Source organism: Pelophylax lessonae (assembly GCF_965119305.1).
Source record: "Pelophylax lessonae genome assembly, chromosome: 1".
NCBI classification, from domain to species: Eukaryota; Metazoa; Chordata; class Amphibia; order Anura; family Ranidae; genus Pelophylax; species Pelophylax lessonae.
Genome location: NC_138768.1, coordinates 839,582,460 through 839,654,548, shown reverse-complemented (window position 1 = coordinate 839,654,548; position 72,089 = coordinate 839,582,460). Strand labels below are relative to the sequence as shown.

General features: G+C 43.1%; 2 pseudogenes across 2 annotated transcripts; both read right to left on the bottom strand.

The window, feature by feature from the left end:
- Positions 1-39,499: 39,499 nt before the first annotated feature.
- Positions 39,500-40,958, bottom strand: LOC309556496 (annotated as a pseudogene). The gene is made up of 2 exons: positions 40,610-40,958; positions 39,500-40,050 (listed from the first exon to the last, which is right to left on the bottom strand). The product of its transcript is annotated as an uncharacterized misc_RNA (transcript).
- Positions 40,959-44,622: 3,664 nt separating this feature from the next.
- Positions 44,623-60,588, bottom strand: LOC309555734 (annotated as a pseudogene). The gene is made up of 2 exons: positions 60,486-60,588; positions 44,623-45,173 (listed from the first exon to the last, which is right to left on the bottom strand). The product of its transcript is annotated as an uncharacterized misc_RNA (transcript).
- Positions 60,589-72,089: the final 11,501 nt, after the last annotated feature.

Genomic DNA, 72,089 nt, shown 5'->3' with positions numbered 1-72,089 from the left:
TATGAGATGAACCCCAACAACTTGGAAAGGTGGATCTCTCTCACACGTACCGACACAGACTATCCCGCAATTCAATTGATCCTCAAAGGTTTTTATTGAATAGCGGAATAGGAAATATGATCAAAAAAAGTGTATGTATCTCGCACGTACACAACCACACTAGGCCCCAATTACTATTGTTTGTACCCCTAAAAGGCTAGATGAGGAGTAGGGGGGGTATGGAACAGGCAGCACCCTCAAACCTTCAGAAGTATGAGATGAACCCCAACAACTTGGAAAGGTGGATCTCTCTCACACGTACCGACACAGACTATCCCGCAATTCAATTGATCCCCAAAGGTTTTTATTGAATAGCGGAATAGGAAATATGATCAAAAAAAGTGTATGTATCTCACACGTACAGAAACACACTAGGCCCCAATTACTATTGTTTGTACACCTAAAAGGATGGATGAGGAGGAGGAGGAGTATGGAACAGGCAGCACCCTCAAAGCTTCAGAAGTATGAGATGAACCCCAAAAACTTGGAAAGGTGGATCTCACACGTACCGACACAGACTATCCCGCAATTTAATTGATCCCCAAAGGTTTTTATTGAATAGCGGAATAGGAAATATGATCAAAAAATGTGTATGTATCTCACACGTACAGAAGCACACTAGGCCCCAATTACTATTGTTTGTACACCTAAAAGGATGGATGAGGAGGAGGAGGAGTATGGAACAGGCAGCACCCTCAAAGCTTCAGAAGTATGAGATGAACCCCAAAAACTTGGAAAGGTGGATCTCACACGTACCGACACAGACTATCCCGCAATTTAATTGATCCCCAAAGGTTTTTATTGAATAGCGGAATAGGAAATATGATCAAAAAAAGTGTATGTATCTCGCACGTACAGAAACACACTAGGCCCCAATTACTATTGTTTGTACACCTAAAAGGATGGATGAGGAGGAGGAGGAGTATGGAACAGGCAGCACCCTCAAAGCTTCAGAAGTATGAGATGAACCCCAAAAACTTGGAAAGGTGGATCTCACACGTACCGACACAGACTATTCCGCAATTTAATTGATCCCCAAAGGTTTTTATTGAATAGCGGAATAGGAAATATGATCAAAAAAAGTGTATGTATCTCGCACGTACAGAAACACACTAGGCCCCAATTACTATTGTTTGTACACCTAAAAGGATGGATGAGGAGGAGGAGGAGTATGGAACAGGCAGCACCCTCAAAGCTTCAGAAGTATGAGATGAACCCCAAAAACTTGGAAAGGTGGATCTCACACGTACCGACACAGACTATTCCGCAATTTAATTGATCCCCAAAGGTTTTTATTGAATAGCGGAATAGGAAATATGATCAAAAAATGTGTATGTATCTCACACGTACAGAAGCACACTAGGCCCCAATTACTATTGTTTGTACACCTAAAAGGATGGATGAGGAGGAGGAGGAGTATGGAACAGGCAGCACCCTCAAAGCTTCAGAAGTATGAGATGAACCCCAAAAACTTGGAAAGGTGGATCTCACACGTACCGACACAGACTATTCCGCAATTTAATTGATCCCCAAAGGTTTTTATTGAATAGCGGAATAGGAAATATGATCAAAAAATGTGTATGTATCTCACACGTACAGAAGCACACTAGGCCCCAATTACTATTGTTTGTACACCTAAAAGGATGGATGAGGAGGAGGAGGAGTATGGAACAGGCAGCACCCTCAAAGCTTCAGAAGTATGAGATGAACCCCAAAAACTTGGAAAGGTGGATCTCACACGTACCGACACAGACTATCCCGCAATTTAATTGATCCCCAAAGGTTTTTATTGAATAGCGGAATAGGAAATATGATCAAAAAAAGTGTATGTATCTCGCACGTACACAACCACACTAGGCCCCAATTACTATTGTTTGTACCCCTAAAAGGCTAGATGAGGAGTAGGGGGGGTATGGAACAGGCAGCACCCTCAAACCTTCAGAAGTATGAGATGAACCCCAACAACTTGGAAAGGTGGATCTCTCTCACACGTACCGACACAGACTATCCCGCAATTCAATTGATCCTCAAAGGTTTTTATTGAATAGCGGAATAGGAAATATGATCAAAAAAAGTGTATGTATCTCGCACGTACACAACCACACTAGGCCCCAATTACTATTGTTTGTACCCCTAAAAGGCTAGATGAGGAGTAGGGGGGGTATGGAACAGGCAGCACCCTCAAACCTTCAGAAGTATGAGATGAACCCCAACAACTTGGAAAGGTGGATCTCTCTCACACGTACCAACACAGACTATCCCCCAATTTAACTGATCCCCAAAGGTTTTTGATTAAATAGCGGAATAGAAAATATGATCCCAAAAAAGTGTATGTATATCACACGTACACAACCACACTAGGCCCCAATTACTATTGTTTGTACCCCTAAAAGGCTAGGAGTAGGGGGGAGTATGGAACAGGCAGCACCCTCAAACCTTCAGAAGTATGAGATGAACCCCAACAACTTGGAAAGGTGGATCTCTCTCACACGTACCAACACAGACTATCCCCCAATTTAACTGATCCCCAGAGGTTTTTGATTAAATAGCGGAATAGAAAATATGATCCCAAAAAAGTGTATGTATATCACACGTACACAACCACACTAGGCCCCAATTACTATTGTTTGTACCCCTAAAAGGCTAGGAGTAGGGGGAGTATGGAACAGGCAGCACCCTCAAACCTTCAGAAGTATGAGATGAACCCCAACAACTTGGAAAGGTGGATCTCTCTCACACGTACCAACACAGACTATCCCCCAATTTAACTGATCCCCAAAGGTTTTTGATTAAATAGCGGAATAGAAAATATGATCCCAAAAAAGTGTATGTATATCACACGTACACAACCACACTAGGCCCCAATTACTATTGTTTGTACCCCTAAAAGGCTAGGAGTAGGGGGAGTATGGAACAGGCAGCACCCTCAAACCTTCAGAAGTATGAGATGAACCCCAACAACTTGGAAAGGTGGATCTCTCTCACACGTACCAACACAGACTATCCCCCAATTTAACTGATCCCCAGAGGTTTTTGATTAAATAGCGGAATAGAAAATATGATCCCAAAAAAGTGTATGTATATCACACGTACACAACCACACTAGGCCCCAATTACTATTGTTTGTACCCCTAAAAGGCTAGGAGTAGGGGGGAGTATGGAACAGGCAGCACCCTCAAACCTTCAGAAGTATGAGATGAACCCCAACAACTTGGAAAGGTGGATCTCTCTCACACGTACCAACACAGACTATCCCCCAATTTAACTGATCCCCAAAGGTTTTTGATTAAATAGCGGAATAGAAAATATGATCCCAAAAAAGTGTATGTATATCACACGTACACAACCACACTAGGCCCCAATTACTATTGTTTGTACCCCTAAAAGGCTAGATGAGGAGTAGGGGGAGTATGGAACAGGCAGCACCCTCAAACCTTCAGTATGAGATTGTGTTCACTGTACCCCACAAAGATTGAGTTCACTGCACCCCACAATGATTGTGTTCACTGCACCCCACAAAGATTGTGTTCACTGCACCTCACAAAGATTGTGTTCACTGTACCCCCCAAAGATTTTGTTCACTGCACCCCACAAAGATTCTGTTCACTGTACCCCACAAAGATTGTGTTCACTGCACCCCAAAAAGATTGTGTTCACTGCACCCCAAAAAGGATGTTGTTCACTGCACCCCAAAAAGGATGTTGTTCACTCCACCCCAAAAAGATTGTGTTCACTGCACCCCACAAAGATTGTGTTCACTGCACCCCAAAAAGATTGTGTTCACTGCACCCCAAAAATGATTTTGTTCACTGCACCCCAAAAAGGATTTTGTTCACTGCACCCCAAAAAGGATGTTGTTCACTCCACCCCAAAAAGATTGTGTTCACTGCACCCCAAAAAGATTGTGTTCACTGCACCCCACAAAGGATTTTGTTCACTGCACCCCAAAAAGATTGTGTTCACTGCACCCCAAAAAGGATGTTGTTCACTGCACCCCAAAAAGGATTTTGTTCACTGCACCCCAAAAAGATTGTGTTCACTGCACCCCACAAAGGATTTTGTTCACTGCACCCCACAAAGATTGTGTTCACTGCACACCAAAAAGGATTGTGTTCACTGCACCCCAAAAAGATTTTGTTCACTGCACCCCAAAAAGATTGTGTTCACTGCAGCCCAAAAAGATTGTGTTCACTGCAGCCCAAAAAGATTGTGTTCACTGCAGCCCAAAAAGATTGTGTTCACTGCAGCCCAAAAAGATTGTGTTCACTGCAGCCCAAAAAGATTGTGTTCACTGCAGCTCACACACAGAAAAATGGATGTGGATCACTGACACCTGCCTATCTCCAATCCCACACCACACAGCAATATCGATTGTAGTTTGTAGAACACAGTTTCCCTAAAATTCAGCAGACTCTGTCCCTAACAGGATTGAGAAGAGATCGTAGATCAGGATTGAGTGCAGATTCACCCCACCCCCCACACAGCAATATCGATTGTAGTTTGTAGAACACAGTTTCCCTAAAATTCAGCAGACTCTGTCCCTAACAGGATTGAGAAGAGATCGTAGATCAGGATTGAGTGCAGATTCACCCCACCCCCCACACAGCAATATCGATTGTAGTTTGTAGAACACAGTTTCCCTAAAATTCAGCAGACTCTGTCCCTAACAGGATTGAGAAGAGATCGTAGATCAGGATTGAGTGCAGATTCACCCCACCCCCCACACAGCAATATCGATTGTAGTTTGTAGAAGACACTGACCCTATATAATTCAGCAGACTCTATCCCTAAAATGCCTACAACTCGCCCTGCCTAAACACTCCGACCTGTCCCTCAATTCTATCCGGACACAAATGGTTTTTTCCTGCCTATCTTTCCCTAATCAGCAGCCAGCACGTTGATGTGTGCTCTCTGTCCCTGAATCTAAGCAGCATAATGACGCCGCTGCGGCTGCCTCGAACTTATAAAGACTTGGTCACATGCTTCAGACGGCCAATCACAGCTACTGAGACATTTGCAGGCATGGCTGGGATGGCTTAAGGCACACCAGTTAAACGATTGTTGATTGGCTGTTGAAAGCCCGCCATGAAAAGAGCGCCAAAGCATGCAAAACCCGGAAATAAAACGACCGAACACGGATTTTTACCCGAACATACAGTAAAGTGTCCGTGTCCGTGTTCGGGTACAAAAAATCCAATTATTCGGTACGAACACGAATAATACAGTCCGTGTTCGCTCAACACTACTCACTACTTTACATTGTAGCAAAATGTAATTTCTTCAGTGTTTTCACATGAAAAGATATAATAAAATATTTACAAAAATGTGAGGGGTGTACTTACTACTCTATATGCTACTGGACCCCAGCTTGCTCACTTTCTGGTGGGGCAATGCTAAGGACCGCAACCTGGTACTAACACACAGCAAAATCCATCTCCTACATCAGGAGCTCTGGTGAATACTGGTTGGTGCTTAGACCCTGCACCTCGGGTAAGCTCATGTCATCTGCCAGAGTGACCTGCTTGTGTACTCATCCTGCTGGTTGGTGGGGGCCTCTGTACTGCTATAGCTTCTGGTCTCTGAGCCTGACCCCTGACCATGACAGTGTGTCATCTTCAGGTATGCATAAAAAAAAAATCACAAAATAATTCAGCGGTTCCTCTGGGGGTAGCGATGCAAAAGTAATTTGCTTTTTTATTTTTTATTTATTTTTTATTTTTTTGACATATATTGCCTTGTGTCAGAAAGTTATTTCTGCACACTAGTTATTAAGAGACCATCGGTAAGTTCTCCTTTATTTCCAGGTTAAAAAATATAATGGAATAGTAGCATAGAAAAAAGGACAAACGGAACTCACCAGGTATAACATCACCATATTATCATTTTATGTTGAACCATAAAACCTAATTTTTAAACTAATAATTTCATAAAACTGTTTTTTCGCTCAGCTAACCTAAAAATACTCAATAATTAGCCTTGGTTTTTTCGCAGTCCATAATTTAAATTATTCACAAGCTCAGAAGTAGAGAGCAGAGGGAACTTGGTGAATTAAAAATAAATCAGGGTATTTCAGTCATTTGTAATGCTTGTGTGTAGGAGCGGTGAAATTACATATAGATTTTGGTAAGTTTTATGGGTTTATGGAGGAGTAAATGTAATACTGAACTGATCTCATCAGGCTCAAATAAAGGCTATTATCTGTTTATTTTACTTTATTGTTCTCATTAGAGGGAGGCTTTGATTCAAGTAACAGAAAAAAAAAATGGATGTTTTTAAAGGGAGGCCGTAATTTACAGAGAACACCATATGAATGGTTTGATACAATGTTTATTAAGCAGCTTTAAAAGACTGTGTGCTACCAGACTAAAAATATACAGTGGAAATCACAAGACTGCTGTCTCTAAATAGAGTAGATAGACTTTATCAGTAGGGTTTTTACTGGCCAAAAAGATAGTCAGACCAAGACATGAAGACCAACCAGCTGGCTTGGGAGATACATGGGCCTGTTCATTAACCACTTAAGCCCCGGAAGATTTTACCCCCTTCCTGACCAGGGGGTATTTTGCGATTCGGCACTGCGTGACTTTAACGGACAATTGCGCGGTCGTCCAACGCTGTACCCAAACGAATTTGACGTCCTTTTTTTCCCACAAACAGAGCTTTCTTTTGGTGGTATTTGATCACCTGTGCGATTTTTTGATCATGCGCTATAAACAAAAAAAGAGCGCCAATTTTGCAAAAATATTTTTCACATTTTTTTATATGAAATTTGTAGCACTTATAAAAAACAAAAACAAAAAAAAAAAACAACAAGTTTTTTTACTTTGATCAGAATTAGTTAACCACTTTACTACCAGTCACGTAACCTCTACGTCGGCTGAATTTGAGTGGTTATACCGGGATGATGCCTCTAGCTAGAGGCATCATCCCGGTACCGTTGTTTGAAGCCGACGGTCGGCTTTCCGTCGGTAACGATCGATGCGGCTCGGGAGCCGCTCGATCGTTACCCGGGGGGGCGGGAGGGGACGTCCCCCCCCTCCCGCCGCCTTCCGCGGCTTTGCTCGGGGCTACCGTCCCACCGGGAGCCCCGAGCACCCAGCCGGCACGTCCGCCGGCTGGATGGAGTCCCGATGAATGCCGGAAACGGCATCGATCGGGTCTCCGATGACGTAACCCGGAGGCGGCGTCCATGACGTCACTTCCGGGTTACTGTGCTGCAAAAGGCGGCAGATTTGAAAAACGGCTGTATGCAAAAATTACGTTTTCGGCGTTTTGCATACAGGGAAGTGTAGTGGAGGGGTCTAGGGTCTTTTAGACCCTCGATCCCTCCATAAAGTGTACCTGTCACGACATATTGCTGTCACCAGGGATGTTTACATTGCTTGTGACAGCAATAAAAGTGATCAGATTTTTTTTTTTTTTAAAAACCTGTAATAAAGTTTAAAAAAAAAGAAAAAATAAATAGGAAAAAAAAAAAAAAAAAATTTAGCCATCCCCGTCACCGTTAGCTCGCGCACAAAAAAAAACGTATACGCAAGTCGAGCCGCAAATGAAATCGCTGTTCAAACCACACATGTGAGGTATCGCCGCGATCGCCAGAGCGTGGGCAATAATTAAAAAAAAAGAGCTACACTCTAACTCTAAACTGGTAACCGTTAAATAAATTTAAAGCGTCGCAGATTGAGATCTCTATTGACCGTAGTTTGTCGCCATCCCACGGGGGGGCGCAATTTTAAACCGTAACATGTTTGGTATCTATTTACTCGACGTGACATCATCTTTCACAATATACAAAAAAAATGGGCTAACTTTACTGTTTAGTATTTTTTAAATGCAGTGAAATGTGATTTTTCAAATTTTTTCCAAAAAAATGGCGTTTTAAAGACCGCTGCGCAAATACCGCGTGACAAAAAATTTTGCAATGACCGACATTTTATTTTCCAGAGTCTTTGCTAAAAAAATATATATAATGTTTGGGGGTTCTAAGTAGTTTTCTAGGAAAAAATACTGGTTTTAACTTGTGAACAAAAAGTGTCCGAAATAGGGCTGGGGCTAAAGTGGTTAAGATAAAAATATTGTTAATGTAGATACAAGTATACATTTTTATCTATGTTTGTCCTGTTTAAATTGACACTTATATTGCCATACTGGTCCACAGCATTGCAAAGTTAATAAAAAAAATAAATATTAATTTTTTCAATGTTGCACTTTTTTAATGTAGTAAAAAATAATGAACAAATTGAAAAAAAAATGTTTTGTGAAAGAAGCTTCAAACTCTGTATTTACTGTACATGTTTTTTTTTTTTTTTTTTATTTGTACGCTTTGTCTACAGCAACTAACATCCTTGACATTATACTTGACATCAACAGTCTTCTGCCACATACTCACATCCTAAGACCTTGATATTCAATGATCCCATCTATGCACTGCTTACAATTGTAAGATTAAAGGGTAACTTCACTTTCGTGGGGAAAAAAGTAGCAAATAAAGAAAAAAAACAATAAAGCATATACAATTGCAACACAAATCATATTGTAATTGAATGTTATTAACCACTTGCCGACCGCTCACGTTGAGCCTACTACAGCAAAGTAGTTCATTATTTTCCAGCGACGTAGACCTACGTCGCTGGACTCCTCCCCTTGTGGGCGGCGCACATATTTAATTTTTGTCATATATTTAGGCCAAAATGTATTTAGCTACATGTCTTTGACAAAAAAATTCTCAATGAACGTATTTTTACCCGCTTTAAGACCGGAAGATTGTACCCCACTCCTGACCAGGCCATATTTTGCGATTCGGCACTGCGTTACTTTAACGGAAAATTGCACAGTCGTGCGATGCTGTACCCAAATTAAATTCATGTCCTTTTTTTTCCCCACAAACAGAGCTTTCTTTTGGTGGTATTTGATCACCTGCGCGATTTTTACTTTTTGCGCAATAAACAAAAAAAGAGCAACAATTTGAAAAAATAACAAAAATGTATTAACATTTTAGGCCAATTTGTTTTCTGCTACATATTTTTGGTAAAAAAAATCGCAATAAGCATAGTTTGATTGGTTTGCGCAAAAGTTATCGCAGCTACTAACTACGGGAAATTTATATTATTTTTATTGTTTTTTTTAACTAGTAATGGCGGCGATCTGGCGGCGATCTGCGATTTTTTTTTTTGGCGGGACTGAGACATTGCGGCGGACAGATCGGACCCTTGACTGACATTTTTGACACTTTTGGGGGTACCAGTGACATTTCTATAGTAGTCAGTGCTATAAATATGCACTGTTACTGTAAAAATGACACTGGCAGGGAAGGGGTTAACTTTATTGGAGAAGGAGGGGTTAATGTATGCCTGGTGCTTACTGACGTGTGTGGGGGGGGGGGAGGTGACTGAGTGACACAAGGACAGATCGCATGTTCAGCTATGCTGAACCCTGCAATTTGTCACTGCCTGTCACTTAGGAGATCCGCCCGCTCTTACACAAGCGGGCGGATCTCCAAACTGGATTCCCGGACGATCGGGGAAGAGCAGCCTCCCCTGGCCCGACTCCCGCTGTGACTGAGCGAGCGCCGCCTACAGGGGGAGGAGTAGGTCTACGTCGCTGGATGGAATCGAGCCACTTTGCCGCAGTACGGTCAACGTGACTGGTCGGCAAGTGGTTAATATCAAATATTCTAAATAAATAAATTAATAAAGTTTATTAATGCACTTTATGAAGTATCATTTTTTGCACGGATTCACTTTAACCACTTGCCGACCGCCGCACGACTATCTACGTCGGCGGTCAGCCCCTCACAGGCAAAGTGACGTAGGGCTACGTCACTAGCTTGTGAGGGTCTAGGGAGCGAGCGCGCGCCCCCGGAGGCGCGCTCCCGCTCCCGAGTGGTCACGGACCCCCCCGCGCGTGTGACCGGCGGACCCGATCGCCGCCGGCCACTCTGCGATCGGCGGGGGAGAGGGAGAAAGTCAGGCAGCTTGTGTAAACAAGCTGCCTGTCATTCTCCTCGCTGTATGAGAGCTGATCACATGGATCTACTGTGTAGATCCGTTGATCACTCTGCATACAGCTGAAGCCCCAGCCAATCACAGTTAGAATCACGCCCCTAGGGACACACACAGCCCCTCCCTCTCAAATAAAGTTAACCCCTTCACTACCAGTGTATTTTTACAGTAACAGTGCATATGTATAGCACTGATTACTGTAGAAATGTCACTGGTAACCCCAAAAGTGTCAAAAATGTCAGTCAAGGGTCCGATCTGTCCGCCGCAATGTCGCAGTACCGCAAAAAAAATCGCAGATCGCCGCCATTACGCGTTAAAAAAAAAAACAACAAAAATGACAAAAATCTTTCCCTTAGTTAGTAAACGCAATAACTTTTGCGCAAACCAATCAAAATACGCTTTTTGCGATTTTTTTTACCAAACATAGGTAGCATAAAACAAATTGGCCGAAAATTTTAAAAAATTTTGATTTTTACATTTTTTTTGGGGGGAATTTCATATAAAAAAAAAGGGAAAAATATTGCTATTTTTGCAAAATGGACGCTCTTTTTTTGTTTATAGCGCGTGATCAAAAAATCGCACAGGTGATCAAATACCGCCAAAAGAAAGCTCTGTTTGTGGGAAAAAAAGGACGCCAAATTCGTTTAGGTACAGCGTCGCACGACCGCGCAATTCTCCGTTAAAGTCACGCAGTGCTGAATCGCAAAATACCCCCTGGTCGGAATGGGGGTAAAATCTTCCGGGGCTTAAGTGGTTAATAAGCCATCTAAGCACCTTGTGGTCTATATCTATTAATCCTGTAATATTTATTTGATATTTAAGCACCTGACGGTTATATATATTTTCTATGGTTTTGTAATATTTATTTGATATTGTTATATTTTTATTGGAAGATTGATGGAAATCTGTCACATGATGAATTAAGTCACATGATACACACAGAAGCACTTTATTAATTTATTTATTTAGAATATTTGATATTAACCACTTGCCGACCAGTCACGTTGACCGTACTGCGGCAAAGTGGCTCGATTCCGTCCAGCGACGTAGACCTACTTCTCCCCCTGTAGGCGGCGCTCGCTCAGTCACAGCGGGAGTCGGGCCAGGGGAGGCTGCTCTTCCCTGATCGTCCGGGAATCCAGTTTGGAGATCCGCCCACTTGTGTAAGAGCGGGCGGATCTCCTAAGTGACAGGCAGTGACAGATTGCAGGGTTCAGCATAGCTGAACCTGCGATCTGTCCCTGTGTCACTCAGTCACCTCCCCCCACACACGTCAGTAAGCACCAGGCATACATTAACCCCTCCCTCTCCAATAAAATTAACCCCTTCCCTGCCAGTGTAATTTTTACAGTAACAGTGCATATTTATAGCACTGATTACTGTAGTAATGTCACTGGTACCCCCAAAAGTGTCAGAAATGTCAGTCGAGGGTCCGATCTGTCCGCCGCAATGTCGCAGTCCCGCAAAAAAAATCGCAGATCGCCGCCATTACTCGTTAAAAAAAAAAACCACCAAAAATGACAGAAATCTTTCCCTTAGTTAGTAAACGCAATAACTTTTGCGCAAACCAATCAAAATACGCTTATTGTGATTTTTTTTACCAAACATAGGAAGCAGGAAACAAATTGGCCAAAAATTTAAAAAAATTTTGATTTTTACATTTTTTGGGGGGGAATTTCATCTAAAAAAAAATGTGAAAAATATTATTATTTTTTCAAAATGTACGCACTTTTTTTTTTTATAGCGCAAAAAGTAAAAATCACACAGGTGATCAAATACCACCAAAAGAAAGCTCTGTTTGTGGGAAAAAAAGGACGTAAATTTTGTTTGGGTACGCACGACCGCGCAATTGTCAGTTAAAGTCGCACAGTGCCGAATCGCAAAAAGTGGCCTGGACGTAAGACAGCAAAATCCTCCGGTGGTAAAGAGGTTAATAAAAATGTTAGAACTCACAGTACATATGAATGCAAAATCTGCATAGGTGTCCCGGTCCCGCAGATGATAGCAAATCATGGCCACTGCAGGTGCTTACAGGGCTGGAGGAGAAGTTTCAGTACCCAATGGGTATAGGGCGGAAGTGATGCCCGCTTGGGGGTGGACCGTCAGACATCTCCTCCATTTCCCTAAACACCTCCAGTGGCCATGATTTGCTATCATTGGCAGGACCGAAATATCTATGCAGAGTTTGTATTTGGCCAGAGTTGTACTGAGTTCTAACATTTTTAATAAACTTCCCACTAAATGGCTCTTTTCCCTTCCTATACATATACACACAGGAGCGGTGGGGGAAATGGCATGCAATTCGGACAGGAATCACACCGCGTTCCTGTTCAAATTGCATGCGATTTTTTTGCAGTGGGATTTGCGCCCATTCATTTTGTATTGATGCAAATCGCACCACAAAGTATTGTTTTCGGTATCAGTAGAATTAGCATTTTTGATATTGCCACCAATACTAGTATTGGTGCATGCCTAGTATAAACCCACGTAACTTACGTTAACGTGACGCAAGTGCTTAATTTCTAATGGCTCACAGCAATCCAATCACTCACATTACATGCCTGATTTCGGCTTTTAGATGGCATGTGCCAGATCAGAATAGAGCAGCTTTCATGAACCAAAGTGAAAAAAAAGAAACGACTTTTCATAACTTGAGGAAATTTTGGAGCTTTCCTGGAATATGAAAAGTGCAGTAGGATACTGACAGATCACACCGGTCTTTCCTTAAACATTTACACTCTTTTAAAACTCAGCGTACCTAAAAATACATAACCCTGTTAATTGTTCTATGGGTTGCTATGGAGAGGATTATTCCAGTTTGGTGGAAATTAGATTTAAGTTCTAGTCTCTATAAGTCATAAATAATAGAGTTTTGCTTCAAACCGAATTAGAGGGAGACTATAGATCAGCCAAGTAAAATGTGAGTCAGATTAACGGCCCAATTAGAACTGTAACATACTAGGTCAAACCGAACTTTCCTGGAATACATCATCTCCTGTCATGGGGAAAGGTTACCAACTGACTCATTGTCCCCGCTGGCAGAGATGGCAGAATAAGCTCCACTGAGATCCTTTCTCTTTTAAATTTTACTTTGTGTTATTTTTACAGAAGAAGTGCTAAAACTTAGAATGAATTAAAGGGAAACTATAGTTAGTCCTGGAGGAGAAAATGGATGGAGAAGCTACATGACTAAGAAGAGGAATAATCATGGGAAGATGTCACAAACCTGATAGGAGAATAAAATTACAAGGTTTTCCTGTCTTGTATCTCTGGCTCAAGCACCTCTGGAAGTGGAACAGACAGTACCAAGAAACAGGAAGAACACAAGTTCCGGTAGATGTTGATGGCAGAACCTTGAACTGGAGATGCAGACCCGGAAGATCTACTGTAGCAGAACATCAGGCAGAGGTTAAAGAGGATCTCCAGTTGAGTTGTTTATTTGAAGGCTGCAGTCCACAAGCGATCCCATTGAGCAGTCAAGAGGAACACGCATCAATGATTGGAGCTAATTCTAGATGCGTCCCCAGTATGCACTCAGTAACAGCAGAGATGTATAGTAACTAAGTAGAACTACTTCACTACTGTACTTAAGTACCGAAAGGCGGTATCTGTACTTTCCTAGAGTAGAATTTTTTTCTCCTACTTCCACTTTTACTTCACTACATTTTTTCGATGATTTCAATACTTCTACTCCGATATTTTTGTGCTGCATAGTTACTCGTTACAATTATAAAAATTACCACTGCCAGAACAGTAGATGGCAGGTTTCATGAAGCTGAAAACATGTGTATTATCAGCGCATACGAAAATAAATGCCCCTGTATGTATAAATAAAAGCTGCATTTGAAATAATAAAAAACAATATGATGTTCAAACTTTTGACTTCTTTCTTTAATAACTACATAACACAGTACTTGTACTTTTACTTTCAGTACTTGAGTACCAATTTTTTTTTTCAAAACTACTGGTACTTTTACTTTCAGTACTTGAGTAGCAAAATTTTTAAAAAAACTACTTGCAATACTTAAGTACAAAAAATGTTGAATACTTTAGTACTTCTACTCAAGTCACTTTTTGATCGAGCACTTCCACTTCTACTCAAGTCACTTTTTGATCGAGCACTTGTACTTTTACTCAAGTATGGGTTTCGAGTACTTTATACAACTCTGAGTAACAGCGGGGAGCCAAATCAGAGACAGTAGAGGAGTCACTGAGATACTAAAGATCATCAACAATCAGGCAGGGAGGTACAGAATCATAAGCTGAATCAAAGTTGTGGATGAAGCCGGAGTCAGGAACTGGTAAACAGCATCCAAGAGCGTGTCAGGAGAGAGCTGAAACAGTAACAGGAATCAAATGCAGGACCCAAGTTAGAACATGGGAGAAATGTTGAAGACCTGTCAGCACTTAGAGCCTCCATTAAATTGGCCTCTGAGTTGTGATAGGAATCAGTGAGTAGTTTGTAGATTTAAGAAATTCCATGGCGTTGGGGAGGGTTTTGATCTTAGAATTGTATTATAAGGGATGGGCTGTACACCCCCCCACATGGTTCGGTTAGCACCAGAACATCTTGAGCTGGGAAAAAGTTCTAGCAAACACGCTAACTCTATTAAAGTCTATAGGACACGAACGTAAAAAATCAAAAGTCCTCATTTTAAAGGTTTATATGCAAGTTATTGCCATACAAAGTGTATGGGGACCTGGGTACTGCCCTGGGGGTTATGTATCAATGCAAAACAATTTTTAAGAAATCCTTTTTAAAGGAGCAGTGATTTTAATAAAGCTTAAAGTGAAACAATTAAAATGAAAAATTCCTTTAAATCGCGTGCCTGGGGGGTCCCCTTAATGTGCCTGTAAAGTGGTGCATTTGTACGATGTATGTAGCCTGCTGCAGCAATACTGACTTTTTTAAAGGAAAAAATGTAATTTAAACTTGCTCGCGGCTGTAATGCATTGTTGGCTCCCGGCACTACAGATAAAAAAATCTAATGAAAAAAACAGCGTAGCCCCCCCCCCCCCCCAGTCCATACCAATCCCTTTGGGTCTGGTATGGATTTTAAGGCGAACCCCATGTCAAAATGTAAAAAAAAAACGGCTTAGGGCCCCCCCCCCCCAAAATCTATACCAGAAACCTTATCTGAGCATGCAGCCTGACAGGTCAGAAAAGGGGGGGGGGCTTTGTTGATGGGGACAAGGGCCTCTTCCCAACAACCCTGGGCTGTGGTTGTCGGGGTCTGTGGGTGAGGGCTTATCGGAATCTGGAAACCCCCTTTAACAAGGGGACCCCAGACCCGGTCTCCCCATATGTGAATGGGTGAATGGGACATGAGCGGCCAGTCAGTGACTAGTACCTGCCTCATGAGAACATGCCAAGACAGCTTTTGGATTTACTTCTGCTTTTATTTATCGTTTTTATGTAAGTGCAATTGCATTTTATTCTTTAATAAATGTCAACAGTTTTAGACTATGAATGTTCTCCCTTCCTTTTCATGGTGATACCTATGCTGGTTCACATTTGGAGAATGAAATGGAGGAGAGGAGGTGATGATAAGGAGTGATGATACGGTCATATGCCTGATTTGGATACTAATAATTACCAAACACCAATAAATGGAAGGAGCAGAGGAAGGATCATAAATAATCAAAGCCTGTTATATACGTACAGCTGGTGAGTGGGGACACATAGGAGGGGAGCACACCACTTTAGATTCACATTGCAGCAAGACTCACCTAAAGTTTATGGACTTTTTTCATATTTAAGGTCTATTTGATTTGATACTGCACTCAGCACTTTTATTACTAGCACTTTTTAACACCGTTAGCAATTTATCTTTAGCACTTTACTAAATGTTTATTTTGTATCACAATAGGTGAATGTTTTGCTCATAATTTGAATGCACTTCTGTCCATTTTACCCCGAGATAGGGCTGAACGTAGCCTAAGGTATTTAAAGAAGTCTTTAGCAATGATATGCTAGGTAGACTATAGCTGCTGAAAGGGTAGAAGTGTAGGGTCCTTAACCACTTGCCAGCCAGCCGCCGCCTACATACGGTGGCAGGTCGGCAGGTTACTGCAAATCGCAGCACCTGTACAGCGCCCCTATTCACCACAGGGAAAGCTGATGCGCGGGGCTGCGATTGCCGCCGGGCACCCGCGATCGCTCTCTGTGGAGAGAGAATGGCGGTTTGCTGATGAAAACACAGCAGACCGTTGTTCTCTCAGTAATCAACACAGGGCTTCGGTGTTTTTCCTGTTTAGCAAAACAGGTCCCTGTGTTGATTCCACAAGCCCATCCCACTCAAAGTTAGAAAACACCCCCTAGGCTCACATTTAACACTTTGATTATCCCTGGTGTTAATCCCTTCCCTGCCTGTGTCATGATTACAGTAACAATGCATATTTTTAGCACTGATTACTGTAGTGATGTCACTGGTCCCCCCAAAAGTGTCAAAAATGTCAGTTAGGTGACTGATCTGTCCGTCGCAGTCCCACTAAAAATTGCAGATCGCCGCCATTACTAATAAAAAAAAATGACATAAATCTTTCCCCTAGTTTGTAGACGTGATAACTTTTGCGCAAACCAATCAATATACACCTATTGGGATTTTATTTACCAAAAATATGTAGTAGAATACAAATTGGCCTAAAATAATGAAAAAAAAATATTTATATTTATTTTATTTTTTATTGGGAATGTTATATAGCAGAAAGTAAAGAAATATATATATTTTTTTTCAAAATATTTTTTTGTTTATAGCGCAAAAAATAAAAATCGCACAGGTGATCAAATACCACCAAAAGAAAGCTCTGTTTGTGGGTAAAAAAGACATTAATTTTATTAAGGTACAGCATCGCATGACTATGCAATCATCAGTTAAAGTAACACAGTGCAGAATCTCAAAAAATGGCCTGGTCATTACGGGGGAAAATCTTCCGGTCCAGAAGTGGTTAAATACATTTCCGACAACAGTGATGCCTGCAGTGACCCATTCAGGGAAGGCAATGTCAGGAGAGATGGAGTGAAGTGCCACCAGAGGTATGGAGGAAAGCAGACAGTGATGTATGCCATTAGTGTACTGAAGAGTGGCTTTCTGCATTTTAACAGTGGCGTTGATGGTGTCGAGGTATGATCGAGTCCCTTGGTGTTGTAGGAGGAGGGCACTAAGAATCTGCTTGGGTTGAGAAACTAGTGTTGCTGTGTCTATTTGGAGCCAGGTGGTTTGTTGAGTGGGGTTCCACCAGACCGTGGCTTGGTAAAGAATAGTTGCTTTGTAATATGTTGGAATGTCTGGTGCACCCGTCCCTCAAGAGGAAAGGGCATTGGGATAGTCCAAAATGTATATAGGACATGTGGAAGTAGATACATTTTAGGTAGGGTGATTCTACCTGCCCATGAGGCTTGAGCGTGCTGAAGGTCATGCACAGTCTTCTGGAGTTTAGATACAAGATTGTTAAAGTTAAGAGATAATAGATGAAAAGATGGGGTGGTTAACTTAATACCCAAATATGTGAAAATAGGGTTGGGGGTCCACAAGAAAGAGATTTGAGCGGTAATGTGGTTTTTGGTGTGTTGGTCAATGCCTATGCCTAGCGTGCTGAATTTGGAGTAGATAATTTTATATAGAGAGGCCTTACTAAATAAGTCTAGAGTACGGTGTAGATCAGGAAGGGATTTAAAAGGGTCAGTCAAGGAAATAATGACATTGTCGGCATGGAGGCCGATTTTATGCGTTCTGCGCTGACTTTAATACCTGAAATGAGTGGGTTGTCACAAATAGATTAGGCTACGGGAACCATGATAAGGGTAAATATCACAGGTGAGAGTGGACCCCCCTGAGGTGTCCCATTAGAGATGTGAAAGGGGTCTGAGAGTAAGCCTGCGGCCTAGCGCTGGGAGAGGAGGAAAGGGAAGTTCTGGCTTGCAGAATCATCCCAGAGAAGCCAAATTTCATTAGAACTGATTTCAAGTACCGTAGTTCCAGTCTACCCTATCAAATGCTTTCTCTGCATCAAGGGAAATGAGCAGAGGTGTTTGACGATGTTCCGTCCACTGTAGTAAGTCTATAAATCTATGGGTGCCATCCAATGCTTGCCTGCCAGCCACAAAGCCCACCTGATCGATATGTACTAAGTGCGGGAGGATGTCGGAAAGTTGCATGGCCAGAAGTCTGGCATTAAGCTTGGTGTCAGTGTTCAGTAAAGAGATGGGTCTGTAGCTGGCAGGGTCATTAGTCAGCTTACCTGGTTTTAGTATGGTGGTAATAGTGGCCTGCAGGGATTCTGCTGGGATGGAGCCTGTTGTGGCTATAGAATTGAAAGAATGGGGTAGGTGTGGGGTGAGGAGATTGGAGAATTATTTATAATATTCATTGCTGAAGCCATCAGGGCCTGGGGCTTTGTGGAGTGCTAAGGTAGTAATAGCAGTGTTAATTTCTGGTATAGAAAATGGGGACAAGAGGGAGTTTATTTGATTCTGTGAAAATGAGGGTAGGTGTAGGTTGTTCAGGAATCAGTCAATGTCATCGGATGAGGGCAAGGGAATGGAGGCTGAGCTGGTTATTTTGTATAATTTGGAGTAAAAGGAAATAAACTGATCAGCGATGTCTTTAGGGTTGGTGAGTCGGACACCAAGATGATTAGTGAGGTAAAGGATTCTAGTGTAAGTTAAATTGCGCTTAAGTTGTTTGGCCAGATATGCTCCTGGTTTTTTATGTTGTGAGTAATATTGTAACTGGAGACGTTTGAGGTGGAAGTCAAAGTTGTCATGAAGAACTTGTCTGGCTGCATGCAGGTCAGAGTTAAGAAGAGGGCAAGGTTGGGGTTTGTTGGCATGCTTAAGATTGCGTATACGCTCTTAAAGCTGGTCAGTGGTGGCATTGCGGCGTCTTTTCTCGTGGGCCCCTATTTTGATGAGCGAGTCTCTGATGTAGGCCTTGTGGACATTCCACAGTATAGTGTAGTTCCAGAGTGGGTGGAAAAATATTTCTCCAAGTCAGACAGGATCTGTTCTTGACATTGAGGGCGAGAAATAGGAGAGGCGTTAAACTTGAGGTGCTTGATACAGCTTCGTTGAAATCAGGGCGTGGTCAGACCACGTGATAAGTCCAATTTAAGTTTCTTGGACCAATTGTAGAGTGTGTTTGTCAGTCAAAAACAGATCTATCCAGGAGTAAGCATTTTACGTGTTTGAGTAGAAAGTGTAATCCGTTTTTATATCATGGAGACACCACCAGGGGTCACACAAATCCTCTGAATGTAGCAGGGGGGAGAGAGAGGTAGACTGTTTATGGGCAGGGTTCGAGGTATCTAGTGTTGGATCTACGATTTGGTTGAAGTCACCACATTTGATTAGGGGGCCTTGTCTAAAGGTTCCAATTTTTTCATAACAGATTTGTAGAAATGTTTCTGGTTGGTGTTGGGAGAGTAAATATTTGCGATGGGTATTGTGTGATTATTAATTGCCGATTAAAGATTATGAATTTGCCATCAGGGTCTATTTTGGTGTGAAATATTTGGAAGAAGACTGAGGAACGCATAGCAAGCATAACCCCTGCCTTCTTCTTCGTGGAATTAGCGAAAAAATGTGGAAATTGTTTGTGGGAACAGGATGAGGGGTTTACAGGAGGAAAAATGTGTTTGGGTATGAGCTAGTGCCTTAGGTTTATTGGTGGAGTTTTAACCCTTTCCCATTGATGGATGTGAAGGTAACAGACATTTTGGTTGGCGGTCAATGGGAGAAAGGGAAGGTATGGGGATTGCTCTTTTTCTCGTGTCACACACAAACAGATTAAAATAATAGCAGACCTATAACAGTGTTACACAGTAAATAAAGGAGGTGTCATATAGTACATAAAAATGAGACGGTACCTACATCCCTTTAAATTTGGAGAGGAGAAACGTGGGGCATATATGGACTTTAATGGTACCGTAACAGATTGGGTATGAAAAAGGATTTTTTTAAAAACATAATTTTATTATCCAAAGATATACAAAATACAGGAGCTCACCTCCATATTAAAACACTGGTACATTTCAAAGTATACAACTGAAAGTATTTAATACTTTTACACTTCTATCTAATGGTATCATAGCTGTCAATATGTTCAATACCATCTGGATTGATTGGACTCAACATGTTTCACGGGATATTTGACGCTTCTGCAGGAGCTTATTATATCATCATACAGAACATCTAATACTGAAAAACAATAATCACATATTAATTTACATATCAAAGATAAGCTATATTATATCACGTTTTGCAAAACATATCAAAAATACAATTTATGCAAAATCACTCTATGCGAACCCTTATTCAATGCAGAGCCCCACCCCAAGGGCACAGGGTAATAGACTCCTCCCCAGGCGGATGTGGGAATCCCATTAATCAAAACATGGGGTAGGTATGCAAAATTCCATAATCTAATAGCAACAAATATATATAAATATATACGTGTAAAAAGGAGAGAATATTATAACACAAGACAAAAGATATCAAAACATACTGTGTTTAAATATGATGGGCTGTTGAGTCGTATCCTCAAAGGTTGGCTATTATAAGATCTCAGAAACAGCTCCCTGGATATTTGCTGACCAGTGTCAACAAGGAACTTCCCATATATTTAGTAGCCAGAGTGTCGTAGCAACTTCATAGACACTTAATGGCTACTGAAACAATAATGATATAGATATGAATATTCATATTCACCTCTAGACCATGATACCCATACGTGTATATCTACGGACAAAAACACATATACAGTATATGCCTGTAGAATACCTTATAGGTTGACTGAGGGAGATATTTCCAGGAAAAACAAAGATGTCAAAACCCTGGACTTCACAGTGAACTTCCCGTAATCTAAAGTGAATGGGCATAAAAAAAGTTATTGTGGTAGATTTTATTGCATTGAATAAGGGTGTAACAGAGAGGGGAGAAATGCTGGAATGAAGTGCTGCTGGTTGCGATATGTCCCGAGGCTGACCGGAGCTGAGGTATCAGGCAACCATCTCGCTCCATGGTCAGCCACGCCTCCCGCGTTTTGTAATTTCTATTTGATAAGTGAAAAAAAACAACTTTTGAACTTGTTAGACATTTAAAGCTGTCCTGTGTACACTTCCTGCATTATCTTAGAAAGGCTGTTAAATTGATTCTAAAGGCAGAACATTTTTTAACCATAACGCATTCTCTGCTTTAAGGTAAAAAAAAATGCCCCCCCCCCCCCCCCACCACCCAGTATCAGGACAAGGTCATCTAGAGCCCAGGGTGAACATGCTAAACTGCCAGAGGCTCTAATAGGCTTCAAAAAAGGGAAGGCTCAGGGCGCAGAGCACTGCGCCCTGAGCCCACCCAGTTGTAGGGTAATAGCGAATAAATATTCACTATTGTCACACTTATCCACCTTATTGGCCACTGGCCAGGAAGAGGGAGGAGGCATACAGCTGGAGGAGAAGCACAGCAGCTCAGCCATCCAGCACTCCCCGGTTCGAACAGGAGGAAGGAGGAGGTAAAGAGGCATGCCAGCCGTTCAGGGGGGAATATGGTGTGTTGTGTTGCCTACCTGCCTACTGGCAGGCCATCTGTCAGGGGAGTGGGAAGGGGAAGGGGAAGGGGAAGGGGAAGGGAAGGGGGGGGGGTTGGTTGCTTCGGTTTGATGCCCCCCCCGAATTACCGAGCAACAGCCGCCACTGCTGGTTCATATTTTGAACCACAAACTAGTTTTTATATAGTTGAGATCTACAGGTTGTAATAGAGGGAGTAATTAGGAAGTTTAGCAAAAGACATTTGGAGGGCTGACACCACTCAGTCCACAAAAATGCTGTGTGGTGTCAGTCCACAACAAGGCTTAGGTTCTGAGTGCATTTATTGCTAAACAACTGTTGCGGCTGTGCATAGTAACCAATCAGCTTCTAAGTTTTGTCAATGCTTAGCCCTCGTTCACACTGGTGTGACTTGTCATGCAATTTGACAGTCCAGCAATGGAACCGTTAACATGAGTCACAGCGAAAAAGGTTGCTACACTACTTTTTTACCGATTTCATTGCAACTTGCATAGGCTTCTGTTAAATGAAGTTGCGAGCCGCAATTTAATCAGCAGTGCAAATGACACCAATGTGCGGCTTTCAATTTGTGCTGAAGTCGTGCGATTTCAAAGCCGCACTGGTGTGAACTAGGGCTTAAATGAGTAAGCTGAAGTTAGAAACTGATTGGTTAGTATTCACAGCTTTTTTTTAAAGCCCGTGGTGTGTGAAACACACTCAAAAGACTTAACACCCGGTGCATAAAAAAGTGCACACACGCAAACGTGGACACACAAAAAGTGCACAAGGCGTACACATGGCCCTCCTCCGAAGAGGAAGGGCCCTGACCCTGATCCCCCGGGGCGCGAAGCTCCTGACAGGGACTGAGGTACTCACTTTGGTCCACCCAGCCGAAGCCGGGCAGACCCCATTCTTCAGGGGGACTGCCGAAACAGCCCACCCCGAGTACTAGGTGGGGCTCCCCCGAAGGGAGACCCCATGGGAGAGGGCGAACTAAGCCAAAAGGCCATATCCACCCCACGGGCTTTTTCGGTCTCAGCCCCTGGCCAGACCCAGTGTAGCCCTTCCTGTCAGGAGGCCAGGAATGCAGACAGCTCGGGGAGAGCCCAACCTCGAAGGTATAGAAAATGGCCCCCTTCTAGCCAAATTCACCCAAGAGGAAGGGCCCTTCCCCTCACCATCCGCACTCCCACCAATTACATCCAGGAGCAGTACTAACCGGTTGACCACGCCGGCTTTCTCGCTCCCTTCAAACTGACAGGGGCGGACCCATTCAAATCAGGAAGGCATTGGAACCATCCGGCTTTCTCTGGTTTGGCCTACTCCGGTCCTCCAGTTACGCCCAGAGCGCCCCGGTTAACTTCGGCCACCACCGATACTAACCTTCCGGTTCCATTCCAACACTGATAAGAACAGATACTACACTTGATCTTAGCCAAAAGGCCGAGAAGCGATCAACAGACTTACAGTGAAAACTGTATATTTCTCACATACCGTGTACAAGGGCTGTATTGAAAGTAATGCAAAAATGGATATAGAGTGACATTTCATCTTTAGTAAGTCTTTTCCTTCTTTGCAAGTAAGTAATGGATTTCAAGCAGAAGCAACATGCCACCTCCAGCTTGTTGACTAAGGAGGAGTGCAGGCTGAACGACATCCAAAGAAGGCCACAGAATGTTTAAAGAGATGACACCATTGAGTAATGTCTTGTCATTGGTGACTTATGTCAGTGATGTCCTCTCAGTAACATTCTGTAGTCTTCTGTGGATGTCGGACATCCTGCACCATTCCTTCATCAAGAACTCAATGGCAGCACATTGCTTCTGCTTGGAATCCATACTTTACCTGCAATGAAAAAGAAGAAGAGGGAGAGTCATTATAGCCAAAGAGTTAAGCCCCGTACACACGTACTGATCGTCGGCCGAACGATCGGCCGTCTTTTGTCCAGGGCTGTCGTGTCTGCTGAAAACTGCAAAAGACTGCACACGAATTTTGTCGGCCAACAACAGCCGACTACAGAAGTGATGTCATGTGATGGTTAACTTTCCTTGTCTTTTTTCTTTTCTGAGCATGCCCAGTCTTGCTAATCTGCTGTCTGTCGGCCAAAATCTGTACTGACTGGCGAACAATTGGCCGTTCTGGTGACGGCCAACAAAAATTTTAAAATCTGCACGACAGATTCTGTTCGGCCGAAAATGCGCTCTCGGCTGTCGGAAGCATCATACTAACAAGTGAGACACCCGCCTGTAAAGCAAGCGTCTCCATCCCTAGTAAGATACAAGAAATGGGCAATTTGGGACTTTATATGAGAACTGGCGAGCACTGCACAGTGTCTCCATCCCTGTCAATTGAAAAACAAGATGGGATAAAGGCGGGTGTCTCACTCAAAGTCCCCATTTGCCTATGGCATCTTTACTAAAGGGATGGGGGTATGTGTCTCCCAGCTGATCACATTTAGTTTGCACCCCATGGCTTTTTTGTGCAGCCATGCGTTTTTCGTTGCCAGTCGTGGATTGGAGCAGGTGGGGGAGGATTGGGCGGTCTCCAATCCCATCTGTTTCCAATCCACCTATTAGCAAGCATGTACTTCCCTTTGTGAAGACACTTATACACTCAGGTTGAGCAGTGTTATTTAGTGTTAGGTTCTGCAAGAACGCAGGATGCCTTGTCGCTGGCCTTGCAGCTTCCGCATGCATTTGCAAATATGTGTTAACTAAACTCCTGCTTTTAACTTATTTGTTAGACAGGTTTATTTTGGTTTGTTAGCAGACTGGTGGGTAAGTATTTCAAACTAGGGATCGGCTGTTTTTCACACACCCTCATTTATCCCATCTTGTTTTTCAAGTGTGCGCCTAGGGGGTGTTTTCTAACTGTGTGGGGGAGGGACTTGTGGAATGAACACAGAGACATGTGATCCTAAATAGGAGAATCACAGGCGATCTGTGTTTATTCCAGTGAGAACAATGGTCTGCTGTGTTTACAATTGCGGTCTGCTGCGGCAATCGTGGCTGCGGGCCCCAGTGGATCAGCACCCCCGCTCCCTAATGGGGGCGGGTGCGCGCCCTAGGAGTGCTCCCGCAAACCGATGTACAGGTAAAGCAGTTTGTGCAGCCAAGCTAGCCTGCCGCAGTATATCACCAGCGGGCGATTGGCAAGTGGTTAAAAGCGTATCTATTTACTCAGCGTAACATCATCTTTAGCATTATACAAACAATTTGGGGTAAATATATATATATATTTTTTAATTAATTAAACTGTATTTTTTCCAAAATACTTTGTGACATAAAAATTGCATCAATTGCTATTTTATTCCCTAGGGTCTCTGCTAAAAAAAAAAAAAATATATATATATATATATATATATATATATATATATTCAAATGCATATGCATATAAAAGCTGCACCAGCTTTAGAAATACATGTTCAGGGTTTGCTCCCCCAACTTTTTGCTTGTTTATTATGTATTCGGTCTGACCAGACTTCTGAGGTTGAGCACCCCATCCCCCACACACACCTGTACTCTATCAGTGTCCACTAGTAAGTAGATATAGGAGGAGTCCCCTGTAGTGCATTAGCACATCTCTCCCAGCAAGGAGTGTTGTCTCCAAGGGTTAGAGAGGCTGGATTCACCCCTTTTTTATGGATAGTGTAGGACCCACTGGCAATGGGGTACTTTGACGCAGTGGTGGGCTTGAGCACGATATGGCCATATGGTGGGACTTAATCCCCATTTTTATTTATGGATTGCCTTCATAGTCCTTTCTTTTGCATGTGTGCTCTATTCTTTTTTAATATGCATGTCGCTTGGTTCATAGCTGTACCAGCTTTAGAAATACATGTTCAGGGTTTGCTCCCCCAACGTTTTGCTTGTTATATATATATATATATATATATATATATATATATGTATATATATATATATATATATGTATATATATATATATAATTTTTGGGGGTTATAAGTAATTTTCTAGAAAAAAGAAAAAAAAATAATGATTTAAACTTGTAAATAAAAAGTAGCAGAAAAAGCCTAGTAGGCAAGTGGTTAAAGAGCACCCCTACAATTTGCGCATTTGAGGACATCAAATAAAGGTAAAAGCCCTGAAAAAAAAAACACAATACGCTGATAACTCAATAAAAGCACTCAGTGATGAGGGGGGTCCCTTTCAACCACACAGTTACATTGCTAGCAGTGATTGATGGTGCGTTGACTGCGGCTGCTACATACAATCAGTCAATTTGGAAGTCTATAATATGACTATAGAATACAGATTGTTAGCTGTTGTATGTAACCGTGAAGAGTGTGGCACAGCTGGCAGTAAAAGGTGATGTCATACGATTTATTAGAACATCGTAAAGCTGAATTTATAGGCTTTCTAACCTCGTAGGCTTGATTTGTACCTGATGAAAAATCGTGGTCCAAAAGGTTGTAAATTCAACTTTATGTTAGTCTAATAAAATGCATAATACTACATATTCCATCTTTCAGCTTTCAATATTGAAGATGCCTGTGGAGCCCATAAACCTCCTTTTTCTAATATATCAAAAATTATAGGGATGTATAGTGTTCATTTTGTTTGATTTTGATTGAAGTCATGTTTGCGAAACCGAGAATGTAAACTAAAAACATAGGCACAACACACTGTAAAATGGGAAAATAAGCTGTGCAGGTAACCGATGGGGAAAAAAAAGTTTAGAAGGAACTATTTTTATGACATAGTAAAATTGGCCTTTTGTAATGTGAATGGAACTATAGATTGTATATGGGGGGAACTTGAGTAAAGGGTCTCCCAGGGTCAAAGGGTGCAAGTGTGACTGCATCCACCAGTAGTGAGTTCACCTTAGAACAGGGACGCACGGTGAGGTCAGTGGCTGGTGAGGCACTGGATAATATCAGAGCCAGATACAACCCCTACATTATTTAGTGAATAAACCCCACATTAACATTTAGTGAATAAACCCCACATTATCATTTAGAGAATAAACCCCACATTATCATTTAGTCAATAAACCCCCAAATCACCATTTAGTGAATAAATCCCCACAGTGTAGCCGAGCGATGTGAGATGAAAAATGTCATCTTCATCTTCAGCCAATTGGCTTACCCTTAAAAACCCACGTGCAGGGCCGAACTGGGTATGAAAACCAGCCTTGGAAAAAATGACATACCAGCCCCATAGCATTGCGTCATTATACCAGCGCAACGTCATTTTCAGCGCAACGTCCCTCCCCCTAATACAATGCTGACCCTCCTCCCCCTAATTCAATGCTGATCCCCCTCCCCCTAATTCAATGCTGATCCCCCCTCCCCCTAATACAATGCTATTCCCTCGGCCCCTCCCCCTAATACAATGCTGTTTCCCCCCCTATCCCTAATACAATACAGACCCCTTAGTAAGCCCCCCACCCAGTACAGACCCCTCAGCAAGGCCCCCTCTCAGTACAGACCCCTCAGCAAGCCCCCCTCCCAGTACAGACCCCTCAGCAAGCCCCCCTCCCAGTACAGACCCCTTAGTAAGCCCCCCTCCCAGTACAGACCCCTCAGTCAGCCCCCCTCCCAGTACAGACCCCTCAGTAAGCCCCCCTCCCAGTACAGACCCCTCAGTAAGCCCCCCTCCCAGTACAGACCCCTCAGTAAGCCCCCCTCCCAGTACAGACCCCCCAGGAGCCCCCTCCCAGTACAGACCCCCTCCCAGTACAGACCCCTCAGTAAGCCCCCCTCCCAGTACAGACCCCTCAGTAAGCCCCCCTCCCAGTACAGACCCCTCAGTAAGCCCCCCTCCCAGTACAGACCCCTTAGTAAGCCCCCCTCCCAGTACAGACCCCTTAGTAAGCCCCCCTCCCAGTACAGACCCCTTAGTAAGCCCCCTAACAGTACAGACCCCTTAGTAAGCCCCCCTACCAGTACAGACCCCTCAGTAAGCCCCCCTCCCAGTACAGACACCTCAGTAAGCCCCCTAACAGTACAGACCCCTCAGTAAGCCCCCCTCCCAGTACAGACCCCTCAGTAAGCCCCCTCCCAGTACAGACCCCTCAATAAGCCCCCCTACCAGTACAGACCCCTTAGTAAGCCCCCCTACCAGTACAGACCCCTCAGTAAGCCCCCCTCCCAGTACAGACCCCTCAGTAAGCCCCCCTCCCAGTACAGACCCCTTAGAAAGCCCCCCTCCCAGTACAGACCCCTCAGTAAGCCCCCCTACCAGTACAGACCCCTTAGTAAGCCCCCCTCCCAGTACAGACCCCTCAGTAAGCCCCCCTTCCAGTACAGACAGACCCCTCAGTAAGCCCCCCTCCCAGTACAGACAGACCCCTCAGTAAGCCCCCCTCCCAGTACAGACCCCCCAGTAAGCCCCCCTCCCACTACAGACCCCTTAGTAAGCCCCTCCCAGTACAGACCCCTTAGTAAGCCCCTCCCAGTACAGTCTACAGACCCCTTAGTAAGCCCCCCTCCCAGTACAGACCCCTTAGTAAGCCCCTCCCAGTACAGTCTACAGACCCCTTAGTAAGCCCCTCCCAGTACAGACCCCTTAGTAAGCTCCTCCCAGTACAGTGAACAGACCCCTTAGTAAGCCCCTCCCAGTACAGTCTACAGACCCCTTAGTAAGCCCCTCCCAGTACAGACCCCTTAGTAAGCCCCTCCCAGTACAGTCTACAGACCCCTTAGTAAGCCCCCCTCCCAGTACAGACAGACCCCTCAGTAAGCCCCCTCACCTGCGATCACATCACATGATGGTGCGTGACGTCTCGTCTGTGTCACAGGAGGAGGGATCATCCTTGTCTGTGCCGTGACAGACATTCTTCAGCAGCCGCCACTGCCAGCCACAGCCAGTCAGCTCGCCTTATGTACCAGCACCGCTGGCGATCCGCCGCGCAGGGGCAGCCGCCTTGTGAAGTCACGCAGCTCACAGCGGCTGACGTAAAAGAGACGGAGCCCAGCGGGGGGGGGCAGTGCAGGCCTGCAGCGGCCAACCATCATCAGCGGCGACCAGCCCCAATCAATGCAGTGGCCGCCAATGCTTAAAGTGGCGCTGCGGGCGGCCTTGTCTTAAAGCGGCCCCAGGACCGGTGGCCCACCGGGAAATTTCCCGGTATCCCGATAGGCCAGTCCGGCCCTGGCCACGCGTCAGTACGCAGGCAGTCAATCAGATTCTATTGAATCAGGAATCTATTGGATAGGAGATTTTTAGTTTTTATTTCTGCCTTATGCACCAGCCCTGTAAATGCTGAGATTTCACTGGTCAAGGGCTGTTACAGAATGCAGAAATAAAAAATAAAAATTACACTGCGCTCTATATAGCTACCAACAGTCCTGATTTTATTAAAACAAGTCTTAATGTTGGTTAAATTAGTAAACTTTGAGAACTAATGAAAGTGCCATATATAATCTATATAACAAAAGGAAATAACTTTAACCACTTGCCGACCGCCGCAAGTACATATACTGCGGCGGTCAGCCCCTCCCATGAGCCACCGGAAGCGCGCTCCTGCCCTTGCTCATTCCCTGACATCCCCGCGCGAGTGACCGGTGGCTCCGATATCCGCCGGCCACTCGCGATCGTCGGTTACACCGGGAGAAAGGCAGACGGCTAATGTAAACAAAGCCGCCTGTCATTCCCCCTGGTGTAACAGCGGAGACTATTTGATCCTGCTATGTAGGATCGTATAGTCTCTGTGGTTACATCACAAGCCACGCCCCCTTGACAGTTAGAATCACGCCCCTAGGGACACACTTAACCCCTTGATCACTAATAAAGTTAACCCCTTCCCTGCCAGTGTCATTTTTACAGTAACAGTGCATATTTATAGCACTGATTACTGTAGTAATGTCACTGGTACCCCCAAAAGTGTCATAAATGTCAGTCAGGGGTCTGATCTGTCCGCCGCAATGTCGCAGTACTGCAAAAAAAATCGCAGATCGCCGCCATTACTAGTTAAAAAAAAAAAAAAACAATAAAAGGGACATAAATCTTTCCCGTAGTTAGTAAACGCAATAACTTTTGCACAAACCAATCAAAATCCGCTTATTGCGATTTTTTTTACCAAAAATATGTAGCAGAAAACAAATTGGCCTAAAATGTTTAAACATTTAGATTTTTACATTTTTTTTGATAATTTCATATTAAAAAATGTGAAAAATATTGTTATTTTTTCAAAATTGTCACAATTTTTTTGTTTATAGTGCAAAAAGTAAAAATCACACAGGTGATCAAATACCACCAAATGAAAGCTCTGTTTGTGGGAAAAAAAGGACGTCAATTTAATTTGGGTACAGCATCGCACGACTGCGCAATTGTCCATTAAATTCACACAGTGCGAATCGCAAAATAGGCCCTGGTGTTTGAGCAGCCAAATCCTCCGGGGCTTAAGTGGTTAAACATTCTCTGATTATATATATATATATACTGTAGCACCTTCATTAGTTCTCATAGTTTACTTATTTTAACCAGCATAAGGTTTTGTTTTAGCATATGTAAATGGCGTTCACACCACACACGAGAGCAATAATTGTAGCACTAGACTTCCTCTGTAACTCTAAACATTTAACTTGTCGCCAATGGAGATTTTTAAGTCCTGAAGTGTGGCACCTTTCCACAAGTGTGCGCAATTTTAAAGTGTGACATGGAGGTTCTATCAATTTTCTATAAAAAAAATTATGATTTATTTTCATGTAGGAGAGAAGTGTCAGAATTGATCCGGGTGGCAAGTGGTTAATTACCATAACTAAGTAATATACAAATAATTATTATATATTGTTTTTAAGATAATTTGCTATATTTTCTAAAGCTGTACTCAAGCAGGTGGCTTAACGGACAAATTACTGAAGTCTAAAGGTATAACCTCACACCAGTAATTTCACAGTAAATAGATAAATAATAAATTATTATTAACTAAACTCCAAAAACCCTGCGCTAAAATAAATCCTAAAACCAAATCACCATTGCTGATGTTCAAAAAATAATACATAATCCATCATGCATCGCATACTAGCTCATTATGAAATACTTACCTTAGAACGAGCCCCCGCCGTGCCGCCCGCTCACCTGTATGACGGGCGACATGTCCAGGGATCGCATCCGGCCATCTGATTGGCCGGAGCCGCGGTGACGTCACTCCAGCGCACGCGCGCGGGAGCCGATGGTCACGGCACGGGGCTCTGAAGAAACGGCACCAGCGGCCGTTCCTTCAGAGCGCATGCGCCAGTGACGTCACTGGCTGCATGTAAGGTAAATATCTCCTAAACGGTACATGTTTAGGAGGTATTTACAGTACCTATAGTTAACGCTTATCATAGGCTTACCTATAGGTAAAAGTGTCAGAGGAGGGTTTACTTCCTCTTTCAGTACAAATGAGTACCCAGTGAAAGTCCAAGAAAAAAAGTTCCAATGTTGACCCAAATAAAGTGCTGAGGTGCCTCACAACTTCAAGCCCATGCAGTGAACTGTGCTTTTCGCCCTCTTGTGCTTGCACTTACCAAAATATGTGGACCCCTTAGCAATATTGTGTGTGAGTCTATTGGGCTGTACATGGTAAGTGAGAGGATGTCACATCTCATGAATCTTGTGGCTTGGCATTTAAAAATGGAGAAGAGAGAATCCCAATAGTGTAATAAAGCCTTGTTTATTGGTAGAAAGCATTAAAATTACACTTACAGGGTTGCAGACAAAGTATAGCATTGGGTAAAGCATAAAACAGCAGGGCAGTCAATCACCAGTTCCTCATTGACATCACAAACCGATTCTGGTTCCTAAGTGATGTCACGTCCGGCTAGGGGTGGAACGCAGGTGGAGGTTTGCGTTCCATGCCCACCTTGCGGCATGGACTCAGACTGAGTGATTGACTGCCCTGCTGTTTTATGCTTTACCCAATGGCACTTCCACTTTTCCTGCATATGCTTCTTGGGCAGATCTTTGGGCTAAGTCTAGAGCAGTGAACTTGTGTAATGCACTTGGCACATTTTATATAGTCTTCGCTTTTATTGCACAAGAACTTACACTGGATTTATTTATTATGGATTTATTAATTTAATTTTTTTACTCATGGAAATGGAGGGTGCTGGTTGTTCAAGGCCTGCCCTTATGTTAGGGAGAGTATCTGTGTCTTTCATGTCTTTTTTGTCTTCTCTTCTGGGGGGTCTCTCTTTGGGAGATCACTCACCAAGTACTTGGAGGACCAGCTTTTGCAGGTTCCATAGGTGTTAGCTCAGATCTCGTCAGGAGGCAATCACGATGATATTACAGCCCTTCAGTTGCTAACCCCCCCTTTATAGATAGTGAATTCTCTCCCATCCGGCCGGGAGTTATGACAACACACAGCACTCAAACTTAGTGCAGTCACAACTGATTTTATTGCAAGTGAAGCTCATATTTAAGGCATGTTTTGAGCGGGAAAGACTGCTCCAAACTGGTTTACAATTCATCAGTCAATAGCACATATCAGACAGAATAGTACATAAAAGGGCCTTTGCTTTCGCCATGCATTTGTGTCAATATGAGGTGTTCCCGTATCTGAATTTGTGTCCTGTGACAGAGTCGCCCCGTCTGCATTCAGTTGTCATGTGTTAATGTAAGCAATTGTCAATTGTTTATGGGTGGTGTCAGCAATCTCTATGCAACATGTCTTGTAATCTAAATGCAAATTATCCAACTGTCAAGTGTTCAAATGAATGAATGGACAGGTGGTTTAACATGTCGTCTAAATACAAAATATAGCTGTCTGCTGTCCAAGGTTGTTATGAATGGTTGTCAGTCTTAGCTCGTTACTATGTAAATGCAAGGGCCCATATTTCATCATGGAATGGGCATAAATTGAAATATATATGAAATGTGATAAGGCATGTTAATAAAATCTTTTAATAGGAATGCCCCACCAGGAGCCTTTGCACCCTGGGGTGGTTAAGGGGTTGTGGCTCATCCTTTCAGAGGCTAGTCTATTACTGTACCCTTGTGCACTTATTTCTGTGTGCTGTGATTTCAAGGTTCACCTTTTTTTGTTCACAGGGTTTTAACAAGCTCCACACTGTGGAGCTCCTTAAAATATATATAAAAAAAAATAAATACATAAAAATAAAAGAGAGTGTGAATCTACACAACCTGGGACATAAGAGGTGTTCTAGAGACAATTGTAAAACATTAGGTATCACTACATGCCATGGTGGCAATGGTCACCAGAGCACATAGAGCCGGTTAATCTCCCCAAGTAGGGCAAAGAGTTGTTCTGGGGACAACTGTAAAATATTAGACAGTTCATCAATTTCTGTCATAGTGCCAATGGTTACAGAGCAAATAGAGAGGATAAACCTGTCATGATTTAGACTACAATCTTCCTGCCTGTGTAATTCTTACTGCCTTGCTGCAGTGAGACCTGTAATTCCATTTATATGTGTTGTTTGGCTTTTGTGCTCATCTATGGGTGTTGCTTGCTATTCTGCGGGTTTATATTTCCTTTCCTTTCTATCACTTCCTGGCCCGCCTTCCACTTTGATTCCCTATATAGGACATGCTCAATGCAGCCTTCATTGCCTGAGCAACTTCCTAGTACTTCAGGCTCCTATTTGCCTACTATTACATGTGTAGCACCCTACAAGGTAGGTGCTAGGCAAAGTATAGTGGGTCTTGGCTGCCTAACAGCCAAGCCAAAACTTATTTTCAGCTGGGCTTTCATGTCTCCCAGGTGTGGCTGCTGAGAGGGGAGTCTCCCCACTGGCTCCATGAGAGGATTCTCATTGGGCAGTGGAGGAAACCCAATTAGTGGCCCATTCAGGCCTGTATATACCCCAGAAGGCAGATTCTGCCGCAGAGGATTCTGGGAGTGGGTATAAGTTTGAGGGGAACGCATGACGCAAGGTCTTTGGCGGGAAGTAGAGTCCCAGGAGGGAGAGTATGGCTGTCTCTCCTCCTGTCAGAAGAATCGGGTGTCTCGGGCAGCTTGCCTGAGAGTGCAGAGAGACAGCTGAGCTGCAGAAGGGATCCAGTGTGCTGAGGACCAGCGGAGCAAGAGGCGCCTAGTTCCAGGAAAGCATTCCAAGTTTGTGAGTACTGTGAACTATCCCTGGGGGTCTGCCTAGCTGTGAGGGGACCACTCCGGTGAAGGTCCAAGGGATCCAGGACCTAGCTAGCAGTAAAGGGGGTGCCTAGTCAGAGGACCCTGAAGTTTCAGGGGGGTGCCTAGTCAGAGGACCCTGAAGTGTCAGAGGGGGTGCCTAGTCAGAGGACGTTGAAGTGTCAGAGGGTGTGCCTAGTCAGAGGACCCTGCAGTGTAAAGGGGGCACCAGCAGTTGGGCCCTGAAGAGTTAATGCGTACAGTGTGAAGTGTCCAGTGTTAAGAGTTGCAGCAGCACAGGCAGTTACAAGGAGATACCTCAGTCAGTGAAGGGCTGGAGGGAGCTGGTCACTGGAATTTTGAGCTAAACAGAGTGTACTACAGTCCTGTATCTTCTGAGTTAACCAGAGTGTTAAAGTTGAAGTTCTAGCACAGTTCAGAAAAGCAGTATTTTTAAGCGCCAGGAAGCATTAGTTGGCATTCAGCTGGCGTCAAGACAGCGCAAACAGGCATTTTCTGTAAAGTGTCCCAGTTAAACCTAGTTGAGCCAGAGGAGTATCCCACTCATTCCCTTCTCCCATCCCCATTACAAAATAAACAAAACAAACCAAAGATGCCAGAATGGTCATTGTCTCAGTGTTTGCACTTGGGTTCACAACTTAAATGTGTTGGACGTGTTACCGGTAACAATGGCAGACCCATATCAAGCTCAATGCCTGGAAATACTGCTATACTTATATTCAGTATCTGACTTCCTGTGTACTGCTCCAGGCTTCATCTACGGTTTGTCTACCATTTGTACTTGCTTGCCACCCGCCTTGACCACGGCTTGTTTCCACGGATTTCCTTCTACCCCCTGCCATTCGTACTCTGCACACATGATTGGTCTCCGCATCTTCAGCTGGGCATACCTGGGGGCCAGGACCTGGTTCCAGTTTGATGCAAGTCCATTCCCACCCTCAGGGGCCCTGTTGAAGAAGCAGGCTGAGGCTGAGACTTTGCGCCCTGGGGAACCCCAAGTTGGCGATCTACAAGGGCCCGGCTCACTATCCCTGAAACCTGACAAAATCATCCCAACCTGGGACTAAGATGGATTCCGAAGAGAACTTCAAAATATTGGATATTCCATCACTATCAGTCGTGATAGCAATTGTCACCAGAACAAATAGAGAGGGTGAATCTCCCCAACCTGGGACAAAAGGAGGGGGGTGTCTGAAGACAACTGTAAAATATTAAATATTTAATATCTCATCTGTAACAAAACCACAACCCACACTGTACTTGTGGACTTCCGTCAGTATATGGCTTCCTCCCCGATGTGAACATAGATATAAGATTTTCCAGCCGCCCCCCATACAAAGCTAGCTGACAACTTAGCTTGTGCTAGAATCTTCTCTTTATTGAACAGTCACACAGTTTTTATACAGCATGGACATCCCCCTCCTGATCAGATTACCACACACAGGTCAGGGGTTGCCTGATTGCATTATCATATGCAGATGAAATTGTATACAGAAATAGAATTAACCTGAACTAATTATCTAGCACCTGGAAAAAAAACAATATGTAAATTCACTAACAATTAAGAATGGGACAGACAGGCTTAACAGAATCCACCCCACACCTCAATACACAGACAAAAGTGGCAGACATTGAAGTTCAATACGCATTATCCTACAGTAAGTGTAAACACAGAACCCATTGAAGCAATCCAAACTATATTCTCAGTGTCCATTAAGTATCTGTCTTTCACTCCCAGTGACGGTGAGTACCGCCACATATCTTCCCCCCCAAAGGTAGACTAACCAGGTAGCAGACCTCCAATCAGTCTGTGCCTGAGTTAGTCAGGTAACAAGTCCCAAAGAGTCAATCCATCATGGCAGCTTCCTTGACAAAGTTCCACATAGTTTTTACGTTTGTTCCGAGAGGGCGCATGGATCACTCATAGCCGACCAGTCGGTGGAAGTCTGGTTTGGGCAGGCCATACTGGGCTTCTTGGTCACCCTGTGTCCCTAATAGACACAGGGTGACTTACATATTAGAGGGGCCTAGGGGGCTGAGAGAGGTATTTCCCAACCTCTCAAAGGAAAGCTGTGTTCCACGTGCCCCCCAACCAAAGTGACTCTCGTCACATCATCACTTTCTGATGCGGTCTCAATGGTCACCAGAGAAAAGTGAATTTCCCTAACCTGGGACAAATGGGGGTTCTGGAGACAACTGTAAAGTATTGGAAAATCCTTCACTATCTGTTGTGGTTACAATAGTCACAAGAACAAAAAGAGAAGGTGAATCTCCAAAACCTGGAACAGGGAGGAGTCCCAGCAACAACTGTATAATATTGGATATTCCATCCTGATCTGTTGTGGTGGTAATGGTCACCAGAGAAAATGGGAGGGGTGAATATTCCCAACTTTGGACAGAGAGGTGTTCTGGAGACAATGGTCACCAGAGCAAAAAGAGAGCGTAAAAAAAAAAGAGTTCCTGCAATATGACCAGGCTTTCAAAATTTCACAAAGATCAGTTCCTATTGACGTAGGTATGTCCCCAAAACGACATCCCCTGAGAACTCTGCACCTACACCGGTGATTCTCAACATTTTTTTAGTCAAGGCATCCTTTCAAATTCTATACAATCCAATCTGGAGCCACCCAATTCTATAATGTACAGAGCTAAACTAATAGTTTTACCTAATGTATGAGTAGCAGCCACACACATAGGACACCCAATAATAGAGTTAATTAATGCTTACAAAGCAAATACACCTTTGCACACTGTACTGACTAGTATTCCTGTGTTTCTGCTCTACCTCAATTTCTCTCTCTTACTCAGCTAATGTGACCCCAGTGCTGATGGAGGAGAGGCAGGGGTTGGACAGCCAAGGATTTAGGCATCTGATGTCTTCCTTATAAACAAATTAAATCATTGGTTGTTAGGATACCAGCAGCTGGCCAGCACAGTGCTTTGTGTAACAAAAATGCAGACTTGATTCACTTGTAGGTGTGGCCTGGCATACTGCCCACAGGGAACTGTTTGGTGCTGCAAAGTATACTAATGTAGTGATGTCGTAAACCCTGCAGAAATGGGGCCACCACCAGACCAGTACACTTACAACGAACCAGACAGAGTACATTACAAAATGGAGACACCTGACAGCATCCGACATTGGAGGCCAAAAACAGGCCCAACACAGGAAGACTACTGATGGTGCACAGCTACTATCCCTTCTCTGTTCCTCCTCCATAGGAACCTGATCCTATGCTACTCCAACTTCCCCTAGCCAGTGGGAGATCTGTCTCTAACGTACCCACATGCAGAATGTGCGCCAACCCAAAAGGGACAGTGCTTTTTATAAGCACTGCCCACCTCAAAGATGAAGACCATGGAGCCCTCTAGGGACCTGGTTCTCCTTCTCCTCTACTCTCTCTGCACGGCAACTGCCGGGTAGCATGCGCCTGCCTACACACTCGCTGGCTTGTTGACAATTTTTGGCCAGTTTGGGGCAATTTTTATGCACTTTGCCAAAGGCACCCCTGAAGAATCCAGAAGTTACCCCAGGGTGTTATGGCACTGTCCTTAGGGGCTTATCCACTAAACTGCTCACACTAGCAGCAATTCAATGGACACTACTCATACACCCTATACACCCTCTTATAACACTGTTTTTAGGGCTTATTCACTAAACTGCTCACTCTAGCAGCAATTCAATGGATACTACTCATACACCCTCTATATAACACAATATTTCATCCAAATGTTCTATATTTAGTGACCATGCAGTATCCTGCCCACTATGTTAGTTGTATCAAATGGTGGATAACAACAAAATGTATTATTCAGGTTTAACTGGACAGCCACTGAAATATCTCGTGAATATTTAAAATGAAAACAGGCACCAAGAGCATTTTTGATAAAAAAGCATAAAACAAAACGTTACTGGACATCATAAACACATAACAGTTTGCACATAACTTTACAATATAAAAACGACAATATAGTTACAATGCAAATCCAGACACAAGGATTTGGGGGAAGCTTGTAAAAACTGCTTGTGAAAGCTTACAACATAAAAATATGAAATAACAAGGAAATGTCCAAAATCTGTGGTATTGGGGGGCCACAGGTTTTTTTTACACCAGTTCTACAAATAATTGGCCAGTAACTGTTGTCACTGTGTGTAGCAGAGTTAACACAGCAAAAGAGGCCAAATTTTTGCAGGACTAAAATACACTCTTAGAAAAATATACTGTTAAATAAATCCCACTTCAATATGTGGTATTTGGGGGGCCACTGGTCTATCACGCCAGTTGTTCAAAAAATTGACCAGTGAGTGTGTCACTGTGTGTATTAGACTTAACACAGCAAAAGAGGCAATATTGTTGCAGGACACAAATACATTTATGAAAGTATACTCAGATAACAGGCTTCCCTACACACAGTGCATGTCTAAGCTCTTGGGAGCAATGTTTTGGTGTAAAAGAAATCAATACATGCATATGGAGAGGGGCACAAACAAGTAGAGGATATGTGGAGTTCTGCAGTCCAGCAGGCATGTCTGACACCGGTGCTTGAGATGTTAGTGCAGCAGCAAAGTTGGGAAACCATTGGACTTCTGCCACATCATCAGGTATTTTTCTGCCACTGCAACATTTTTTAATGTCACGTGACATCAGAAGGGGGCAGTGCCACTGGGTGATGTAACTGGGTGGCCTCACCCCTTGCCAATTTAAGAATTGTCAAAGCGCAGAGAGGGCAGATGACAGGAGGCCTCCCAGGAGGCAAAGCATTTTTTTTCTATTTTTCGGGTACTGCGAGCGTCGTGATTGACAATGGATGTACATCGAGGGACACTATTTTTTTCTTTTTTTTTAAAAAAGGACTTGTCAAAAACTGTTTCCTGTGGTTGTTACTTTTTGACACTTGGTGAATGGGTAGGGGTACGATGTACCTGATACCCATTCACATAGGGGAGGAACCGGGATCTGGGGGCCCCCTTGTTAAAAGGGGTTTACAGATTCTGATAATTGATAGTAACTGATAGATGATAGTTAGTAACTAAGTTAAATTAGTAATAAAATAACTAATTACCAGGGAAAGTAACAATTGCGTTACTTTAAAAAAAAAAAAAAATCAAATATGTCAAATAACTTGGATGCCCCCAATATTAAATATGTTAAATGAATGAAATGGACACTAAATAGAAGCAATTAATATTATAAAAGAGTGTACAGTAATCTACACTATTTTAATGTTGTTTTGGGACAAATATATTATTTTAAATATGATCATTACTATAGTGGAACAATAAAACACAATAGATGGCTTAGAAATGTTATTATTTATTGCACAGACCTGAGACCACAACTGGCCAACAAACAAGTCTCAAAATAAATGGTGCTTCTTAGAACTGTACCAAAAATAAGTAAATAAAAAAATAATGAATACACTCTTTGTTGTGCAAAATAAAAATATGAAACCTTCACACAACTTCCCAACTGGTAGACATACTGGAGCCTACTTCAAGTATTTTATAATACTGAACAATGTACCAATATGAAACATATATATTTAAACAGGTAATGAAAAATTGTATTACCTGTTTACGTATATCAGTGACATATTTTTAATTTGCACAACAAAGAGTGTATATTTTTATTGCTATTGTTTAATGAAAAAATGCAAAAAAAAAAAAAAAACACTGTTCCCTTTGCCTCTATTCAAATCACTTCCATTATTTTCCAGATAAATCCAACTTTAGCTCCTAAACATTCATTCGTCATTCATTCATTCATCATCAATCATTTGATACACTCCTACCCAACACTCATCCATAAATGCATGCATTCATTCATCCATCCATTCATCCACCAATAGCATCCTTTCATTCTCCCCATCCATCCAAGCTATCCATCCTAAGTATTAAACCAGTATTAAACCAGTGGTTGTATCTCAAACCCAGAAGCTTCTCAAGCTTTTGGTCAGAGAGCCTATTCCTCTTTGGAGTAATGACAAGTTTCCCAAGACTAAAGAGTCTCTCTACTGGGGCACTGGACGGAGTGGCTGCATTATATCTAAGTGACATTTTCTTTATTAGTACAAATCCATGAGTCTATCCCTTGTGCTCCTGATTTAAAATAATCTGTGACTTGACTTTTAGCGGTAGAAGAGGTGTCATCCTCTTCCTCAAAGGAAAATAACTCATCCTCTATGGCTGAGTCTCTGCCAAGGCGGCTTGTTGATGTACTTTGGTAGTGGTACCTGCTTGCTAGACTTGGCCTAGGACAAGTTTCCGGCACTCTGCCAGCAGAGTTGCCTTGGCCTTGTCCTTTCTGACCTGTGTCCAAAGCCAACGTAGTTTGAACTTGGGCAGAGTCACAGCAGCCAAGACAGCATCCTCGCTTCCCAGCACCTCTGCCAATCTTGTTTGATTGCCTAAAATGATAAGAATGCAAAGAACATAATATTTTTTAATTTTATTTCAGGTACTTGTATAGTGCTGTCAGTTTAAGTGTATCCAAAGGTTGTCTTTGGGAAATATACGTATGACATGAGTGCTGCCAGCATTGCTGCAGAGGTTGAAGGGGTGGGAGGTCAGCCTGTCAGTGCTCAGACCATACGCCGCACACTGCATTAAATTGGTTTGCATGGCTGTCGTCCCAGAAGGAAGCCTATTCTAACATTCATACATACACATACTAGGGCCAATTTAGACAGGAGCCAATTAACCTACCACTACCAGCATGTCTTTGGAGTGTGTGTGGGGGGGGGGGATGAATAAAATAAGATGCAATTCTTGGGTGACTGTTTAAAGATATTTAAATAGATTCTTACTGTCACAACTGTCTCTGGAAGGTCAACTAGGATTTTCAGGCCACTCTTCATTTCCAAGGTCTTGAAAATCATGTTCCATAAGCCTGTACATTTTCCATAGCGCTTCTGTATATCACTTTTGTTTGTGGTTTTGACAGTAACCACTTGTCAACATCAGTACATGAAACAAGGTTTAAAGTGTGAGCAGCACACCTCTGATGTGGCGGCAAAGAGATCACAATTTCACCACCATCATCATCATCATCACCATCACCACCGTTTTGCAATACATCATTAATGTCCGTAAAAGTCACCTCCTCCTCATCATCCTCAGTGTCCTCCTCCTCAACTGGCTGCTGGTATCTTTTAAAGGCCTTGACAAAATTGGAGCCATTATCCGTGACAGTTGATGTAATTTTATGGGATATGCCATAGGATGAATGAATGCTGTCAAGCTGAATTCCAATAATGTCATGAGTATGACGACCCTTGAATCTTCTGCATGCTAGTGCTGCTTTCCCTCGCTTCATGCTGTTTGGATTTATGCGATGCACGGTTTTGACAAGATAGCTTCAAATCATTGGTTGTTAGGATACCAGCAGCTGGCCAGCACAGTGCTTTGTGTAACAAAAATGCAGACTTGATTTACTTGTAGGTGTGGCCTGGCATACTGCCCACAGGGAACTGTTTTGTGCTGCAAAGTATACTAATGTAGTGATGTCATGAAAAAATAGGGGCCACCAGACCAGTACACTTACAATGAACCAGACAGAGTACATTACAAAATGGAGACACCTGACAGCATCCGACATTGGAGGCCAAAAACAGGCCCAACTCAGGAAGACTACTGATGGTGCACAGCTACTATCCCTTCTCTGTTCCTCCTCCATAGGAACCTGATCCTATGCTACTCCAACTTCCCCTAGCCAGTGGGAGATCTGTCTCTAACGTACCCACATGCAGAATGTGCGCCAACCCAAAAGGGACAGTGCTTTTTATAAGCGCTGCCCACCTCAAAGATGAAGACCATGGAGCCCTCTAGGGACCTGGTTCTCCTTCTCCTCTACTCTCTCTGCATGGCAACTGCCGGATAGCACTGCGTCTGCCTACACACTCGCTGGCTTGTTGACAATTTTTGGCCAGTTTGGGGCAATTTTTATGCACTTTGCCAAAGGCACCCCTGAATAATCCAAAACTTACCCCAGGGTGTTATGGCACTGTCCTTAGGGGCTTATCCACTAAACTGCTCACTCTAGCAGCAATTCAATGGACACTACTTATACACCCTATACACCCTCTTATAACACTGTTTTTATGGCTTATTCACTAAACTGCTCACTCTAGCAGCAATTCAATGAATAACACTGTGCTTAAGGCTCATCCACTAAACTGCTCACTCTAGCAGAAATTCAATGGATGCTACTCATACACCCTCTATATAACACAATATTTCATCCAAATATTCTATATTTAGTGACCATGCAGTATCCTGCCCACTATGTCAGTTGTATCAAATGGTGGATAACAACAAAATGTATAATTCAGGTTTAACTGGACAGCCACTGAAATATCTCGTGAATATTTAAAATGAAAACAGGCACCAAAAGCAGTTTTGATAAAAAAGCATAAAACAAAACTTTACTGGACATCATAAACACATAACAGTTTGCACATAACTTTACAATATAAAAACGACAATATAGTTACAATGCAAATCCAGACACAAGGATTTGGGGGAAGCTTGTAAAAACTGCTTGTGAAAGCTTACAACATAAAAAAATGAAATAACAGGGAAATGTCCAAAATCTGTGGTATTGGGGGGCCACAGGTTTGTTACACCAGTTCTACAAATAATTGGCCAGTAACTGTTGTCACTGTGTGTAGCAGAGTTAACACAGCAAAAGAGGCCAAATTTTTGCAGGACTAAAATACACTCTTAGAAAAGTGTACTGTTAAATAACATCCCACTTCAATATGTGGTATTTGGGGGGCCACTGGTCTATCACACCAGTTGTTCAAAAAATTGGCCAGTGAGTGTGCCACTGTGTGTATCAGACTTAACACAGCAAAAGAGGCAGTATTGTTGCAGGACACAAATACACTTATGAAAGTATACTCAGATAACAGGCTTCCCTACACACAGTGTATGTCTAAGCTCTTGGGAGCAGAGTTGTATAAAGTACTCGAAACCCATACTTGAGTAAAAGTACAAGTGCTCGATCAAAAAGTGACTTGAGTAGAAGTGGAAGTGCTCGATCAAAAAGTGACTTGAGTAGAAGTACTAAAGTATTCAACATTTCTTGTACTTAAGTATTGCAAGTAGTTTTTTTTTTAAATTTTGCTACTCAAGTACTGAAAGTAAAAGTACCAGTAGTTTTTTTTAAAAATTTGCTACTCAAGTACTGAAAGTAAAAGTACTGTGTTATGTAGTTATTAAAGAAAGAAGTCAAAAGTTTGTTAAAGTTATTAAAGAAAGAAGTCAAAAGAAGTCAAAAGTCAAAAGTACACATGACATTATACACATTTTTTTTGAGCTTCGTGAAACCTGTCTACTGTTCTGGCCGTGGTAATTTTTATAATTGTAACGAGTAACTATGCAGCACAAAAAAAAAATATTGGAGTAGAAGTATTGAAATCATCGAAAAAATGTAGTGAAGTAAAAGTGGAAGTAGGAGAAAAAAATTCTACTCTAGGAAAGTACAGATACCGCCTTTCGGTACTTAAGTACAGTAGTGAAGTAGTTCTACTCAGTTACTATACATCTCTGCTTGGGAGCAATATTTTGGTGTAAAAGAAATCAATACATGCATATGGAGAGGGGCAAAAAACAAGTAGAGGATATGTGGAGTTCTGCAGTCCAGCAGGCATGTCTGACACCGGTGCTTGAGATGTTAGTGCAACAGCAAAGTTGGGAAACCATTGGACTTCTGCCACATCATCAGGTATTTTTCTGCCGCTGCAGCATTTTTTAATGTCACGTGACATCAGAAGGGGGCAGTGCCACTGGGTGACGTAACTGGGTGGCCCCACCCCTTGCCAATTTAAGAACTGTCAAAGCGCAGAGCGGGCAGATGGCAGGAGGCCTCCCAGGAGGCAAAGCATTTTATTTCTATTTTTCGGGTACTGCGAGCTTCGTGATTGACACTGGATGTACATCGAGGGACACAATTTTTTTCTTTTTTCCTTTTTTTTTATAAAAGGACTGTTTCCTGTGGTTCTTACTTTTTGACACTTTATTGGTGAATGGGTAAGGGTACGATGTACCTGATACCCATTCACATAGGGGAGGAACCGGGATCTGGGGGCCCCCTTGTTAAAAGGGGCTTAAAGATTCTGATAATTGATAGTAACTGATAGATGATAGTTAGTAACTAAGTTAAATTAGTAATAAAGTAACTAATTACCAGGGAAAGTAACAATTGCGTTATTTAAAAAAAAAAAATCAAATATGTCAAATAACTTGGATGCCCCCAATATTAAATATGTTAAATGAATGAAATTGACACTAAATAGAAGCAATTATTATTATAAAACATTGTACAGTAATCTACACTATTTTAATGTTGTTTTGGGACAAATATATTATTTTGAATATGATCATTACTATAGTGGAACAATAAAACACAATAGATGGCTTAGAAATGTTATTATTTATTGCACAGACCTGAGACCACAACTGGCCAACAAACAAGTCTCAAAATAAATGGTGCTTCTTAGAACTGTACCAAAAATAAGTAAATAAAAAAATAATGAATACACTCTTTGTTGTGCAAAATAAAAATATGGAACCTTCACACAACTTCACAACTGGTAGACATACTGGAGCCTACTTCAAGTATTTTATAATACTGAACAATGTACCAATATGAAACATATATATTTAAACAGGTAATGAAAAATTGTATTACCTGTTTACGTATATCAGTGACATATTTTTAATTTGCACAACAAAGAGTGTATATTTTTATTGCTATTGTTTAATGAAAAAATGCAAAAAAAAAAAAAACACTGTTGTCCCCTTTGCCTCTATTCAAATCACTTCCATTATTTTCCAGATAAATCCAACTTTAGCTCCTAAACATTCAGTCGTCATTCATTCATTCATCATCAATCATTTGATACACTCCTACCCAACACTCATCCATAAATGCATGCATTCATTCATCCATCCATTCATCCACCAATAGCATCCTTTCATTCTTCCCATCCATCCAAGCTATCCATCCTAAGTATTAAACCAGTATTAAACCAGTGGTTGTATCTCAAACCCAGAAGCTTCTCAAGCTTTTGGTCAGAGAGCCTATTCCTCTTTGGAGTAATGACAAGTTTCCCAAGACTAAAGAGTCTCTCTACTGGGGCACTGGACGGAGTGGCTGCATTATATCTAAGTGACATTTTCTTTATTAGTACAAATCCATGAGTCTATCCCTTGTGCTCCTGATTTAAAATAATCTGTGACTTGACTTTTAGTGGTAGAAGAGGTGTCATCCTCTTCCTCAAAGGAAAATAACTCATCCTCTATGGCTGAGTCTCTGCCAAGGCGGCTTGTTGATGTACTTTGGTAGTGGTACCTGCTTGCTAGACTTGGCCTAGGACAAGTTTCCGGCACTCTGCCAGCAGACTTGCCTTGGCCTTGTCCTTTCTGACCTGTGTCCAAAGCCAACGTAGTTTGAACTTGGGCAGAGTCACAGCAGCCAAGACAGCATCCTCACTTCCCAGCACCTCTGCCAATCTTGTTTGATTGCCTAAAATGATAATAATGCAAAGAACATAATATTTTTTTATTTTATTTCAGGTACTTATATAGTGCTGTCAGTTTAAGTGTATCCAAAGGTTGTCTTTGGGAAATATACGTATGACATGAGTGCTGCCAGCATTGCTGCAGAGGTTGAAGGGGTGGGAGGTCAGCCTGTCAGTGCTCAGATCATACGCCGCACACTGTATTAAATTGGTTTGCATGGCTGTCGTCCCAGAAGGAAGACTCTTCTAACATTCATACATACACATACAAGGGCCAATTTAGACAGGAGCCAATTAACCTACCACTACCAGCATGTCTTTGGAGTGTGGGGGAAATAAATAAAATAAGATGCAATTCTTGGGTGACTGTTTAACCACTTGCCGACCAGTCACTTTGACTGTACTGCGGCAAAGTGGCTCGATTTCGTCCAGCGACGTAGACCTACGTCGCTGGACTCCTCCCCCTGTAGGCGGCGCTCGCGTGCCACCGGAGGCGCGCTCCCACTGTTTTCAGTCACAGCGGGAGTCGGGCCAGGGGAGGAGTGGTGGCGATCTCTGCTGCTCTTCCCCGATCGTCAAGGAATCGAGTTTGGAGATCCGCCCACTTGTGTAAACAGAGCGGGCGGATCTCCTAAGCGACAAGGGTGACAGATTGCAGTGTTCAGCATAGCTGGACATGCGATCTGTCCCTGTGTCACTCAGTCATCTCCCCCCACACACGTTAGTAAGCACCAGGCATACATTAACCCCTCTCTCTCTCCAATAAAATTAACCCCTTCCCTGCCAGTGTCATTTTTACAGTAACAGTGCATATGTATAGCACTGATTACTGTAGAAATGTCACTGGTACCCCCAAAAGTGTTAAAAATGTCAGTCAAGGGTCCGATCTGTCCGCCGCAATGTCGCAGCCCTGCAAAAAAATCGCAGATCGCCGCCATTACGCGTTAAAAAAAACACCAAAAATGACAGAAATCTTTCCCTTAGTTAGTAAACGCAATAACTTTTGCGTAAACCAATCAAAATACGCTTATTGTGATTTTTTTTTACCAAACATAGGTAGCAGAAAACAAATTGGCCAAAAATGTAAAAAAAAATTTGATTTTTACATTTTTTTGGGGGGAATTTCATATAAAAAAATGTTAAAAATATTGTTATTTTTTTCAAAATAAACGCTCTTTTTTTGTTTATAGCGCAAAAAGTAAAAATCGCACAGGTGATCAAATACCACCAAAAGAAAGCTCTGTTTGTGGGAAAAAAAGGACGTAAATTTTGTTTGGGTATGGTGCCGCACGACCGCGCAATTGTCAGTTAAAGTCGCACAGTGCCGAATCGCAAAAAGTGGCCTGGACGTAAGACAGCAAAATCCTCCAGGTGGTAAAGTGGTTAAAGATATTTAAATGGATTAAAGTTCTTACTGTCACAACTGTCTCTGGAAGGTCAACTAGGATTTTCAGGCCACTCTTCATTTCCAAGATCTTGAAAATCATGTTCCATAAGCCTGTACATTTTGCCATAGCGCTTCTGTATATCACTTTTGTTTGTGGTTTTGACAGTAACCACTTGTCAACATCAGTACATGAAACAAGGTTTAAAGTGTGAGCAGCACACCTCTGATGTGGCGGCAAAGAGATCACAATTTCACCACCATCATCATCATCACCATCACCACCGTTTTGCAATACATCATTAATGTCCGTAAAAGTCACCTCCTCCTCATCATCCTCAGTGTCCTCCTCCTCAACTGGCTGCTGGTATCTTTTAAAGGCCTTGACAAAATTGGAGCCATTATCCGTGACAGTTGATGTATTTTATGGGATATGCCATAGGATGAATGAATGCTGTCAAGCTGAATTGCAATAATGTCATGAGTATGACGACCCTTGAATCTTCTGCATGCTAGTGCTGCTTTCCCTCGCTTAATGCTGTTTGGATTTATCTGATGCACGGTTATACCAAGATAGCTTTTATTATGTGCCGTCCAAATATCGGCTGTTGTGGAAAAATATTCTACATATTTAAAGGTCTTTTTGAGGTCGTCATTCATTCTGGCATACTCGGCATCTACAGTATGTACTTTGAAAAAGTATTTTTGCATGGCGAGCCTACCCCCTGTCTCGCAGGTATTTTTGAAATGAATGCCCGGAAAGAATCCGACTCAACTGTCGACAACGGCAGCATCTCCTATACATTCTACTATGCAACTATATATCTAGAAATTATAATTATAAGAGTTTGCGGTGGTGAAAAATCAAGTTTCAGTTGCTTTGATGTCGTGTCTCTATCTCCTCCTTTGATAGCGGAGCTCACATTATCAGCTGTATTCTTGGCCACTAGTTTTGTGGCGGCATGAGACGATGTGCGGTGCTCAGGGTCGGTGCTAGACTATTTTACACCCTAGGATAGCTTCAAACAAAAAGGAATGACCGCACTTCCGATAAATTTTCAAAGAAAGGAGTATCTTTATTCCACATCAATCAAATGGCAGGTACAGGTACACACTGTGAATGCAGGACAATCGGTGGACGCGTTTCACGACTGGATATGTCGCTTATTCATTACCTTCATCATCAGGGTGATGAATAAGCGACATATCCAGTCGTGAAACGCGTCCACTGATTGTCCTGCATTCACAGTGTGTACCTGTACCTGTGTAAGATTCTGGTACCTCCGGTACCCTTAATCACCACTTTCCTCTGTAATGCGTCCCACCTTTCTCTTCAGGTGGTACGCATATACCTTTAAGAACGATGATGTCACTGCTGAGCGCCGCAGAGCGGCTATTTCAACCGCCGGCGGTCTCACTCACATTGTTCGTTCAACCTGCCTTGTTACCCACATGCTTTCAAGCCTGTCTCTCGATCGGAACCTCCAGCCATTCCCTTTACCTGGAGCAGACCGGAACCTCGCTACTGATCCCTGTATCTCGCTACCGGATCATTCCTCATCTACTGGACCTCTCTAACTACTAACATTACAAGTGATAAGTACCCCGCAGGGGAACCCTCCATAACCTTATTGCACTATCTACCTATGCACATTAAGGACTGTTACTACCTATCTATACTATCCTATCATCTGCACTGTTACATAGATTGCTAGCTCTTCAGCCTACTACCATCTATCATCTGCACTGCTGCATAGATTGCTGGCTCTCCTGTCTACTACTATCTATCCTTGCACTGGGTTAGTCTATCCTGTATTTGTCATCTGCTGTCCTCACCACCTGTTAGCATACTCGATACTAACCTATCTGCATTCCTAATACCATCTTGAACTCTCCTATACAAACCCTATCAAGTGATTACCATCCTTGTCACTGTTCACACCTGTCCCTTCAGCACATCACCTTCATACTATCATATACATACTATCACTCCAGGAACATCTCATTGAGTGTGTATATATCTGTATGTTGAAGCTGACAGGCCCACGGTGATGAGTCCTGGAGAGTTGGATCTGGTATTCAACACATCTCTACATGACTACTGAGTGGAGATTTTGCAGCTGCAAATCCAGCCTATACTAAAAACGCAGGAGCGTTACAACCTGCCATTTGATTGATGTGGAATAAAGATACTCCTTTCTTTGAAAATTTATCGGAAGTGCGGTCATTCCTTTTTGTTTGAAGCTATCCTGGATTGCGGATCCGACCAGCACCTGATCCCAGTCTCACCTGGAGCGGTCTACCCTGCTTGGACTTTGCCTATTTTACACCCTAGGCAAGATCAGCTACTTGCACCCCCCCCCCCAAAAAAAAAAGGGAAAGGGTTAAATACTACTCTATGTCATAGCCAGTGACCCTGATCTGATGGTTCCTCCATGTTATGCTTTCATACCCAGTGACCCCCCATGTTCCTCCATGTCACACCCGGGGACCCTAATGTCCCTCCTTGTCACACCCAGGGACTTTGATGTTTTTCCATGTCACACCCTTGGACCCCAATATTCCTCCATGTCATGCTGTCATACCCACTGACCCTAATGTTCCATGTCACACCCAGGGACCCCCATGTTCCTCCATGTCATGCTGTCATACTCAGGGACCCCAATGTTCCTCTGTCAGACCCTGATGTTTTTCCATGTCACAGTTGGGGACCCTGATGTTCCTCCATGGCACACCCAGGGACCCCAATTCCTCATGGCACACCCAGTGACCCCTATCCTCCATGGCACACCTGGTGACCCCGATTCCCTTTCATACCAGGGATGCTCCATGCAACACCCAGGGACCAGCTCAGTGCAGAGAGTCACTTCCTGCCTGGGGTTAAGGCCGTTCAGCTCCAGCTGAAGAGGATCATCATGCAGGCAGCACTCTGGTGGGCTCCATTCCTGCCTCTTGGGGCCCCTCCAACAGTAGTGGAAAGCCAGGGCCTGATAGTTCCGCCACTGCCCAAGACACCTGGCATCTTTCTCTGTCCCTTCTTCCTCCCCTACCGCCACCTCTCCCCTCAGCTCATAATAATCATTCATGATGGAGAGAGATTGCCGACTCCTGGCTGCGCCCCTAGGTGGCAATGCGCCCTAGGCGGCTGCCTAGTTGGCCTAGTGGAAGCACCGGCCCTTGCGGTGCTTCATTAAATCTGAATTACTTGCCACCGACGTGGAGAGACTCTTATTTCCTTTGCATAAGTTGCACGTTACATAAACATTCTTGCCTTTCACCTCCATGAGGGAAAAGTAGTGCTTATACTTCCAGTTTGCGAAAGCTACCTTTGAACTCGTTGGATTTGCCATCACTCTGACTCCTGGTCATTGTTGGTGTGTGTGACTGTGGCTGTGCGTATGGGAACTGAACAGTAGTAACACAAAAAAATATCTCAAAGGACTTGTAATAATAATAATAACGGTTCAATGAAGGTGCTGGAGATAATGAGGCTTCCATAAGAGCGTTTTTATTAATTTAAGATCATATAGCCTTGCCCTTGATATCATATGCACTGTCCACTTTACTGTACTGTGGTTTTGAACAAGCACAGAGACCCGTGTGAAACCTTAACAGTTCCTGTTCGTTTGGATGTTTGGCATGACGATACTTAAATAAATTCAAGCAACTTCATTCCATGACGGAGTGCGACCTATTTCTTTTTCAACAAATACGTTCACGGTGGTGAGCCAAGGTAAGCACCCAGCTGGATTGCAGAGCACAGCTGATTGAGCCTGAGCAGTGTTGCTCTTTTCTTTACATTACTGTACTGTACTGACCATGAGATGGAATGATGATTAAAGCACCTGCTCTGCTGTAGGTTTATATGGCCTGGTGATGGTGGATGGCCAAAATTGAGGCTGCGTGGTATTTGCTAAGTGGTACAGGCTGCGTGGTACACTGGTACCTAAGTGGTGTTTGCTAAGTTGTACCTGCGTGATACTGGTACCTGAGTGGTATTTGCTGAGTGGTACCTGCGTGGTATTTGCTGAGTGGTACCAACTCCGTGGTACACTGGTACCTGAGTGGTACCTGCATGGTACCTGAGTGGTATATCCTGAGTGGTACCTGCATGGTATTTGCTGAGTGGTACCGGCTCCGTGGTACACTGGTACTTGAGTGGTACCTACATGGTACCTGTTGGTGATTTCTCTTTATATTCACCCTAGATACCTTAAATGTATACTCAAAAGTTAAGTCCCTGACTTAATAGCAACGTCTAGTCTGTTCTATGAAAAAACAGCAGAGCTCTGGAGAATGTTTTATCCTGTTAAAGAAAACACGTGCAACCACTGCTCAGTCTAAAACATTCTTAACTTTATTTTCAAAGCGGGGTAACTATTATACACAGTATTGAACAGGAAATACAGTTGGGAGGGGGAGTGGATACTCTCAGGAAGAGTCAAGTTCTCACAAAAGTTGAACAATGGGTTAATACAGAATGTTCGTTAGAAATTGCAAAATACGCCTTGTCTAGACCCTATAGCTCAACTTAGAATAAAAGGAAGCAGAATGTGTTAGGTACAAAGGAAGTGGGGATGTATCTTTATCTTGAAATGTCAGAACATATCGGGTGATTTACTTAGGTCATTGTTCATGTTTAACTAAAGACTTAAAGTAACCTTAACTGAAACAAGTCATTACAAGTCACAGTTGTAAGAAAGAAAATAGTGTTACACAGGTCAAGCTAGAAAATGGTTGCCAGAAACTAGAAAGAGGTCCTGTCATTCCCCTTCAGTACCTGAGTGGTATTTGCTGAGTGGTACCTGCATGGTATTTGCTGAGTGGTACCAGCTGAGTGGTACACTGGTACCTGAGTGGTACCTGCGTGGTAACCTGAGTGGTATTTGCTGAGTGGTACCTGCATGGTATTTGCTGAGTGGTACCAGCTGAGTGGTACACTGGTACCTGAGTGGTATCTGAGTGGTATTTGCTGAGTGGTACCTGCGTGGTATTTGCTGAGTGGTACCTGCTGTGTGGTACACTGGTACCTGAGTGGTATTTGCTGTGTGGTATTTGTGAGTGGTATTTGCTTGCTGAGTGGTACCTGCGTGGTAAGTGGTATTTGGTGTGTGGTATTTGTGAGTGGTATTTGCTTGCTGAGTGGTACCTGCGTGGTAAGTGGTATTTGCTGAGTGGTACCTGCCTCCAGAAGCACTCTACTCCAGGACTCCAGGAGTCAGCACTCAGGCCTCAGTCAGGAGTCTCAGTCAGGGCCGAAGAGCGGACAGCGGCAGGCCGAGAGCCTGGAGATGACGTCAGCTGATCATCATAAGTGTTAGTTTTCTACTGTTAGTACTACTCTCTAGTGGTAGATTTGAAGTCTGCAAGTCTGCATAATTGTAATTACAGTAATGCTGCATTGGTAACGGTAATGGCATTACCGCGGGGTAAAAAGTAATTCATTTGATTATTTGGTACTTAAAAAAGTAATGCCGTTAGTAACGGCGTTTACCTATAATGACGTTATTCCCATCACTGCTGACAGATGATGACCCATGGTTGTTAAGGACGCGGGCGGCTGACCTGCCCTCTCCTTAACAACCAGCTATTTCTTCACAAAGAATTCAAATTGGTTGATTGTTTTTCAACCACTCTGAATTCTAATCTTTCTGAAAAATTGGAATTTGTTAGAAAACAAATAAATAAAACTAATTTTGACGGATTTCAGGTAAATTTGTTACTATTCGTTACTATTTCATTTGAAGATTCAGATACATCAGAACATTTGTTACTATTTCATTCGGAGATTCAGATACATCCGAATCTCCAAATAACCCAAAATTTGTCTGAATTTGTATTCAGACCGAAATTAATTGCACGTGTCTACTCAATTCCTGTTCTGACATTTTTACCAAGGGGGGGGGGGGAGGGAATCTATTCTAGATTTCCCTGCAATGTCTGAGGCCGGTTTGATGAGAGGGCTTCCCTTGTGTCTAACTGACAAGCACCCCTGGTGAGAACAGGGAGTGCTAGAATCAAAGAAGCATGGGTGTCACTTAGGTAGATGTGCTGGAAGCTGCTTGCAGCACAACGGAACTGGATAGCTTTCAGCTGGTTTGTCAGAACCAGGGGGGGGACTGACAACTCATGGGACCCCTGGACAATAGGAGATCATGGGGCATCTGTGACCAACACAAAGCCCCTCCTACATATTGCAGCTCAACTGCATAGAGGTGTCATTCAAATATGTACTGCAGCATAACCTTTTTTGTAGAAGCCGCTGGGCACTTCCAGGTTTATAGATGGCTGCTGTGCAGCAGACATTTTTATAACGCAAGCAGAGGCATTTTATAAAAACAGTGAGCAAAATCATAATTTGGGGCCCCAAAACTAGAGAATGAAGTGCAGTGATAGAGAGGGGGGTGAGAGAGAGAGGAGGAAGGGGTGGGGAGGTGAAAGAAAGAGAGGGGGTGAAAGAGAGAGTAGGTTGAGAATGGGAGGGGATTGAGAGTGAGGGAGTGAAAGAAAGAGAGGGGGTGAGAAGGAGGGGTGATAAAGAGGAAGGAGAGAGAGGGGGTTGAAAGAGAGAAAGAGATGATGGGTGAGAGAGAGAGGAGGGTGAAAGAGAGAGAGGAGGTGAAGGAGAGGGGGGGGGGGTGAGTGAGAGAGGAGGGGTGAGGGGGGTGAGAGAGAGAGGGAGAGAGAGAGAGGTGGGACGTGGGTACTCCAAGTGGCGGGGCACTTAATTTAGAGTGCACCGCTCAGTCAGCGAGTCGTTGTCAGTAGTGAGCAGGGTTGTGTGGCCCCAGGAGTTGTTCCCCACCTCAGGCTTAGCAGAGGCTTTCCCCTGCCACATAGTCCTGAGTAAGGCAGAGAAAGAAAAATACAGATGGGGGGAATGGAGCTCAGACTGAGCTGACAGTGTAATGGCATCCAACCAGGAGAGGAAGGGACACGAGCGGAGCTGTCCCGACACAGTATATGACAATGAGTGAGCTCCCTCCTCATCTGTGGAGGAGCTGTGCACCCCAAGCATGTACATTGTCCCAAGCTGTACATACTGTGCCCTCCATGTACACACCTCCCCCATGGTGGGGGCCAGCCCTCTCTTTACCCTGACCCTTTCTGTACATAGTAGCAGTGAGTGAAGTCTAGGACAGGAGTCTCTCACGGGGCACTGCTTGGGTGTCCGAATGGTCAGTCTGCCCTGGTCAGGACAGTTGTCAGGACCTCTTTAGCCCCAAGTGTGTAGCAGAACCAGGGCAGCGACCACAGGCAAGGTGGCACCTAAGGAAGAAGCAGAATAGGTCTGGACTGAAGAGGCGTAGTCAGGATGGGAGCAAGGTAGAGAAAGAGAAGCAGAGTCCTTAGAGAAAGCGGGGGTCAAAACCAGGGATAAGGCAGCAGAATCAGTCAAAAGGCAAGCCGAGTCAGTAACAGGTAAACTTAAGAATACAGGGAATGCAGTAGCAAGAAGTACCGGTAGCTGAAGATCATCCAGCAAAGTGCAGCCACTGACCTTATATAGGGGGTTTGGCGCCAGTTCTGGCAGCAGGTGTGCGTGAACATGCGCGCATTTCTATGCAAACGAGCACGACCATGTGAAGTATTGGCAACTATGCTAGGTCTTTTCCTCAGCACCTGCACGTTTTTTTTCTTCAGTCTCCTTTTCAGCACATGCTCATTTTTATTCTGAACAGTACCCTGACACATAGGTTTTGATTGTTCCTCATTCCATCCAGAACAAGAAAAGCATTTTAGCAAAAGAAGTATAGGTTGTGCAACCATTAGTCTCTGTATTCAACAAGCTTAATTGTTCTACATCCTTTACATCTCCCACCGTGGCCCTTGCCTTGACACATTTTGCCCTCGCTTAGTCATATGAGATATAAGTCAAGCAGGAGATGGGAATGATGGGGAACAATTATGTTTGTTGAACACGGAGACTGGCAGTTGTGTGGCCTATATATCCGTTGTTGGATTGTTCTGGAGAAAAGACAGACCCCGTTGGTGGAGAATGCAGCTGCACTATTTTACTTCTTTACTTTGTAAGAAAAGAGTTTTGGCTTGAGATACTCTTTTGATAAAATGGTACAGTATGTCACTTTTTGTGCACCTTCTCCTGTTCCATTAGCTGTATTAAAGCCTGCTGTAGGCTCATTAAAATTTCCTTAATGCATACAGCTTGAAAAGTCTGAATTTTTCGATATTTTCAGATCACATCTTTTTTTTTTTTAAGTAAATGGATATTTTTCATTTTTTCTATACAGTTTGTGTATCAACTGACGGTGCTAACAGAATGAAAGTCTTTTGAAAAAGGTTAGTAAGTATACCAAGTTTGCAACGTCTTGCCCTGCCAGCTTTCTGAAAGCCTTCGCCTACCATTTTCCTTCAAATTATAAAGCAGTGATCTACAGGTCACTCGACTCGAAAATCATAGATGTGGCTTTGTCAGAGAATTTTATTTTTTTTAATTTAAAATTAACATTTTGTACATGAAAATGTGGCCCCTCCTCTTTGTGCCCACCAGGCTGGATGTCCAGAAAAGCATCCAGTAAGGGTATTTGGGGGACCCACATTTTTGTTGTTGTATAAAGTATCACCCTTAAAATCCAGATGCCTTTTTTGGTTCTGTTTTTTTGTATGAGGTGGCTTCTTAAAATCCATACCAGATTTCTGTCCAGGATAATGGTCTGGTACACTTTTTAAAGGGAACCTAAAGTCATTTTTTTTATTGCATATTGGCACTGGTTGTTATGGTGAACAATAACAACCAATGACTGTGCAGCTGCTGGCATCCTAGAAACCAAAAACATCAGTTGCTAGGATGTTGGCAGTCTGCCGTTTGCATTCTAGCAATTGCTAGGATGCAGGTGGTCATTGGTTGCTGGGACGCTGGGGATCAACAAACAAAAAAAAGGCTTATAGCCCACAGTGGAAATTTTTTTTTAGTGGTGATAGTTATATAGACACTTAATAAATGACTTTCAACTGCAGCTTTTGACAGGTGGGCCAACTCCCTATACTCCCTATACTCAAAGTTCACGAGAAAGTAAAACCCATCCTCATTGGTGATCTGTTGGGGACCCTGGTCACGGACAGCAATACGAGGTGTATATCTGGTATATCTGGGTCTAATGTAACAGGTGTTAATAATATTATTTCCATAGGGATTATATAAGAATGAGAAGGAACCTAAATGATCGGTCTCTACACATGGGCATGCAGAATAGCAGACTATATGGAGTCCATGTAAAAATATATATTATTTTGGTTATGTCTATAATGTTGTAACCTTATATGTTTGAAAATGTAAATTGAGGCTTTACAGATGGTATTCATTGACCAATTAAAAGGCAAGCATGTGGGTGAGGACTACTCGCTCTGCATGCAGGGGTACCTTTTATTGTGCACCCACTCACCAATACCCGGGACCAGGCTGGGAATTCTGTCATGTGAAAGTCTAACATTAAGGCAGTTCCCTAGCTTAGAGATGAGCCTTCACTGTGTGCAGTAATAAAGTATAAACTAAAATAGAGTTTCCCTGAAAGTGCTGTCCAATGTCACTGCACACTTTAACTTGTATGCTGCATTAGAAGGCACTGAGCCCATGCCCTCTCCACCAGTCCAGTTACCTTACTCCCAGTAACAAAATAGGATTCCTCTGTGCACCTAGTGCAGACCTCATGCATGCACTTGTTAACTCCTTCACTCTCGTATCCATGTGACCAGGCCTTGGATCTCCATAACGCGGGTTCGGTTCTGGTTACTACTGGAAATTGACCGCTAGGGAGGGAGTCAGAACATCGACCCCTCATTGCTAGATGGCCCATCACCTTTACCAGGTACCACTCCTAAAGACTGGTTGCTTAGTGCCTTGAACTAGTGTTTGGGTACTCATAGCAACTGCATTCCTGCTCCTTGCCTTGCCGAGTTAACTCTTTGGTAGTAGCTGAGCTTCATACTCCCACATGTGTTTTACAGACTCTGGTACTTTTGATACGCTAGAACCATCATGCACCCCTTTAAATAAGTTCAGACCAGGCTCAGAACAGCTGATGCAACTTTAACAACATAGTTCAATGTGAACAGAGTCCATACCCTGATTCTAACTACAACTGAATGGCTGCCCAGGCATACCTCTGTTAGGTAGTAGTCTATTGTGGCATTCCCCATGTTTTCTCTATGTTTAAAAGGCCAGTGAGAGCCCCGACCCCAGCCTTCTCCCATATTTATATTACTTGTGAGTAGGCTGGATCCAAAAAGCCTGGTAATTGAAACACACATTAACTCTTTCCGCCCTCAGCCTGGGCTAGCCATTAACTAACTAATACATTTGTAGGCAAGCTGCCTACAGGCAAGCTTAAAGGGTAAGTTCATATTTACAGAAAATCTGTCTTATCCAGTTATCTGTCTCCACCAGTGCTGACAAGACAGGCTAGATGGATTCTGATTGGTCAGCGCCATCTGTGTGATGGTGCTGACCAATTAGAATGCCTCCTATACATACATGCTGAGAGGTATGGATGGGAGATAAAGCCTGGGGGGATTTCAAATCCCCAGACCAGTGAAGCGGCGTCCAGGTGTCTAACAGCAGGGGATCACGAGACACTGGTACAGTGGGACCAGGGGGGATAGGGAAGGGGTGCAGTTGTAATGGACCCCGTACTCAAGAAGAGTATGTCCACTGTATAAGCTTCCCCTGCCTGGTACCAGCACGATCCAAGATTCCTTAGCCCACCCAGTCACTTGTCGAGACATCAATGTAGGGTGGTAAGAAGCATAAGACTGTTTATTGAAACACAGGCACAAAGAGATATACACTCAGGAGACAATCCCTCCCTTTATATAATGAAACAGGGCGGGGAACTACATTCCGTAACATGACACACAGGTAGACAGTCTTTAGGAAGGGCTGCTGGAGAAATCCCCTCTCCCCTCTAGCAGATAATCCACATACACATATACATCCCATAATAGGTTGATCCCAAGGCAGACAGAAACAACAGAACAATGAGATTCAGGCACTTAACAATAACAAACCCCACATATAGTGTCTGTCTTTCATTCACAGTAACGGTGACTACTGTCACATATCTCCCCCCTCCCCCCAAAGGTAGACTAACCAGGTACCAGACCTCCAATCGTTCTGTGCCTGAGTTAGTTGGGTAACAAGTCCCAACGAGTCAATCCATCCTGGCAGCTTCCTTGACAAAGTTCCACGTAGTTCGTAAGTTTGTCCCAACAGGGCGCATGGAGCTCTCATAGCCGATCAGTCTGTGGAACTCTGGTTTGGGCAGGCCAGACTGGGTTACTCACCCGGCCAACCTCTGCCACTCCCATAGAACATACTCGCCACTGGGGATAAGCACTGGTCCTTCTCCCGGGAGTCCTTTCAGCCTGTGTGTGTAGTGTCTGTCTTTCATCTCCAGTGACGGTGACTACCGTCACAGCAGTGTAAGTTCATTTTAGAGATTTTCTGTAAAGATGAATTTATACTTTAACTATGAGAGTATTTAGAGTATGTAAAACATTTCATGATCGTACACAGGGCTTGTGTAGTGTGTCCAGTCTCTTTGCCCTGCTTCTGGGACTCCCCCTCCAAGTATACTTTAATTGTGGGCTTTGATTAATCAAAGCCGACATTACAGTATACTCAGAGAAGTCAGCAGCTCTAGCTGTCAAAAAAGCAGTCTAAATCTGTGTTTATAAACAACACTGCTCCAGACCTGGATTATGCAAAAATACAAAGTAACATATTATTGCATTTGTATCTTGCTGCTCATGTATCTGCAGATCAAAGGGGTGAATGTAGATCTGCAGATAAATGTCAGTTAACCACTTCAGCTCCAAAAGACTTTACCCCCTTTATGACCAGCCAATTGTTTGCTATTTGGCACTGCGCTACTTTAACCGGAGATTGCGCAGTCATGCAGCGCTGTACCCAAATTAAATTTATATAATTTTTTCACTCAAATAGAACTTTCTGTTCATGGTATTTTATCACCACTGTTTTTTTTTTTTTTGCGATATTAATTAAAAACTACTGAAAATTGTGAAAAAAAAAAACGAATATTACTTTCTGCAATAACAAAATTCCAATAAAAAAAAACACATTTCTTCATAAATTTTGTTTATGAATATTGATTGGTTTGCGTGAAAGTTACAGTACCTACAATTTTTTTTTTTTATAATACTAATGGCTGTATTTAATGACTTATAATGGGACTGCGATAGTGCAGCGAAAAATCTGACACTAACTAACGCTGGGGGGAACTGACTAACTGTTACTGACATCACCAGTGACATTAATACAGTGATTAGTGCTGAAACTATATACTGTCACTGTACTAATAAAACTGTCTGGGAAGAGGTTAACATCTGTATAATGTGTGGAAAGTATGCAGCTTTTACTAATTGATCTCTACGTTTCCGATGAGAAACACAGAGATTGTTCCCTCTGTACAGAGCTCTGTGTTGAATGTTAACACAGAGCTCTGGGCTGTGAATGTACACAGCCAATCAGCAGGTCCCAGTCGTAAATCATTGGGCTTGCTGACAGGCTCCCACTGTGTACAATCACAGCAAGTACCGGCGGAGGGCGACGCGCATGCACGTGCCCGAAACCCAGAAGTAGACAGCAACATATAGGTACATCACTTTGCCTACAGTGGCCACTCTTCTGCAGTACATTGCATAAGTGGTTAAAGCAAAGTTTTTTTTTTTCTTTTATAGAATGTTAATCGGTTTAACCCTTTATTATCCCATAGTTTACTATAATCAGCCCTCCTGATTTTTTTGTTTATTTCTATTTTATAAACTATTAGCATTTTAACTTTCTTTGTATTTGTTTTGTTTGTTAATATTTTTACACACTTAACATACAGTTTCTATTTAAAAAAAAAAAAAAAAAAAAAGATTAATTTGTAAATAACGTTACAATGCTTTGTGCCAGAATCATAAATTTAGGGTCCTTTTAGGACAAGTTACAAAATAAAATATGCACATTTTATGTGCAGTAACACTCATAATTTTTTAAACTAACACTGCAAAACGAAAAAGTGTGTTTTGTTTACTTTAGTTGCATATTATCTAAGGATTGCGAAAAAAAAAAAAAAAATTGTTGCAAGACAGTATCACAAAAAGTAAGCCTGGTTTGTCCTTAAAAAAAAAAAAAGACAATATACAGCGCATCCAGAAAGTATTAACAACGCTTTACTTTTTCCATATTTTAGTATGTTACAGCCTTATTCCAAAATGGAATAAATGTATAATTTTCCTCATAATTTTAACAAACAATACCCCATAATGACTATGGCGCCGTTCACACTGGGGCGACGCTACTTCGCCGGGCGACCTCACCGCGACCTCGGAGCGGCCGGCACGGACTTCATAACATTGAAGTCTATGCAGGTCGCTCCGGGTCGCCCCAAAGAAGCTCCGGACCCTTTTTCTAAGTCAGAGCGACTTGTGTCGCTCCTATTAGAACGGGTCCATAGCTTCTGTATGGCAGGCGACCTACGGCGACCTGTCAGGCGACCAGGTCGCCTGACAGGTTGCCCCAGTGTGAACGGGGGCTAAAAGAAGTTTGTTTGAAATCTTTGCAAATTTATTAAAAAATAAAAAATGAAAAAAAAAAATAAAAATCACACGTATATAAGTATCACAGCCTTTGCTCAACACTTTGTTGAAGCACCTTCGGCACCAATTACAGCCTCAAGTCTTTTTAAGAAGGAAGCTACAAGCTATTTTTGGGCAGTTTCTCCCATTTTTCTTTGCAGGAGCTCTCAAACTCCATAGGGTTTGATGGGGAGTGTCGGTGCAAAGCCAATTTTCAGATCTCTCTATAGGTGTTCAATCGGGTTCACGTCTGGGTTCTGGCTGGGCCACTCAAGGACATTCACAGAGTTGTCCTGTAGCCACTCCTTCGTTATCTTGGCTATGCGCTTACAGTTGTTGTGCTGTTGAAGGATGAACCTTCGCCCCAGTCTGAGGTCCAGAGCTCTCTGGACCAGGTTTTCATCCAGGATGTCTCTGTGCATTGCTGCCTTCATCTTTTGCTCAATTCTGACTAGTCTCCAAGTTCCTGCTGCTGAAAAATGTCCCCACAGCATGATGCTGCCACCACCATGCTTCACTGTAGGGACAGTATTGGCCAGGTGATGAGCGGTGCCTGGATTCCTCCAGACATGACACTTGCCATTCAGGCCAAAGAGTTCAATCTTTGTTTCATCAGACCAGAGAATTTTGTTTCTCATGGCCTGAGAGTCCTTCAGGTGCCTTTTGGCAAACTCCAGGTGGGCTGTCAGGTGCCTTTTACTAAGGAGTGGCTTCCGTCTGGCCACTCTACTATACAAGCCTAATTGGTGGAGTGCTGCAGAGATGGTTGTTCTTCTGGAAGGTTCTCCTCTCTCCACAGAGAAACGTTGGAGTTCTGTCAGAGTGACCATCGGTTCTTGGTTATCTCCCTGACTAAGGCTCTTCTTCCCCGATCACTCAGTTTGGCCGCACAGCCCACTCTAGGAAGAGCCCTGCTGGTTCCAAACTACTTCCATTCACAGATGATGGAGGCCACTGTGCTCATTGGGACCTTCAATACTGCAGAAATGTTTCTGTACCCTTCCCCAGATCTGTGCCTCCATACAATCCTGTCTCCGAGGTCTATAGACAATTCCTTGGACTTCATGGCTTGATTTGTACTCTAACATGTAAAGTGGTTGTAAACCCTCTCTTAGAACTTTTACCTATAGGTAAGCCTTATTAAAGGTACTGCAAATAGTTCCTAAACTTGCACTGTTTAGGAGATATTTACATTTAATGCAGCCAATGACATCATTGGCGCATGCGCTCTGAAGAAACGGCCACCCGTGCTGTTTTTCTTTCAGAGCCCCGTGCCGTGACCGGCGACTGCCGCGTGCATGCGCTGGAGTGATGTCAGGCGGCTCCCGGCCAGTAGCATAGCCAGAGTCCGCAGACCAGGAAGACGGCAGAAGATGGATGAGGCCACCAGCGGGGACGACGAGGGCTTCGTTTGGAGGTTAGTGTCACATAATGTGCTAGTATGTGATACTTACAAGCACATTATGCATTTAGTTTGCAGGGAAGAAAAAAACTTTCTTTAACTGTGGGACCTTATATAGACAAGTGTGCGCCTTTCCAAATCCTGCCTAATCAACTGAATTTACCACAGGTGGACTGCAATCAAGTTGTAGAAACATCTCAAGGATGATCAGTGGAAACAGGATGCACCTGAGCTCAGATTTGAGTGTCATGGCAAAGGCTGTGAATACTTATGTACATGGGATTTTTTTTCATTTTTTTATTTTAAGTAAATTTGCAAAGATTTAAAAAAAATTTAATTCACGTTGTCATTATGGGGTATTTGTAGAATTTTGAGGAAAATAATGAATTTAATCCATTTTGGAATAAGGCTGTAACATAACAAAATGTGGAAAAAGTAAAGTGCTGTGAATACTTTCCGGATGCTATTACCTTGTTATCTTTTCTCTGGTCCACAGAGGGTGAACAGGTTTGAGAAGCAAAGTGGTAATAAAGCTGAGAAAATAAAAGAGTGTACAGCACAATGCAATGTTCTTCCCAATGCACACCAGCGTGTGTGAACACGTTACAAGGAGTATAACCAATGTGGGCTGGTGTGAGTGAGCCCCAAAATGTAAATCAAACTGCATGAAAAAAAAAAAATGAAACTAACCATTCCCAACTTTTATAAACAGTCTGACAACATCTCCAACCTATGAATAATTGAACAGTCAACTGACACATACATCACTGATATCTCCCCACCTGCAAAGTGCTAATTAACTAGCACATAGAAGGAAATGTAGAAGATCGGTGTGCATAAGATCAAATAAGCCATGTTGCAGCACTGAGTAATCTTTTCCTCTTCAAAGGTGATCCTTGGCTCAGGGGCACCACATCCCATGAATCTCTCTCCGGTTAGAAGGCAGCTACAAGGGATATCCAGCAAAAGGCCAGATATCCAGTTTTCACATAGCTGGGATAACTCTAATGAAGCAGAAATGGTAAAACACCAAATCCCCGCTCCTTCGCTGAAAATATCATGTATTCATTGTTTTACTGATAGGGGGATGCAGTATTTATTGGCTTCTTAAAGGGAAAGTATATTTTTCAGCAAGCGTATATTTTGAGTTAGTACTTCAGTTATTTTTATGTGACGTGACATTCAATTTTTTTATGCCCTATATTGTTAAAAGTATTGGGATTAGTATTAGCTTTAATGGCACCAAAGTCTTAGTACGTAGGGTTCAATATTGAGTTGGCCTACCCTTTGCAGTTATAACAGCTTCAACTTTTCTGGGAAGGCTGTCCACAAGGTTTAGGAGGGTGTCTATGGGAATGTTTAACCATTCTTCCAGAAGTGCATTTGTGAGTAAGGATGATCGAACTTTTGAAAAGTTTGGTTCGGCCAGAACATCCGAACTTCCCGAAAGTTCGGCCCGGATTTCAGAACCCCATTGAAATCAATGGGACCCGAACTTCGGTAATCAAAAAACACAATTTTTAAGCCCTAAAACCCAAAAAATGCCCCTAAAAAGTGCCTAGGGTTCTGGGTCATGCCCCATTAACTATTAATCACACAAAAAAAAGTTCTTAAAAATTGTCATTTTTGATAAAAAAAGCCAATTATTGAAAAAATAAAAAAAAAAATAAAAAAGAGAGATTTTTTGATTTTGGGGGGTCTAAAAAGTGTACATGTGAAGTTTCAGCTCTGTAGCATGTCCAGAACCATGAAAAAAAAAGATAATTTTTCAGTAGAACAGGGATGTGGGACCCCCCTTTTACACCTATATGATCTTTTTTTCTGGTTCTGGACATGCTACAGAGCTGAAACTTCTCAGGTACACCTTTTAGACCCCCCAGACACAAAATCACACCAAAAAAAATTCTTAAAAATTGTAATTTTTGATAAAAAAGCCAATTATTGAAAAAAAAAAAAAAAGCGATTTTTTGATTTTTGGATTTCGTATCTGGGGGGTCTAAAAAGTGTACATGTGAAGTTTCAGCTCTGTAGCATGTCCAGAACCATTAAAAAAAAGATTGTTTGTATTAGAACACTTTCAGCACAGGAGGTTGGCTTCTCGGTTTTCACACCTTGCCGGCATTTTTTTGGGTTCTTTGCAGTCAGGAAAAACATCTGAACTTGTTTATAGTGGTACTGTGCACAAGTTCAGATGTTTTGCCTGCTTCCAAAAACCCCCAAAAAATGCCAGCAAAAACACACCTGGGCATTTTTTTTTTTGACGCTAGCGTTTTTTTTGGCATTTTTTTGGGTTCTTTTGAGGCAGGCAAAACATCTGAACTTGTGTATAGTGGTATATATACACACATACTTATATGTATATAGACACCTAGCCATATATAGGTGTGATAGTAGCAGAAATATATTACTGTAAATGATTTCATTAGCGCAAGCATATATTTCTGCTACTATCACACCTATATATGTCTAGGGGTATATATACAGACATATATGTGTATATATACCCCCTATACACATGTTCAGATGTCATGTCTGACATCAAACATGTCCTCAAAAAAGCACTGGCAGTGGCAACCCCTGCAGCATAAAAAATGCTTGATTGGTGAGAAGCCATATGCCTGTGCTGAAGCAACTCAGAGAAATGATCATTTCTCTATAGCGGTCACCCTGCTATGGAAGGGTTTTGTCACCCTTCCATAGCAGTCAATGTCAGTTAACCCTACACTACACTACGGTCCCCTTACACTTAACACTTTCCCTACAGAAACTAAATTTTTGAAGCTAACTTAAGTGTAAAGGAGCACTCTAACTACACTAGATATCCCTTTCCTCACACTAATAAATGCTAAATGACACTTTTAAAGTAAAATTAACAGAACTGCTTCCACTCTCTTCCATGTTCAGTATAACAATGCTAGGAATATGGCGGGGGCTATCTTATATACTGGGGGGCGTATTCACTAATGATTGGTCTAGGGACCCCCTAGTCACTCCAATCACATTCCTAGCATTCTCCTGCCCCCTCAATTGGCTTTTGCTAATGGTTCTGGTCCAATCACGGGCTTTTAAAGCCCATTTCCTGAAGCATTGCATTTTGGTCGGTTCTGGTTGCCGAATTCCGAACTTTTTGGGCAAAAAGTTCTAAATTCGGCTGAACCTCGAACACCCAATGTTCGGGCCGAACCGATGGTCGACCCGAACTGTTCGATCATCCCTATTTGTGAGGTCAGGCATTGATGTTGGAAAAGAAAGCCTGGGCTCGCAGGCTTGTCATGGACTTGTAAGAGTGTTTGGCAGCTTACCGGTTCCTTCATGTCTGTATTAGAGGTCAGACTTCACTTCTGGTTCCTTTTTATTACCTCTCCTTCCTGTTTCTGCCCCACCTCAGGTCATCACAGGAAGTCTATATTAACCAATGCACTGCAGGTCTGCTTTGCTGTTCAACAGTGTTTGTTTCCTGTATGCCGTGTGCTTGATCTACCTTTCTGTGTACCGACTTTGGCTTGTCTCTGACTATTCCTGTTTGCCTGTTACCCTGACCTTTGGCCTGTCCCTTGGTTACCCTCGTCTGCCTGTTGACCCGACCTCTCCTTACCCATCACCATTCCGTGTGTCCTGAGTGGCTGCTTCCCTTCTCTCCCTACGGAGCCTGACCCGGGGTACCCCAGGGGCCGCTACCTGGGCCCAGCTGCAACCAAGTCCATCCTCACCACTAGAGGCTCTGGTGAACACCTGCTGGGTCTTAGACTCCGCGCCCTGGGGGATCTTGGGCTCACGTTCAGGTCCATCCGCAGCAGTCAGCTATCGGGTTCACTACCTTGCGCTGCACCCCTGCCTCTTACAGGGTGCAGTTGTCATCTGGCCACAGGTGACCTGACAAGGCTCCACTCTAATTCATCCCAAAGGTGTTCTATCAGGTTGAGGTCCGGACTCTGTGCAGGTCAGTCAAGTTCCTCCACCCCAAACTCACTCATCCATGTCTCTATAGACCTTGTGCTTTGTGCACTGGTCTAAATCATTTGGTGGAGGGGGATTATGGTGCTGAGTTTTTTTTCAGGGGTTGGGCTTGGTCCTTTAGTTCCAGTGAAGGGAACTCTTAAGACGTCAGCATACCAAGATTTTTGGACAACTTATTGCTCCCATCTTTGTGGGAACAGTTTGGGGATGGCCCCTTTCTGTTCCAACATGACTGTGCACCAGTGCACAAAGCAAGGTCCATAAAGATACGGATGAGTGGGTTTGGGGTAGAGGAACTTGACTGGCCTGCACAGAGTCCTAACCTTAAGCTGATAGAACACCTTATTAGAATTAGAATTAGAATGGAGACTGCGAGCCAGGCCTTCTCGTCCAATATCAGTGCCTGACCTCACAAATGCGCTTTTTAAAAAAAATGGTCAAACATTACCATAGACACACTCATAAACCTTGTGGACAGCCTTTGCCAGAAGAGTTGAAGCTGTTATAGCTGCAAAGGGTGGACCAACTCTATATTAAACCCTGGGGACTAAGACTGGGATACCATTTAAGTTCATGTGCGTGAAAAAGGTAGGTATCCCAATATGTTTGGCAATATAGTGTGTGTGTGAGTGTGCATATATATATATATATATATATATATATATATATATATATATATATATATATATATATATATATATATATATATATATATATATACACACACACACTATAGTATAGTATAGTATAGTATAGTGTATATGTGTGTATATATATATATATATATATATATATACTTTTTTTCCCCTTCTTACTTACTTTCTTCCACTATTCTTGTGTACCTGCTAAAAATTATGTTGCTTTATTTTTCCAGATTTATTCCTGTTTGCCATCTCTCATATATTGATATACATCTTCTTGACTACCTTCAATGGTAATCCTGACCTTATTGCTCACGAAATGAATGGCCATCTTTTACACAGATTACTCACATTTGTAATGTAGGTAAAAGGAATGATGAGCTCACTCTTTATAAACCTGATATTTCATATAGGTCAATTAAAAGTGTGATAAATTTGAGATTCTATGGGTGATTTCATCTGGAAATATATATGGATTGCAGCCAAAATATTACATATTCTGTCTGGAGCTTAATTCAAGCTCTTTTTTTTTTCACAAGAAGCATAAGGAAAATCAAAAATGCTGCTCACTTAATTTAAGACCTTTTAGATGTCAGAAGTGGATGAGGAACATTAGTCAAAAACAAGCAAACATCGGGAGGAAGGCACATAACTGGATTTGAAGGACTTTTGTACATAGTTGTAAAACAGCATAGTATTTCAAAATGACGGCAATCATAGTGCACAGCTCCCCCTGTCCAATGAGTGAGTGCTCAAACTCAATATCCTCAACTACCTTTGCGTATAGTACCAAACAAGTGATCAGCACCTCACAAATAATCAATAGTCCATATTTTATTGTGTATTATTTGTTAAAATCCCTAATGTCATGCATTAGCTGATATAATCTAAAAATGCAAAGATTTAAAGCACATTAGTGTAGGTAGGGTCTGGGCTGCTGCTAATCCTCAAGAGTGATGCTTCTGCTCTGTTGGGTTTTTTGCACTTGGAAGCGATTCTGAGATCCTATAACTTAACATTTTCCCTTTCTGGCAGTGTAAACAGAGCGGTCATGTGAGGAGAAGCCCAGCATAGGACCAATGTGTCCTCTGCCATTGGCACTGGGCGCCATCTTGGGAGAGCCTGTGTCTAGTTTTCCTGCTAGATTTTGGTGGCCTGTTTGGAAATAGATGTTCAATAAATAGCACAATCTGTGTCACAAAGGGGCCCTGCATTGGGTAGACAGAGATATGAACCCATTTGTTAGGGACAGCTAGACCTCACCCCTCTAATGGGAGAGGTTTAGAGGCCTGGAAACAATGAGTTAAGGTGCCAGATTCTATATATGAAGGTTAGTCTACTGCTACCTTCCAGAAGAGCTGTCCAGTTAATAGTTGGGTTGATTAAGCACACAGTCAGTGTGTGAAACGCTTCTACCTTGTCACGATTGTCATATTTGGATGTCCAGTCAATAAATCTGGATTTTGACTCAACCTGGAGTGCTGCCAATTCCTTTTCCTTTATCAAGTTTTCACGGAGGCGAGCCGGGGCATGCACCAGTGTGAATCATCAGGCAATTACACCACCTTGAGCAGTGAGTTCTTGTCTCTTCAATAGTTGGGTTACTGGTCTTTTGAAAGCTTAAAGCTGTAGTTTAGGTATAGCAATTTTTATATTGGTTCAGCTTGAACCAATGAAAGTATGTATGTGGCATACCTAAGGGATCTCTGTGGAAGCTGGAAATCATTGTTGTAGGCATCTCCACTGGCTTCCAGGTCCTGTGTTGAGCAGCTGCCCTGCTGATTAGCGAACATAGGAGGTTGCTCGGAGCTGGTGCCATTTAGAGAACACTTAGCATTTTCTCAATGAATGCAAATGGTTTTCTGTTTGGAAGAGGTAGAGAAGTGGAGCAGTGATATCACAATCTCTACCTCATCCAATCAGAGAACACTATGCATTCATTGGGAAAATGCAAAATGTTCTCCGAATGGCACCCATACTAAACAGGCGACCTCCTGTGATCAGTAAGCAGCAATGCAGCAGCTTGTCATGGCACCCAGAAGCCAGCAGCAGTAACTGTAGTAGTGGTGGGTGCTGCGTTGATTACCAGCTTCCATGGGCATCCCAGATTTGTGGCTCATACACACTTATGTGGGTTCAAGCTGGATTGTTGAAGCATAGGTCAAACATGGATTGTTGTAGCATAGGTGGGGAATAGATTTTTTTAGCACTTGACTTTTAGCATAGCGTATGCTTCAACAAATCATGAACCTCACTTACTTGGGTTCAAGCTGGATTGTTGAAGCATAGGTTCGAACATGGATTGTTGTAGCATAGGTGGGGCATAGATTTTTGTCGCATAGGTGGGACATGGATCGTTGTAGCATAGGTGGGGCATAGATTTTTATAGCACTTTACTTTTAGCATAGCGTAAGCTTCAACAACTCATGAACCTCACTTACTTGGGTTCAAGCTGGATTGTTGAAGCATAGGTGAAACATGGATTGTTGTAGCATAGGTGGGGACAACGATTTTTGTAGCATAGGTGGGACATGGATTGTTGCAACATAGACAGCACTTGACTTTTATCATAGCATATGCTTTACCAACCCATGATCCTCACTTACTGCAATTAACCATTTATTTTTTGATGGTCTGTCACACAGCAGGACCCACCTGTGATACTAACCCAGTCGCACATTTCTGGAGCAGTTGTCATACTAACAATGGAGCCATGTAATTTAAAGTGATCAGTTCTCCCCATGGAATCTACGGGATGACAGCTGCGCGTGTTTACTGGGACTCTGCGTGTGTATGGTGGAATATAGAGTAGATAGTTGGCCTAGGAAAGAAAAAAATAGAAATCTGACCCTGGGAACTGTATGATGTAAGTAATGCAAATCAAGGGGAGGAATAAAGATAATACAAATGCATACAAAATATTTCTGATTAGAAATACAGTATGTATAGCTGTAAAGCAAACACATATGGAGAAATCTATTGATTCAGCAGTTGAGAGCCTTGACTGTTTTATTTATTAATAAATAATAATTTATTATGAAAAAGGGATAGACATGGGAAGTAAGAGAAAAAGTATTATAACTTATAATATACTGTAACTTGACAGATAAATACACATCCAGAAGTTTGTGTGCATGTTATCCAGTGCTGTATCTAGGCCTAGGCCAACAAGGCCCAGGCCTAGGGTGGCACTTTGCAGGGGGGGGGGCAGCAAAAAAGCCACCCCCCAACCCGTCCTCCCGAGTCCCGGGTACCGCCAATGCTCTGTATCCTTCCTGCCGCACACAAGCAGTCCCAGGCGGCCGGCGGCTTGAAGAAGAAAACAGACTTGCCTTTCACTGAAGGCAGCTGAAGGGGCGGCGACCGCGGCGTACTTTGCCATGGGGGAGGGAGGGGAGGGACAGTGCCACCCCCATAGATGCTGGTAACTTCACCTGATTTAGGTGGTGGGGCGGAGCCTAATTCTCTGCCCACCCTCCTCCGCCCGCCATCCCTGCACATGATCCCTGGGCTGCCCTGCACAGTGCAACTGCGTGTTGGACGAGAGGAGAGCGACAGCAGGGGATAGAGAGCAGAAGAGAACCCGGGAACCCCCAGGCCAGGACAGCAGGAGCCAGGAGCAGGTACTGTAAATTAACTTAAATTTAGACTGTGCTGTGCACTGACTGCAGTATATACATTTTAACAGAATGTGAACTGTTTAATGACGTTGCATTGTGATTTCATCAAGTGTTTCATGCATGCTAAAATCATTGAAAAATCATTAAACAGTTTACATTCTGTGAAAGTTCATGTACTGTAAAAAAAATTAAATATAAAAAAAATATAAATCTAAAAAAAAAAAAAATGTACTGCAAAGTGTTCTATGCTCTAATTATTACTACGCTGTATCTTGGCCTAGGCCGACAAGGCCCAGGCCTATGGATGTTCTAGGGATTTTTTGCAACCCCCACCCTCCCTGACGTGTCCTCTGAGTACCGCCCCCCATGCTGCCTCCCACAGCCACCTACAGTCCCCAGCGGCCGGCAGCTTGCTATACAGTGCCACTTGTCAGTAAGAGGCCTACTTTGCCAGGGGGGAGGGAGGGACTGGTGGCCCCATAGAGGCTAGAGTGGCCAGTGACTGGCCAGACTGGCTGCACTTACTTCAGCTGGTGGGGGCCTCCTCCGCACAGCATCACTACACAGTGTAACTGTGCGGTGGACGTGTCTGTCTTTGTCCATAGGAGAGAGAGGAGGACCAGGGAACCCCCAGGCCAGGACAGCAGGTACCGTAATTACTATCAGGCCAGTCCGACAATCAAATTTAAACTTTGCACTGCAGTATATACATTTTAACGGAATGTGAACTGTTTAATGACGTTGCACTGATTTCAGCATGCATGGCTGAAGCACTTTGCTGTACATGAGCTTTCACAGAATGTGAACTGTTTAATGCGTTTGCATTAATTTCAGCATGTGCAAAGTGTTCCATGCATGCTGAAATCAATGCAAACTCATTAACCACTTCTGGACCTGAAGGATTTGCCCCCTTAATGACCAGGCCACTTTTTGTGATTCGGCACTGCGCGGCCGTGCGATGCTGTACCCAAATAAAATGTACGTCCTTTTTTTCCCCACAAACAGAGCTTTCTTTTGGTGGTATTTGATCACCCATTTGGTACCTACTTTTATTGTACAGCGAGGAAGAGGTTGAGCCTAAACATGAATGGGCGTGGTTTACATACGACAGGGCGGGTCTTAAACGTGAATGGGTGTGGCCTTGACAGGAAGGGGTGGGTCATATTTAAATTAGGGGGTGCATGAGATTAGTCAGGCCTAGGGCAGCACAAAACCTAAATACACCACTGATGTTCTCTGTGTGTGTATGTGGATGTAGCACTCTCTTAGTTAGAGTAGACTGCTAGGCCGAATATAGTTTAGCTCCTCTGGAATCAAGGGAGCAGGGGTTGATTATTGGGGCTGCTCAGGTTTCCCCCTGTCTTCTAGAGATTTTAGAACATATTTGGAGGGAGGGCAGAGACTGCAGACTGAATATTTATGGGACTTCAGAAAATCCCAGGAAGAGTTTGTCCAGAAGGTGGGAAAGAGCCCATAAATAGTCTAAGTCCTGTGTAGCAATTGCAGCTTGCAGTATGTGGTTGTAGGGCAGTGTTCCTGGGTCCAGCCTGCTGGAGGAGACCCACGTTGAGGGGCCTTGCCTTCCTGGGCAGAAGGCAGGGAAGTAGGCCAGCCTGAAGACACAGAGGTCCCAGCTAGGCTTAGCTGGAGGGCATATTGCAAAGCAACCCAAGAATCCAGAGGGTCTGGAGAAAGTTCATGGACAAAGCCAGTGGGAAGCTGTTGGCGAGAGCCCAAGTTGTCCAAGAGGCCGTGTGAGTCTACATCTCCATCACTTTGAAGAGCCTGGAGGGATATTGGCAGGAGACAACTGGTGATCTTGGTGGCTGAGTGAATACAAGACCCCAGTCACAGGCAGCTGGGGATTCTATGGGACTTTGCTGTTAGAGTGTAGATAAAGTTGTGCAAGGATTTTAAGAAGCCAGAAATTTCAAAGTCCTCAAGTTGTTTAAGTTCAAGTTGTACAGTTATGATATCACATGCTCCCTATCCCCATCCAAGTTCATCATTCTTCAATAGAAACATAACAAGAAACTCCAAGACTAATTCTTGTGCCAATGAAAGAATGCTGACAATGCTGTGTGCCTGGCTGTGCATGATGTGAATGGGGGAAATAGGCCCAAATAACCAGTGGGGGTATGCTACATGCATCTTGTTGTATTTTTAGCTTTGTTCATCCATCTATGGTGGATACCTTGGCATATCAAGAATGGGCACTGCTAAAGGGGACTGATTGCTGCGATGGAGCAAAGCAAGAAATGATAGTGTAGGCCACGTAAAGTCAGGCAGTGGGAGTGAACATTGGTGCTGAAAAG